Below are 68,030 nucleotides of genomic sequence, written 5' to 3'. Positions count from 1 at the left end.
CACAATCTCATGTAAAATAGGGCAATTAGAAGTAAAGCGTGCTATGTTAGATTTAGGTGTGGCAATTAATGTCATACCGAAATCAATCTATAGTTGTTTGAATCTTGCACCACTAAAGAAAACTGGGATTGTTATTCAACTTGCTAATAGGACGCATGAATATCCCAAAGGAATTATAGATGATGTCCTGTCCAAGTTAATGATTTGATTTTCCCGATCGATTTCTATATCTTAGAAATGCACGATGAACATTCACCAAACCCATCACCACTACACTTAGGGAGACCTTTCATGTGTACGGCGGATACTAAGATTGATGTTAAGCATGGTAATTTGACGATGGAATTTTATGAGGAAAAATTGAATTGAAATTTTTTGATGCGATTGAACATCCCCCATACTCTCACTCGGTTTTCTCGTTAGATGTTATTAACTTTGAAGTGCAGGATGCTTTGGAGATAAGAGACAATGAGGCGATAGAAAGGATTTTGCACAGGTGTTTGCCCATGCTCCTTTATTCTTGCCCGAGACTAATACATATTTATTGTCTTCGATTGTGCAGCCACCGGAGTTGGAATTAAAGCCGCTACCGAATCATTTGAGATATTGTCATTTAGGAGACGGTGAGATACTACCATTGATAATTTCATCCACAATGATGAAATTATGGAATGACCAGTTCAAAGATGGAGAAGAAGTTTGTTTGGATGGCTCTTAAAGGATATTCGTCCTAAATTCTCAATTAATAATGTCTAGCCAAAGACGTTAAAGAAATGCACTTTTGAGAGGCAACCCAAATTTATTTTATTTCTTATTTTCTCTTGTGTGTTTGGTGTGTTTATTTGTTTGTCTTCGCTTTCCTTAGATGATGGTGATCTCAGCATGCCCGAAACAACATTTGAGTATTTAAGAATGACATTTCAGCAGGTGGCGCGACTTTAAGCATGCCTGCCAGACTTTTAGCATGCCCATGATAGATGAATTTATCAAAGTTTTTGAAGATCTTGCGCACCACCCCCACCTGGTTCAGGGAATTCCTACTGTCCTTTGCTCATTTTCTTTTTCGAGATGCATTTACAATGAGGACAATGTGCATAGTGGGTGTGGGGGGAAATATCAATTGTTTGCCCGATTGCATGACTGACTTGTGTACTAAAGACTTGTGTGTATTTCTTTTCAACATGACATGTTTTTATTAGATGACTTGCCGATGAAAGAGACAATAAATATGCCGAGCATGACATATTTTACCCTATGTGAGATTTGAGCCTAATAGAGCATTCATTTTAAATGCTATATATTTTTTCTTGTGTGCGATTGTTGCTCTATATTTGATTTTCTAGAACTTGCGTAGCGATACATGTCGAATTTGATTTCCTAGGACTCTATGCGATTAATATGATAAGGGCATTAGGATGAACCATTTTGCCTCATATATTTTCTACCTAAAAAATTAATCACTTAGAGAGCCCATTTAAGCTTGAATACAATATTTTATTGTTAAATGAGCCACATATTAACCTTTGACCTTTCTTTCTAAAACCAAAATTTATTTGAAACTTTAGTCAAAGGAAAATGTTTCGAGCTTATATTATTTCAAAGTCTCCAAGGGAATGAGAAGTTATATCTGTTTATTGTTGTTCATTACTTATAAGAGAAAAGTAAAAGAACTGAGAAAATATTGAGAAAAAACCAAAAAAAAAAAAAAAGGCACAAGTTTTATTATAGCGGGAATGAACATTTTGGTGTTAACTTGTTGGTTGAGTTGGGTGTACTACGGGCTATAGTGGTGAGCATTCTTACGTAGTTTGCAAGAATAACGTTTTGAGTATGCATGTTAATGAACGAATAAGTGAGGGATGAGAAGTTTTACATGGAATCTATATATTAAAAAATGAGCTTGGAATATTTTCATTTTGACTTATTTTAGCCGAATAATCTTATATCCTATCCCAACCTAAAGTGCCGTTACAACCTTATTTAAAGACCCTTTGATTTTTTGCATTAGATTTCGAAGAATTAAGAGATGTGATCAATATGCAAGCCTATGTGATAATCATTTTCATGATGCGACACGAGTGACTTGTTAATCCATATATATTTGAGTGCCGAGTGTATACACTTTATTCCTAGTGAGGTTATATCGCGCTCGGTATGTTTTGAGTTTCATTGAGGTAATGATGATGTGAATTTGTTTGTGGAGATTATGATTGCATCAAGTTCTTACGTGTGTTTGTTTGGTTTATGCTTGAGGGCAAGCATGTTTTGGGTGTGGGGGAATTGATAATGCATATATTGTCCTATATTTATATAGATAAATTATAAAATATAATTAATTTTATGGATATATTTCTACTCATTTTGGCATGTTATCAAATGGAGAGGAGTATCATTGATGCACGGAGCAAAAAAGCCTTGGTAAATAAAACCCAAAGAGAAACACAATACTTAATAAAAGAAAATGGTTGAAAATACCGATAGTTCGACAGATAGAACGCCTGTGAATGGAATCAAAGACTTAAGAGTTTAATGAGTAAAAATTGTTCAACAAAAGCGGTCCTAGTTGACATCATTTGTCTAGCGAACTCTTGCAAGTTCATTCATTTGGAATTTGTTCAAGTCTAGAGCACCCTATCGATACATGCCATAGACTTTAACAAGGGGGTTCTACGGAAGTAAACACAACAAAATAGTTGGTGCCACGTTGACCCTATGATCCATATTCAAATATGTATAATTCAGGTTGACATGATCATCATAATTTGAGCTATGGAAACAAGAAGCTCTTTTTCGCTAATAAAAAAGGATTCAAAGCACCCGCACCTCAACAATTTCGACCTCCGGTGCCATTACCAAATCAAAGTATGTCTTCGGAAGATATGATTAAAAATATGATATCTAACATTTTGAAATTTTAAAAAAGACCAAAAGCAACATCAAAATTTTGGAGAAACACATATCTCAATGGGCGAGTGAACTTCGTGAATTGAAGATGAAGGAGAAAAAAAAAATGGTCACCACAGCTTGAGACTAATCCAAATAATGTGAATGCTATGAGATACTAAGTGGAAAGATGTTGGAAGATCCAAAATCCATCATTCCAAAGGGGGAAAAAAAAGATAAGATAAAAAATTAAAAAAAAAAAAAACAATGGAGAAGAAGGCAAAAAAAAAAAAAAAAAAGCTAAAGGTAAAGGCTAAATATCTTTTACTTTTCAAGATTTAAAATTTCACACTTTCCTCATAGGTTGACGAAGCCGAAGAAGAATGAAAAAATAAAAAATAAAAAGATCATGGGAGTTTTAAAGAAGGTCGAAGTAAACATTCCATTTGTAGGATGTAATCAAGAATGTGCTCCGATATGCCAAAAAAGTTTAAGGATTTGTGCACCATTAAAGGAGGTTGAGAGGAGATGAATATCGGAGAAAATGTATCAGATATTTTACAAAGAAAAATTCCACCAAAATGACAACAAAGGTATATTTGCTACGTATTGAAAAATATGTAGAATTGAGATTAAAAATGTCATGCTAGACTTAGGTGCCACAATAAATGTTATAGCGAAGTCGATGTATGATATGAATTTAGGGCCATTGAAGGAGACCGGAAGTATAATTCAATTAACGGATAGAACAAATACTTTTCCGGAGGAATTGTTAGATGATGTTCTATTTCAAGTTAATAAATTAATATTTCCTTTTGATTTTTATGTATTAGACATGAATGATGAATAATGCACCAATTCTTCCTCTCTCTTGTTAGACTGACCTTTCATGAGCACCCCTCAAGTAGATGTGAGACAAGACACATTAATAATAGAATTTGATGACAATAAAATTTATTTTAATATATTTGATAATATGAATATTGATTCTAACTCTATTTGTTCAATTAATTTTCTTGAATCTTTGATGCAGGATTTTGTAAACCCGAATGACACAAAATTTCTTGATATAAGATTGAAATCACCTAATGTATTGGATCACAACTAGTCAAGTGATAAAATTTTTCTGGAGACATTTTATGTTAGTAATCATCAACTCAAGTTAAGTCGAAAGAAGCCTAGATGGAGATGGAAATGACGATCTGTGATAACACCAAATGATTAATAAGACCTATACGCGTAGCCAAAGACATTAAAGAAAGGTATTTGTTAAATATATTATTTCCATATATATATAGTATATATATTGTCGGCATTATTTGTTTAATCATATGTCCAATGGTTTTCTGCCTAAGGAATGTGTTCGATCGTAACTTTGGAAATCCTAGACAACAGTCCACACAATGTTCCTGTATCTCTTGAGGTGAGGCAAGTTGCAAGCATATAGCCGTAGCACCTGATTAACCACAATTTGTGATCCTCTTTTATAATCATTTATTGAACCCTTTTTTTCACCAACGCTTCCATGCCCAAGATTAAAGCCTTATATTTTGCAGAGTTGTGTCATAGCCTCCAATTGTAACCAAAGTTTGATCTGTTTAGACCCTGGACCTTCCAGAACCACCCCAGCCCCCGAACATTCCCGGGTATTGGATCCATCGAAGAACATGACTCATGGCCCGATTCTCACAAAAGATTCCTGATCGGAAGCTATTTGACTTGTTGAGGAAAATTCTGCCAGAAAATCGACCACTGTCTGGCCTTTGATAGCCTTAAGAGGTTTATATGATAAAGCGAAATGGGCTAACCTAATTGCCCATTTCATAAGCCTCCCCTGCATGTTAGGCCTTTGCAAAATTAACTTAACAATATCAAATTTAACAATTACCTCATTTTCCCTTGGTAAAAGATAATGCTCTAATTTGGTGCATGTGTAGACCAACAAGTAACACATCTTTTCGGGCATAGTATAGTTGCGTTCGGGCCCAACCAATGTTTTACTAAGGTAAAATACCGTTCCCTCCTTGCCATCATTCTAATCATGTGCCAGTAGGCAACTCACCACGTCGTACATATTTTCCAGGTAAAGATTGAGTGGCCGACCGAACCTGGGTGGTACTAATACTAGTAGTTCGATAAGAGCTTGTTCAATAGCATCCAGAGCCTTCTGCTGTTCTTCCTCCCAAATGATATTAAGAGGTGTCTTGTCTTTCAAGAGCTTGGTAATAGGCTTTTTCTTACCTGCCGCGTTAGCTATGAACCTTTTTAAATAATTTATTTTTGCAATCATGATTTGAACCTATTTAATAGTCTTAGGGGGCCGAATAGTCAGTACAACCTTGGTTTATTAGCATCCACCTCGATTCTCTTTCTTTGGATGAGAAAACCCTAAAACTCCAAAACAACATTTCATCGCGTTCATCTTGAGGTTGTACTTCTTTATTCTGATAAATGTCTTTTCGAGATCAGCTAAGTGTATTTTGAAATCGGTTGACTTAATAATGACATCATCAATATATACCTCCACTACCAAAAAAATAGTTTTTTACTACGGACAAAACGAATATAGTTTTCGTGCAATTTACATTTTTGCTACGCCATAGTGACGACTTTTATCTGTAATATGTACTCAAGAAACGAATGTTTTTAACCACATAAATTTTTGTAACTGCTGTTGTCGGTCAACACCTCCTAGGGTCGAGGCTTTCTCACGCTTTATGTTACGACTTTTTTTTCGTAACGAAAGGTCGATCCTTTCACGCATTTGATAGGGATTTTGTCACGGTATTTGTTACGTTATTTTCCATGTTACAAAAAACTCGCATTTTCCGCTTGTTAGAGTTGGTTTTTGTTACGAGTTTTTTTAAACATTCAACTCGTGATAAAAAAAAAAAAAATCACATTTTCTTTTGGTAACGAAACCAGTCGTAACAACAAACATTATAAATAGTATTGTTGTTAGGCCATATCATCCATTTGTTACAAAAATTCAGCCTGTCATTACATTCAATAATGGTTATGCAGCTGAAATTGTTTGTACCAACTGGACCTACCGTCATATTCCTACAACGAGTGAAAAACTGTATACAGGCATACTATAAACATCGCAATCACCAATACTCGCAAATTCTAGACAAGAGAAATTTGATTCCAAGCATAAAATACTAACATGGCACTAGTTAATAGTCAAACTATGACCTAACAACTCAGAAAGAAAAACATCAAATGCTCTCCGACCAATATATCCACAAAGACATATGATCTACAAAAGTCTACAACGACAAGAACCACCATTCGAAACATAACTCTAAAGTTCTAGACAACTATTCCACAACTAGTTCACATAGTCATAACAACCTATCATACACAATCCCCGAAGACGAATAACCCCTACGGAAAATAGTGGCAATATATTGAGAAATCCATGACACGGTTTGATGGTGGCGCACAAGCTGCAGTTAACAATAGTATTAAAAATTAGTTTACATATGGTTGTTAAGTATTTGATGAAAATATATGAAAGGTATGACAGTTATCGATACATCCTTTTAGGCCTTTCCAGTAGTTGTCGGCAAAATGAAGGGTGTGTTTGGGACCGATGCGGATGTCCCAAAGATTTTGACAATGAAACTTTTGTCACCTACAACATTCACAAGAAAGATATGTGAGTATATAGTTCACCATATATTTAATAGTTAAGCACAATAACCTCAAAGTGCCTTCCCACATCCGAAATATAAAGTGGCCAACTCAATATTCGCAGGTATCTACAATCCCAACAAAAAGTTTGAATTTCAATATATGAAAAAAAATCCGACATAAAATTACATATCAAGGATTTAATTTAAAATTTTGGATACCATTGAGATCTCTACAAACTGCATGCTCAAAGTCGATTATAGAACTAAAAACTTAAAATCTTGGTCAACAAAATAATAATATGCTCCTCTAAACAAGATAAAAAAGTTAGCCAAAACACAATCACAACAGTTTCAAGGCCATAACCTTCAACCAATTCAACAATGACAATCCCATAATATGTTTTCTTAAAGTCCATGCACTTTATCACCCACTTGTAGGATGCCAGAATGTATGAGACCTATGAGGATTCACTCGACATAATTATATCTTCCTATAGACACCTGCATAAGGAGTTATCTGACAACTTTCTCAAGGTTACTTTTTATAAAGTTTAGGCTAGTACAAATGTACATGAATAGCAAGCCCTCAATAAATAATAAATAGCAGCTGAAAACATCAAGAAATTAAGAAGATAGGATTGGGGACTTTCTATAAAAGAGAAACTAGAAATCTAGATGACACCATAAGAAGGGTAAAAGGTTTTGTGTGGGCATCAAAACATTTTTATCCTTGCTAATATAATAACAACTATTAGGCATTATAGATCTGATTATGAAATACATTGTCAATATTTTTCACTTCGGATGTCAATTTGAAAATCACCCAAAAAATTAACGTAAGGCATCAAATAATCTAAAACTTTTTTATTAATATTATTAGATCAATATATTTTCATACTTATTTTCATACTTGTAATATGGATTGTTACCGACCTCGCCAAGTTGAGCCATAAAACGGCCTATGTGTTCGATTGTAGAAAATCCATCTTCTCCCTAAAAGACGTGAAAATTGGGAGGACGGTAATTTCTCGAGAGGGAATGTTTGTTGACAATTCTCTCTTAAAAAGGTTAGAATACGCTGGACGGTTGGGCGTCTGAGGATTCATCCCAAAATGCATCCTGAGGACATGGGCAACATCTTCAAGGTCAACCTTATGTGGTGGATTGATGTATGGGGATGGAATCATGGACTTTTCCTCCCATACGCTCTTCCCTTAAATATCTTGGCAGGGAAGGGTTAGTCCTTGCTCCGATAGGAACATTATTGGGGTAGGTGAGAGACGACTTCCCCCTATCAATTCTGCCTGGAATGGTAACGCTTGGAATTGTACTTTCAATATAAGATGGTCCTGCGAAATTCACCTGAAGACGAGAGGGGGACATTCCTGAAGGCGCAGGAACTGATTGGAATGTGACTTTTGAAAAGGCTTGATCCAACATATTTTGCATCAAGTTTTGTTGATCACGCAACATTGTTTGCATGGTGGCTATTCGCTAGTTGTTCAATTGTTGAACATATGTCACCCATTCGGTAGGTACTTGAGTTGTGCCTCCTGTAGACAGGATCTTGGGCGGTATGGCAACCGTGCTTCCCACAGACGTACTAGAGGTTTGCGGCTGAGAACTGGTCATTTGGCTCCTTTCAATAATCCAACCGGATCGAAGTTGAATGAAGTTACCGCGGGATGTTTGGTTAGCAATCTTTTCGTTACTCCCACTGTAGTCACCAATTTGTTGAGATAGTGTTGCCCAACAAAATAGAGTAAAATCTGAAAATAAGCAATATTTTAAATTTGATGTTATGTGCCTGAGGTTGCGTAATCCCTAACCACTGAAATAAGCATAGACAATAATTTATTACAACACAAAACAAAATATAATAACCCATATTACTGATTGTGGGTTCTTTTATTTTTTTTGTTCTTTTCTATTCTAATAAAAAATCCATGATGTATACATTCCGAATATGCGTAATCTTTTCGGGCGATTTCATTTCGGTTCGGGCAGTTTTGAATTGGTTTGTATAGTAACCGTTCGAAAAATCCCAACCTCCCAACCGCCAAGGTAGAAACAATCCTGAGCGTCCGAATATCAACCGCCTTCGGACCGACAGATTTGCAGAGCTAGTGTCCGATTGGTCCTTGAACCCAAACCCAGTGGGCTACTAGCCCAAACGAACCCGAATGCTGACCCACCAGACCGCCAACCTTCTGAACCTCTTAGGTTTCGACTAGTCGGCCACCGCACAGACCCATGGGCCCAAACCCTAATTTCCATGGCTCAACAAAATTATATTCAACATATCACATTAATATCTATGTGTGAAGATTCAAATAATTATTCAAATTAAATTTTATATTATTTAAAATCCAAATTCTAATTCTAAACCTCTAATTAAACACGCTATTAGAGTTTATTCACTAATATTTTTACTTCAAACACTATCAAATATATCAAACTCATATTTTTTTACTTTTATATTATACTAAAACTAATTTAATATTTAAAATATTGTATCAATACCTATTTATATTAAATCAAACAACTATTCAAATTTTAAAAAAAATATATTATATTCAAAATTCAAATTCAAGTTAAATCCAAACTTCAACCAATCACACCGTTAAATTTTCTCACCATTTTTTTTCTTTTAAAATATATAATGAAACTCTTTTTTTTTATATCATATTAAAAATTAATTTCATATTAAAAAATTATATCAATGCATATTTATATTATATTGAAAACTATTCAACTTTAAAAAAAATATATATCATTATTCAAAAACCTCAAATTCAAATTTTAAACCAAACACACCCAAATTATTAATTATGAATTAGTTAAAATTTAGTTGTTATTAAAATTTGTTAATTTTTTCTTTTGACAGGTGTTGAGTACAAAATTTTAAAATTAGGTTTCAGCCCAGGATGGAGAAGAAAGTGGCCCATGATGGATCCGACATAATGTTTGAACTGCGTACAGGTTGGGTGGACTGATGGGACCCAGAGAGGGCCTAAAAAGGTCATCAAAAAGCAATTGGTCGGGTTATTACTTAAAAAATTTATCCGACTGAAACTTATTGGTCGGTTGGTTATGAAGAAACCGATTGGAGCTGCCAAATAGGTCGCTAATAGTCATAACTGACCGTGTTCCGACACAGGATTCGAAGTTTGTAACCAACTAAGGGAGCCGCCGAATTGGTCTGGACATCTTACTTTACGAGAATTTCATTGAAGATCATCATTTTATATTTTTAATTTCTTTTTTATGTTTCAATTATTAGCTTTATTATGTACTCCGTTTAAGGATCTGTAATCTCAAAAACTCTTTTTAGTTTAAATTCGTAGTATATCTTCGAATTTTACTTTTTATTGTTGAATCTCTATATCAACAACTTGAAGTGACATATTTGGATATGATAACCAAAAAAAAATGTGACATATTTTAATAGGACGGGAAGAATATTATACTCCTGTTAATTAGTACAATTACATAGTGCTAATTAGCTCAAATCCGTTAAATATTATCTTAATTCAATTGTTAATATTAAATGAAAATGTAAATAGATAAATTTATTTATGTCTTCTTTTATCTGCCTCAAAAAGAAAGATTAATATTAATAATAATAAATCTATAACAAAACGAAAAACTCAACTCTCTTGAGTTGATATTCTGTTTTATTTTATTGGATGAGATACTCTCTCACACTTTCTTAAAAATCTTATAATAACATTTACTAGTCATTGCAATTAACAAAGAATTTTCCATGGCCTTCTGGAAAGTTCATCGGCAGCAGACAAGGAGTGGGGAAGACCGACGATGGGGGCGTTGTTGTTGTCTTTCTCTTGGATTTGTACTTTTCAATTCTTAACATGATTAGGGAAATAATACTGTAATTGTATACTCAAAGCATGATACTTTAATATTTACATAGGTTCTTTTGTGTTCTAACGAAACAAAGTTATGGTAAAAGAAAATTAATTATATTAATTTATATATATATATATATAAAAGCACTGTGATTGTATAATTTGAAAATAAAATATATATTTAGAAAATATCATCTTATTATTTGCATAAACTCTTCTTTTGCTTTAACGAATCAAAGTTTGTGTTCTCGTCAAAAAAAAATTATTTATTATACTGTTTTTTTATAAGAGTACTGACGGCATAAAATATATTCAAATTATTTGCTTAGACTTTTCTAGCAGTGAATAGAGTCCATGTTATCAACAAAAGAAAATTAATTATGTTGATTTTTTATAAACGTATTATGATTATATGATTGTATAATTATAGAGTTTGAAATATATATTAAAAAAAAATACCAAATTATTATTTCCATAGACTTTTTATTTTGTTTATTTTATACGCAAGTCTGCTCTCATTCAAAAACAAAAAAAAAAAGAAAAACCAAAATCCAACAAATCAATTAGAGCGCCTGCAACTAACGAACCCAAATACCAAGAAAACATCATCAACAGATCCAAGATATTGAGAACAGTATGAAAAAGATTTACATATATGTCCAACACAAATTTTCACCTGTAGCAACAATACAAGACTTAAAAAGAAAAAAATCTCCGTATTAAATCATTGGAATGAATACATTTTCAGTCAGTTAGGATTGATTATTAACAATACAATTTAACCTGTTCCTAGGGTTTGAAACTAAAACAATTAAATAAATAAATCGCAAAGGTGAAAAACGTAATAAAAAATCAGAAACTAAAAACTCAATCACATAAATTTGGAAGACATTGAAATCGAACCTTGAGGAAGGAGTTGGAGAGGAATCGAGATTCGGTCAATTAATTATGTTGATTTTTATGGCATTTAATATACACGTATCCAGAAAAGCATAATTCTCCCACCGTTTCATATTTATTTACCTTTTTCACGTAATTTTAAAAATATTAATATTATATTAAAATATCAAATTTATTTATTAGTATTGTAATAATATTTGTGTACTATATTGTAAATTGGAATGATATTTATAATGTTTGGTAGATAATAAATGAAATGGATACTTTGTTATGAGACGGATCAAAATAAAAAAAATTGATTGATTGATTGTTAAGGCACGAAGGGATTATTACTGTTTTCATAGGACGATATTGTATATTTTTTGTATAAGGATCTTCGCTTTGATTTGAGACACAATTTAATTAAGTATAGCGAAAGTACAAATTAAACCCTATTGTTAAGTATGAAATTTATAATTATGTTAAAAAGCCCAAGCTAGAAGAGGAGATGGGCCTATAATTGGGTATGTTAGATTGATCAGGGAGTATTTCGAGATGAGCGGGTGAACTAAACGTATTTCTAAGGAAATAGGCGGGTCGGAAGGTCCGCAGGTCGGAATGTTGGAAGTCGGATAGTCCGCAAGTCGGGAGGTTTGCGACTGGACCAATAAGTCGGGAGGTCTGCGGTCGGACCAACAGGTCGGTTGGTTGGTGGTCGGATAGGCAAGTCGGATAGTCCGCAAGTCGGGAGGTTTGCGGCTAGACCAACAAGTCGGGAGGTTTGCGGTCGGACCAACAGGTCGGTTGGTTGGTGGTCGGATAGGCAAGTCGGATAGTCCGCAAGTCGGGAGGTTTGCGGCTAGACCAACAAGTCGGGAGGTCTGCGGTCGGACCAACAGGTCGGTTGGTTGGTGGTCGGATAGGCAAGTCGGATAGTCCGCAAGTCGGGAGGTTTGCGGCTTGACCAACAAGTCGGGAGGTCTGCGGTCGGACCAACAGGTCGGTTGGTTGGTGGTCGGATAGGCAAGTCGGATAGTCCGCAAGTCGGGAGGTTTGCGGCTAGACCAACAAGTCGGGAGGTCTGCGGTTGGACCAACAGGTCGGTTGGTTGGTGGTCGGATAGGCAAGTCGGTTGATCCACAGTTGGATGAGTGAATTGTGAGTTGTTATGGAGATCGGATGCTGCGGAAAGCAAGTGAGAACAATAGCTTGGTCGGCTGAAAATACGTGTCAGCAGATAGAAGTTGGCAGACGGTTGAGGAGAGGCGTTGTAACCGTTCGGGCGACGGTTTTAAGTACCGTTTCTGAGGGATATTTAAAGATTAGGATTTGCAACTGACAGGGTATCTTCAATCATCTTCAAACGACGACAAAGTCAGTGATTCGGGGATCATCATTTAAATTTCCAGTATTTTACATTTCCAATTTATTTTATGTACCGTACAGTGTTTAGAGATTCCTAATCTTAGGCGTTAAATATATCAAATTCGAAGATAATTTCCTATTTTCGGATTTTACTTTTTATTGTTGGAAAAATACATCAACACCTATTTAATATAATCATGTGTTACTTGGTGAACAAAGCCTAAATATGGGACAATTTTTGTGTGAATAGAAGATTTGTTTGATTTTGGTTTGTGTTTGGATTTTTTACTTTTTTTTTTTTTTTTTTTTTTGAGTTTTTTTGGTTTAAATATTATTTTTAAATTATGTTTTATTGAAAGAAATTATGTATTTTTATTATAAGTTATCCCAAAGGACTGATATTGATTTTGATTTAAAGCCAAAACCAAACAAACCCTAAATACATTACAAAACTTTCAATAAAACCAAAAGTAATATTCTTCTTAGTAATGTGGAAACCATACATTTGGCTGAACACAATAAAACAAACCATGTATTGAAACAAAAAGTATTATTATAATTAGTGTGACAGAGCACATGAGACGAGACTAAACTAACTTAAGAACATGGAACATGACATCGATGATAAACGGTTGGTTCACTTAATATTTTTAAATAGTACGATTTCATAATTAGTTTTTATATTATCCAACATAATTATTTTTAATACATAAACATCAAAACAAACCAAAATGTCCTAATAACTGTATACTTGCCACAATCTTTGCCTTTTTAGTCGTAAGCAAACATATTATATACATATATTATTGGATTGGTTTGATCACATGCATCACATATCTTAGATCTCTTCTTCTTAATAAAAATGAAAAATAAAGTGAATCCAAACCTACTTCCCTTTTGCGTAACAACAAACATGAAAGAATAAATCAAAAAGCTGCTGCTATTACAAAGATCATTCACCATTACTAAATTTAAGGTTGTTCAACAGCTTCTTCTTCTTCTTTAACTCTTGACTACTTTCACACAACATGTATTTATAGGTCCCCAATCTTGTCTTGTTATTCACATCAAAATCTCACTCACTCTTGTCTTATTCCCCCTTGGTTCGGATGAAGATGAAGATGAAGACGAAGACGAAGAACATCGTGGTTTGGACCTGGTCCTTGTGTTGTCTCTTCACACTCTCGTGTAATGCCTGCCATACTCGCTTGCTCTTTCTTGTTTAAATTTGTTATCTTTTTTAGGATTAGTTATGCTTAGGAGAAGTGGTTTTGTCTTGTCAGGCGCGTGGGACTCGGACTTGGACTTGATAGGAATCAACTATGGGCGGCAGGGGAACAACCTCCCGTCTCCTTACCAGTCGATCGATCGCATCCTATCCATGAATGCCACGTACGTAAAGCTCTATAATTCCGACTCCGAGGTGCTAAAGCTCTTGGCCGGGACAGGGCTACATGTCGCAGTGATGATATCCAACGACCAAATCTCCGGCATTGCCTCCAACCAGTCGATAGCCGACAAATGGCTACGGGAAAATGTCCTGGCCTACTACCCCGGCACCAAAATCCGATTCATCCTCGTCGGGAACGAAGTGTTTAGTTACGACCAAGTCAACATGTGGTTCGACTTGGTGCCCGCCATGCGGAGGCTCAAGAGGTCGTTAATTAAGTACGATATCCATAGCATTAAGGTCGGGTCGCCCGTGGCCATGGATATACTCGAGTCCACTTTCCCGCCGTCAAAGGGCCGCTTCCGGTCGGATATACCTATCCAGGTCATTTCGTCGTTCCTCCGATTCTTGAACGGGACTAAGTCCTTCTTCTTCCTCGACATCTATCCCTACTTCTCATGGTCTTCCGACCCCAAGAACATGGACCTCGACTTTGCATTGCTCAAGGTCAAGAAGAATTCGACCTACGTTGATCCCCACAGCGGCTTGGTCTACACCAACATGCTCGACCAAATGCTCGATTCGGTCACGTTCGCCATGGGGAAAGCCGGGTTCGATAACATTAGCATTGCCATATCCGAAACCGGCTGGCCTCACTCAGGCGACATCGATCAGCCTGGCGCAAACGCCTATAATGCTGCAGTTTACAACCGCAATCTTATCTCCAAGATGACAACTTACCCACCGTTGGGGACACCAGCAAGGCCCGGGGTCGAAATTCTCACCTTCATATTCTCTCTATACGACGAAAACCAGAAGCCAGGCCCCGGTACCGAGAGGCACTGGGGTCTACTCGATACCAACGGCAATCCATTCTACGAAGTACGTACGCACACACACATTTGAAACGAATCAATCTATATATAAGCTATTCTTGTAAATGTCTTTGTTTGGTGGCAGCTCGACTTGACGGGGACAAGCCAGTACAGGCATTCTCCGAAGCCGGTGAGCAACGAGCCGTACAAGGGCAAGCTCTGGTGCGTGGCTGCCAACAATGCTAGCGAGGTCGACTTAACCCCAGCATTGGACTTTGCTTGCCGGCATGTGAATGGCACGTGCAGCAAGCTGGCCCCAGGGAAGCCGTGCTACGAGCCCATATCAGTTAATGCACATGCCAGCTACGCATTCAGCTCCTACTGGGCTCAGTATAGGAACGCCGGCGCATCTTGTTTCTTCAACGGCGTTGCAACTCAGACCACCGTCGACCCCAGTAAGCAACCCTATCTATGCCTCCTCCTCCTCCTCCTTCTTCTTCTTCTTAACTTATATGCTTCTTTCTTGTTTGGATCGAGCAGGCCATGGACTGTGCCAATTCCCCAGCGTCACAGTCTGACCAGACAAGTAACTATCCATAGGGCTATGCTCATCAGCAACCAATCCATCTGTTTTCATTTCTCTTGCATCTCTCTTTCTCTATAGAAATATCCCAAGAAATAGCTTTATCTGCTGTCCATCAACTGTTGGAGTACCCATCCTTATATTTATATAATACATGTCTTGTAATAAAACTATCAAGATTTCCATGCCCCATGCCGTTTTGATACATATCAGACAACACATTATATATATAAATCTACAACACACATATAAAATAATAAAAAATGACAACACATATTAATACTTTATTAAATTCCACATGCAATGAACATCAAACATAGTTAATAATCTAAGAACTCATATCATAATGAGAAAACAATAGATGAAAAAGAAAATGCAAGAAAACGGTAGGTTATTTATTGTTTATGCCAATTATTAACTACAAGATTCAATTTATTCTGGGATTAGATTCAAGTAACATCAGCACAGAGACTAGCATTGATATAACAATATCCAATCCAACTGATGATATATCATGCTGTAAGAAGCATACATTTGAAATAGTACTTGCCAATTGGATCTATAATTGCCAATCCCGAGCGGCGCGAGCCCTTAAATCCAGATATCGGATGTGCAGTCACCGCCAGGGTACCTCATCTCATGCGCCAGCGAGGGGCCATCTGGTTCAGACCCAAAGTCCACTATGAAATTCGGGTTGATGGCAAGGCCACCTTTGTCGGTATCAACATCAATCTGCAGCATTTGTCCGCCTTTCTCTACCATTTCAGGATAGAACTGATTATCCCATGGGCTGAAGAGGGAGTTCGTGACATACAGCCGCTTTCCATCTAGACTCAGCTGTATCATCTGAGGTCCTCCCCTTAACTGGTGTTCCTATTTATGCTCGAAAGACGAGAAAAAGGTCGTCCAGTTGTATTCAAATAATCTTTCATAAACTGAATCATAAATAGGAATGTGATGGATACCTTAACTTCTGGTACGTCGACCTGGTAGGTTGTGCCATCTTCAGCCTCAGCAACCACATTGCTTCCTTTTCTAACCAAACCGCCAATCCATAATTGGCCCGTAAGCCGGGGGTTTGCAGGATCCTCAATGTTATACTGTCTGATATCGCCGTGAAGCCAGTTGGAGAAGTAGAGGAAACGGTCATCTAGAGATATCAAAAAATCAGTTATAAGTCCTGGCATTTCGGGTAGAATCCAATTCTGCACCTTGAGTGGCTTCACTGAAATGGCAGCCTGCAAGGGGTGGTGGAATAAGATCATAGCAATGTTCTTTCATTATGCATTCGAACAAAATAACTAATCGAAAAGCAAGATTTTTTATTTCAAATTTTTTGGAAACATACCTCGTGGTCCCATGATCCATCCGGCTTCTTGAAAAATCTAACCATAGTGCTCGATAAAGCACATCCCACAAATCCGGTGTCCCTGTCCGGGTTGTGCAAGAACCTTATCTGTAAAGAGGTGGACAGGAATTTGGAGGAATCAAATCAGAAAAAAAGATGGGCATATAAAGAGTGGTTCAATTCATACATAGAAAAATATTATCAAGCTTTAGAAGCATTGCATTTACCTCCAAAGGAATGAGACCAGCGTCTCCAAGATCCAATGTCTGTTTGAGCTCACCATCAGGCCAGCTGTACACGTGCAAATGCCTCCCGTAAAGACCATTTGAAAGATGCTCTAGGTTGAAACCTTTTGTGAAAGCAAGAGGGGCTCCCCAAGAGCTGCTGATCATGGTCTTATGCCGAGGTTGGTACCAGAAATCATATCCAAAAAGGGGACTGTTTCCTGGCTTCTCCCACCTATTTTCAAGTCAATAGGCCATTATGTTCATGCACCACAAGATTGATAATTCAATATCAAACAAAACAAATCCAATTACGGCTAATGTTGGGCAAAACAAAAAAGGGTATGTGATCCACCAATCGTATATTATAACACAAGGAAACTATTAAATCACAGCAAGTACACTGTACACATCATGTATGGATATTATATATGATTAACAACAGTTGAAGTTTGAGCAGTCTTATATGTATAATAATACTAAAAAATGCCAACGCTCCTATTAAGCCTTCGGCGCAGTAATTTAGTATTCTAACCACGTTATATATCCATACCAACCACTATTAGCTACTCTTAGGAAAAGTCTCATCTGATTCAGAATAGAAATTAAATGACAGTACCTTCCTTTCACATTAAAGTTGGAGTCCAGCAATAGAAATCCATTACCCTTTGCATTTCCATCTTTGTCTCCAAGGCACGAAACCATGATATCGCCAGTAGCAAGGCAATGAGCAGTGTGTGGGTATGCCAATCCTGTCTTGTGTATTATATCCTCCGGCTCCACGATTTTATGCAAAGAGGGAGCCCTGGAGTCCTTTTGGGTATCAATTGCATAGATACGACCAGACCTGAGAGGTCAAAGAATTAATATCTAGGCCAAAATGGAGACCTCTGTTTTTATGGGACAAAACATACAACATGGCATTATCTCAGATGCAGGCAGCATATTAGGTTTCTCCTTTCTATGCTCAAGATTGAAACAGACGGGCCATAGAAGCTGCGCTGCAGACAGCAACACCATCCTCTTTCTTAAATGTTTCCAATAGAAGAAAATGGATGCACTAGATTTGTATATTTTAAACAAAATTAAAGTTAGTTTCTTGACCTACTAACATAATGCTTAATTTCATTCTTAAACAGAAATATTCAACATTGCAGACATGAGACATACTATTATGAAAGAATATATAATGTTTTCAACAACTCTTTTCCATTATCGTAATCTACACTAGAAACTCTCTCACATTCAAGATCATCATTACAAAACACCATACATTACACAGTCTAAATATTAAACCTGGTCAAGTCTCGGGTGGATTACTCAAAAGAGAAAATACATTCCAAATCATGAATTAATCTTTGATTGTTTAATATTTAATCTTGGATTTCGGAGCCTACGAGCATGGTTGTCTCCTTTTTATTTATGGTTTGCATTATACTTTAATTTATTTATTTTTTTAAATATTTGTTATTGTAGCTTCATTTATAATTTTTTATTCGTATTTTTTCTATAAAAATATTAAATAAATTTAAAATTTTATATTTCTTAATAAATTAATTCATTATAATCATATTTAATTATATATTTTAATTTATTTTTATTATATATTTTTTCAGTTCAGATTAATTATGCCACACATTATAAAAAAAAATTAAAAATTAATAATAAAATAAACACAAAAAAAAAATGAAATCTTTGTAATGAAATCATAGATAAAATTGTTTATGATTATTAATAAATTAAAAAATATAGCATAATTATGATTATTAAAGTATAAAAAATATATTTTTAATTTGACTATTTATATTTTAAAATTTTAATTTAGAGATAATATATCAATTAAAAATAAAATTACAATATAATATTAAATTATTTGTATTTTATAATTTATTTTAAAATTTTTATAAATTATATTAAATAATTTTAGTATAATCAAAAAATTTATATACTTCTATTAAATTTGGTATCTCAATTTTAAATTTTAATCCAAGTATAATATATAAATTAAAATAATAATTAATTATATTTGTAATTTTTATTAAAATATAATATAAATTTATTTATTTTTATATTATCATATTAAGAATTGTATTTTTTATTATTATTATTATTATTAAGAATAAAATAATAATTTTAATGAAAAAATGTTTCTAGGTATTTTAAAAGTTATCCGCTTCTGAAAAAAAAAAAAAAATACTGTGCTTCTATTTTTTAACAAAAGCCCATGCGTTATTAGAAAATATATTAATACACCTTATTCACTTTTTTAAAAAAATCAACAATTCATTACAAAATATTATTTGTTATATAAAAACAAATTTATCTAAAAATACAATTTATCCAAAAACACAAAGTGATATGAGTGGACAAAAATGACAATATGAACATGATAGATGAAAATGATTTGGGTGTGTTCTTTTGGGAGATTTTCTAGGATTTTTACTATTCCTCTGATTTTTTTTCTCCAAAATATCAAATCGAACACCTATTTTTTATTTTTTTATATTATACTAAAAAATTAATTTACATTCAAAATATCACGTCAATATCAATTTATATAACATTATACAACTATTACAATTCAAAATATTTTACTATTTAAATCTCAACTCAAAATCCAAACCCTCAAACAAATGTACTCTTCTTTCTTTCCGTCAAGAATAATCATGCTATATTTTTTTATTTATTAATAATCTTTAAACAATTTTATCTATGATTTCATTACCAAAATTTCATTATTTTTTTGTCACAGTCTGTACTATTTGAATTATTCAAATTTGAAGTAAAAACTAGAGAAGGCGGATAATAGTTGGCCTAGTTTTTGAAGAGTATCTGATTAGAAAGTTAGCATAACTCTAGATTTTCAGGATCTGTAAGTGAGTTCAGTGAAATTATAACATATCATCATCTCTGAGCAACAGCAGAAAGACTTATCAAAATACAATATGGGTGTGTTTTATGATCTTTAGAATTATTTTATTTTACTTGTATAATCCTTGAGACCCATTTACTTGTATTACATGAAGGGTAAAATGGAGTTTCAGCACAAATAATTGGACCCTAATCTATATGGTATATAACAAAAATAAATAAACATATTTTTATATAACACAAGCATATATTATATTATATGCTAGTATATGTTGTATTATTATATACAAAACAACATCTTTATAACATATAATCTAATATATGTTATTTTGTATATAATTAAAATAAGTAGGGAATGAATAATTATTTAATTTAAGATGAATTAAAGTGAGCTCATGTAGGAGAAGGTGGTGGTATTAATTATCCTTGATTATAGACACTAGTACTAATAGTCTAATAGTATGGCTTGGATTAAGAATGAATCTAAGGTAAACGAATAATTAAATTAGGTTGGTATGATGTGAAGAGTGAGTGACTCACACGAGCGAAGGGAGGACGAGATAGCGCCTGGCTGCGGAAGGATCCGAATGGCAAGAGCTGCAAGAATTCCATCCAGAATGATGAAGCTCATCCCCAAGGTAAGGCATGGGAAGCCTGTGGATCACACTACTATACGTTGCCGAACTTGGATCGATGTCCACCGTCGCCAGGTAATCAGCCTTGTTGCGTCCTGTTCCTGCCAGATCCAGATCCATACATGGATGGAATTAAGAAGAAAGGCTACACTATATATATATATCTACTAGTATCACTCTCAGATCAGATGAGATTCAGAACAACACCTTCTCCAACACAATTAATCAATCAAATTGTTGAATCATTTCACACAATTCGCTTCTCCAGGCATCCATTCCATCATCTCTGGAGAATTCGAATTGAATTTGAACTCGAATTCGCCTTCACATTTTAAACGACTAATAAAACAAAATCAACCACAAACACACCACACCACATCCTGATTCCTGTCAATTCTTCTTATTATTACTATTCTAAAAAGGCGAAGCAGAATCCTCGGCACAAATCAAAGATAGCACCAATTAACACTCGAAAAAACCGAATAAAAATCAATTTACACCGAACGAAGAGCAAGCAGAAACACACCTCCTCGATTCATAGATAGATATATGGATATTTACCTGTATAAACACAAGTGACATAAATAAGAGTCTCCCTAGGACCATTCACCATGGCGTCAAGCGGAGTAGCGTATCCCGGCCCCTTCCCGCAGCAGCTATCGTTTTCCACCGCAGCACTTGCCATCCTCACTCCCTGCTGCTGCTAGATCTCTCTCTCTCTCTCTCTCTACACTCGCAACTTATTCCTCACTGCAGCTCCGATCGGATCTCAAAACTCGCCAGAAGATAAGAAAATACTTGCAAAAGTAATACGACGAGGAGCGGCAGTGGCGCACGCAAGCAGCTGAAGACACGTTTCTTTTCGGACGAGGCGATGATAACAAGGCCTGCCAACAAAATAAGTTTGAAGTTTTGTGAATAAAGACGGAATTTTATACTACGTACAGAGAGAGAGTAGAATGCGTTAGCAATTTAGTCCACGTGAGCGTCATTATTATCGTTTATTTTCGATATAATCTTTTTTTATATATAATAATAATAATGATAATACTGGACTACCCTTCAATTAATTAACATCCATAAATGTTTATGGTGGGCCCGTCTAAGTCATGGATCCAGTAAATAACAATATCTTAAGAATGTTTTTTTTTAATTAATTATCCAATATAAAGAATATATTTTCCTCTATCTCAACATTATTTTTTATATTTATCTAACAATGGGTACATTTTTAAATTTTACTAATTTAAAATATATTTTAATAAATATAAATTAATTTAATTAGCTATATAATATATAAATTATGCATCATATCCATTCAAAAAAATTTTATTTTTATATGTTTTCAAAAAATAAATAGTTTTATCTATATTTAAAATTACATCTCTTTTGTAAATTAGTTTGTGTTAATTATAAATAAATAAATGTATTTTTATTTATTTGTATTATAGAAAAATTTTATTATCTAATATTCATATTAAAAATATTTTTTTATTATAATATAATATTTAAAATATTTAAGTATATTTTAATTTTTTAATCATATATATTAAATTTATTTTAAAATTATTAATATTATTAATTATATAAAAAATAATTAAATAATATTATACGAGCATCCGTTATGGTTATTAATTTTACTCCAATATTTCTTCTATTTTTTTTCATCTACATTATATTTATCTCAATATTCAAATTATTTCATTTATGACCGTTATAATAAATCACCTCTAACACATTACATTTACTATTGTATAAATTCACAATAATTTATTTATTTATGTATTTTTTTATCATGTAATGATATATAAATAATTTATTCATTTATACATATTTCTATATATTTTTATTATCTAATAATATTTTTATATAATAGTATTATTATTTTAACTTTTAAAATATTAATCTATATAAATTTTAATAATTGAAATAATTAAAAATAAATCAATATATATTAATTAAAAATAACATAAAAAAGAATTGTAATGTAATATAAACTAATAAAATAAATATATTACCAATATAATTTAAGACTTATTATTTTTATTGTCAAATCATGTCCAACAATTTAATTTAAATACTAATTGAAAATATCAATATTTTCACTAGCTATTTCGTTTAATTGAATATGAAAATATAGAAAATAATTAATGAAATTTAAATATATTTATAAATAATTTATGTTAAATTTAAACTTTAAATTTTTAAAATTTCAAAAAATTTTGGATAGTTTTTAATTTTAATTTTTTTTTTTTTTTTTTGTTGAAGATCAGGTTCTTAATAAAGGTAATAAATATTGATAACTATTATTTTTATTAGAGGTAATGAGGTTTTGTTATAATAAAAATTACAATGATAAAAATAACTAAATAGGTAACAGTAACTGATGCTCTAAGTATATGATAAAATTTGCTTGATAAAAACTTCCTTAACTTAAGATAATGATATTAGCATATTTCTTTATATGGTTACTTTAGTTAATTTGTTTGTTTTTTATTTGAAATTAAATTTTTTTATTTAAATCTATATAAAATTTGCATTTTAGAAAAATTTTATTATCTAATATTTATATTGAAAATATTTTTTTATTATAATATAATTTTTAAATTATTTAAATATATCTTAATTTTTTAATTATATATATTAAATTTATTTTAAAATTATCAATATTATTAATTATATAAAAAATAATAAAATAATATTATAACTCACTCTTATTAATTCATTATCCTTAATAAAGAATCAATTTAAATATATGATAAGATTTGCTTGATAAAAAAACTTCCGTACTTCTAGATAATTGATATTATCATATCTCTTTATATGGTTAATTTGTTTGGTTTTAATTTGGAATTAAATTTTTTATTAGAATCTATTTTAGATGCTCCCTCCATCTCCGAATATATTACTTAAATTTTCTTTTTACTTAATTTTATCTATATTTTATTGTATATATATAATTTTTTAATTTTTTAAATTTATAAATAACATTACATATATTTAATATAAAATCTTTTATTTTTATATTTCTTTAATAAATAACTGTTTTTTTTTATCTAAATTTAAAATTTTACAATTTTTATAAAATTAGTTTGTGTTAATTATAAATAAATAAATAATTATTTTACAAAATAATATTGATATTGTATATTCATATTTTTACAAAAACGAGTTTATAAATAATTTTGTACAAAATAATATTCATATTTTAAAGAAAAAAAAAAGTATTTTTATGTGACGGACATAATATTATATTTTTTATTAAAAATAATAAATAATAAAAAAAAAAAAAAAAACAAACAAACACATCTACTAATTTTTTTGTTTATGTTTGATATATATAAATATTATACAGTAACGAATCAAGAGTATGATTTAAGAAATTCTCAATATCATTGAATAAAGATACAGTGTATTTGTTTTGTGAGATAATATAAATGTCTATTATTTTATAAGTTATTATGGAGAATTGTGTAGATAATACTCTTTCCGTCCCATATATGGTATCTCATTTACGGTAGACACAAGAATTTAGAAGAAGGATAATTAGTAAATAATTAAAAATGTATTAGTGAAAATAATTATTATTTAATAAATATAATATTAAATTAAAATTAAGATGCCTAATTAGTATTAAAATTAAAAAAAAATTAAATTAAAAATTTTAAAATGAGATTAAAGTGTATAATACTTTTCAAAAAAGAAAAGTGACATAATAAATGGACAGACGAAAATGGAAATGTGGATACGTTAAGTGAGACGGATATAGTATAAAGTTAATGAATGTGTGATATATTAATATTTTTGAAAAAACGAGTGTATGTAAAATATTAAAAGAACACATCCATATTCTTCAAATTATACTCGCTACGTCCGTCTCTAAGGGTCATTATCTTTTGTGTCTGTTGGATCCTAAAATTCGGAGGTTCCAAGACCGTTCGTCGACTTGTCGGTGTGGGTTCCGGAAGTACTCCAAAGAGTCTGTCTGTCGTCGGATTTTGGGCGGCTCCTACGATGGAGCCTGCATAGCTTCGATCTTATACGAGGCTTCGAGCCTAAACAACCGATTTCAATGGATTTAAACTAACATCTACTAAAACTCGGATAAATCTACTGGAAAGCGAATAAAAATATGCTAGAAACATAAAGCCATGTAATTCGAATTAAAATGCCTAAAAACGAAACTAGAACATGAAAAGAAATTAGAGAAAAATACGAGTTTATCTTTTTGTGCGTCTGTGTGTTGTATTTTTTCCTAGTTTTAATCCTAATAAAGAATAACCGTCTCTTCCCACTAAAAGGAGCAGTCTCATTTATTCCTCCACCACTCTCAACCGCCTGATAACCTCCCACTACTACCTCCAACTGTCTGGTAACCTCATTCCATTACCTCAAACTGTCTTCTTCCATCAGTTCCCTGTAACCTCCTTCCATCAGCTCCTAACTACCTGGTAACCTCCTTCCGTCAGCTCTCAACCGCTTCCATTGCCTCTGGACCGGATTCCACTTGTTCTGAACTTCTTCCATTGCCCTTGGATCAGATCTTCCGCTTACTCCGATTTGTTTCCATCGTACTTTTTGCCGGTCCACAGGGATGTATCCCCAATAGCCTTGAGTTAAATGAAATCTTCGGTTTTCCTCTTGTTGGCTTGTTCCATTGAGCTTTTTGAATAAAGTATGAAAGTGCATAGGCCCTCCACTAATGTTAGGTATGAAATTATTAACCCAGGGCCAACAGAGGTAGTTATCCCATGATTTGTGGAAGCTGTTGTTTTCTATCTTGTGGAGGCAACCTTCCTCTGTTTTGTAGAAGTACCATAGTCCAATGAATGTAGTTGTTTTCAACCCAATGAAGACAACACTTTCTGACCTTATGGAAACATTGTTCCAGGATGGAGTCGCCATAGTCCAAGGAGTCGCTGCCCTAAGGTCCATGGAGACTGCTGCTTTTGGCCATGTGGAAGCACCACAATCCAATGAAAACTATTATCTTCGGCTCTGTGGAGGCAGCAGTCTTTGGCTCCGAGGTTTGAAGCTCCATTGCTGTTGAGCGGTTCCGTGGCCAATGAGCTCTGGCACCACTTTTGTCTTTGAGCCTCCTTCTTGTTCAAGTGCTTTTGGACCCATGTCCAACAACGTCATTATATTTAACATTGAAAATATCCTTGTATTTATATAATTTTTAGTACAAATGTCATTCTATTAGTATTATAAAACATTAATGAAAGTTTTTTTGCAATTTTTTTTAAAATTTTTGCATTACATTTTAATATAATAACTAATATTTAAATATAAATATGTAAAAAATAAATGAAACTCTTAGAGACAGACATGTATATAAAGCAGTGTTATTACCCTTCAATTAGTTATATTTTAAATAAATAAAATAAAAAAAAGAGAAAAAAAGAAAGACTATTTAATTGTTGACATAGTGGACATGTGATGTGTGGATGACGTACTTAATTCAATAACAACACAGATTGTATTTTGACCTCTGATTAATATATATATATATATATCATAATTTAGTTAATTATTTTTAATTAATTAATAGCTATGATTAGTTCTACAAATATTGAAATTAATTTTTATGTCTGCACATGCTCCGTGTTATATAAAAAGTCTGTGTTAGATTGTGTATTTGACTTTGTTTGAATTTTCTTTTATTTAGGTAAAAATAAAAATACTATAATTTTATTTAAAGGAAATGAATTAGGTATGTTTCTTTTATCCAAATCATCAGATTCCACTATTTAAACTCTGCATTTTTTAAATAAAAAATATATATTTTTTATAAAATATTTTATTATATATTATTTTAATTTCAAATTAAATTTAAATTGAAATAAAAAAAAAAAAACAAAGACCTAGGAAAATCAGCTGAGTTAACAGCTTTGACTAAGGAAACGTATTTGACAACTGTTTGGTCAAATAATAACGTACCTGTCACATGACTGTTTCATGTGAAGAACTTTGGCAATTCTTTAATGTAGCCGGACGTTTGGAACTTTGGATTTATCTTAAAACATAAGTATGAGCAAAAAGCGAAATTAGAAACAATTTAATTTATATTTGAATGAATTATTATAAAAATAATTTTTTATATACAAAAAAAATTGTTTAATAATAGAGTTAAAAAGTGATTTTAAAATTTAATTTTATATTTGAATGAATTATTATAAAAATAAAATGTTATTTATAAAAAAAAATTGTTTAATAATAAAGTTAAAAGAGTGATTTTAAACTATTAAAATTACTGTTAAATTTTTGTTCAATTGGATCTATCTCAATTTTATACACAATGCAATCAACATTGTAGTCAACACAGTACCTTAGTTCAGATCCATTAACACCAGCCTTTGACCCGTGCCGGCGGACACGTGACCCAAACCGCTGTCCGACCCGCGTCTTTTCTGATGAGAAGCATCATCCGTCTGATTTAGGGTTTTGATTTGAGTCGTTCATCCAATTTTTAATCTACCTATATATATGGCGAGTAAGTGAGCGGCTTTGTCATTATTCATATTCTCACTCTTTCTATATATCACTTTTTAGCCTGTCTCTCCTCTCTCTCGACTATTATGTTCCAACGATTACTGTTCCGGTGGTCTGCGGCGGTGCTTTCCCCTTTTATGTGGAGTTCATTAGCACGATCTCTTCCATTGTTTTGTTGATCAGAGCTGCAAGGGGTTCTTTTTAACGTTGTACGCACTTCTTTATTTAGTTTTGCTTTGTTTTGTCTTGTAGGGGTGATAGTTGGTTTGTGTCGTAGGTTTCGGGTTGAATTTGTGTGTATTTGTCGCATGTTTGGTTGTATATTGTGTAATTTTGTATTTTCGAGTTGGTTTGGAGTTGAGCCTAAACCAAATCTAGTTAAAAAATTTATATCTATTTCGTTAATAAAATCTCGATTTATTTTTATATTTTTAATAACAAGTGGTATCAGAGCATTTGGTGTGGATTTGATTTCGAAATTATGTTCTTATTTTGGTTTTGGAAAAGCTTTGGTTGTAAATCGTTTAGATATAAAAGGATCTGATTGAATCGAACCTATTTTATTGTGTTTGATTCTTTTCCTTTTAGATCCGTGCTTTAACCGGCCAATATCTCACTCGATTTGTGTTTTTTAGCCCCCGTCCAGTGCAATTTGTGTTGTTTTCTGTTAGTTTGTTACAAAACCATTTCTATTTTTTGATAAACGAATTTTATTTTCAAACTTCTTTTAATAAAAATGTGTAAATCAAGCCAGTTTCCTCTATTTTGGTATAGATCTTTTAAAATAAGTTTAGATATGTTTTTTGAGTCAAAATCTATAAAAATATTTTTTAAAATCTTAAAAGTTTTGTAAAAATATTTTAATATTCAAACATTCCTCATTTGAAATATTGTATATTCTTTAAGTTTTTATTTGTTCTTGAGTTCTTTTGTGTCGGATCTGTGAATATATATCGCCATTGTCCTTGTTTTCGTTGATTCTAATTTTCTGTTAGAAGGAAAACATAATTTTTGTTTATGTTTTGATATAAGTGTTGGCTAACCCTTATTTTCTAAAAGAAAATAGACTTGTTTTGTGTTTTCCTTCAACTATTTTGTAGGATTATAAGTTTTTTTGTTGTTGTCTACGAGGGTAAACCCTAAACTTACTGTGGACAAAAAATTATGTTATTTTTTTAATAAACACAAAATTTGTATAAATTACATTTGATTTGAATTTAAAGCGGGTCCTATTCTCTAAATGGGTCCTTTGATTCTCCTTCCGGGTCGATTTGTTTTCCAATTTATTTTTCGATGACTTCTTTGATCCGAAGAGATTTGGTCTTCGGTTTGATTTTGCCGGACTTTGGAGAGTTTTGGTCTCCGTGCCAGCGGTTTGATCCTCAGCTTTGGATTTTGTGTCTTCTTTGGACGATCCGCAGCTTTGATCTTTGATCTGTCTTTGCTGCTTTTGGAGGGCTTTGGTCTCCGTGCGGGTGATTTGATCCTAAGCTTTGGATTTGATGTCCTTTTTAAATGATCCGCAGCTTTGATCTTTGGTTTGCTTTTTCCACATTTTGGAGAGCTTTGGTCTCCGCGTGGGCGATTTGATCGTTGGCTTTGGATTTGATGTCTTCTTTGGACGATCCGCGGCTTTGATCTTTGGTTTGGCTTTTCCGCCTTTAGGAGGACTTTGGTCTCCGTGTTGCCGATTTGATCATCGGCTTTGGATTTGTTGTCTTCTTAAGACGATCCGCGGCTTTGACCTTTGCTTTGGCTTTGCTGCTTTTGGAGGACTTTGGTCTCTGCGTGGGCAATTTGATCATCTGCTTTGGATTTGGTGTCTTCTTTGGACGATCCGCGGCTTTGATCTTTGCTTTCCCTTTTCCGCCGTTCAGAGGGTTTTGGTCTCCATGTAGACGATTTGATCATCGGCTTTGGATTTAGTGTCTTCTTTGGACGATTCGCGGCTTTGATCTTTGAAGAGGTGGATTTGGTGCTCCGTAACGCTTTTGGCGGCGTGTTCCTTTGACTTTTGGATCGAAGAGGGCCAAGTTTGCGCCTTTTATGAAGAACGCGATGAACACCTCGAAGCTTTGAGAGAAACTTTGAAGACCTTCCCTTGGCTTTGACGAATTCCTCGACGGCTTTGACAGCTTTGATCTTTCCTCCGGCTTGAACATACGACGAAGAACGTTAACTTTATCGATTCGTCAACCAATATTGGATCATTTGTCCAAATCAGTGATTTTCGACAAAGAACGCTTCGAAGGACATGAAGAACAAGAAGAACAATACATAGAGAGTATAGAGAATTACCCCTTTGCTTGAATCTTCATGCAACCTCGGTATTTCAAATGATTTGACCATGGCTCCTATTTATAGGGGATGGGTGGCTTCGGCTTCCTTTTTCAATGGTGACACGTGGCGCATTTTGATTGGCCAATAGGAGGATTTTATAATCTTTCCTTTTCCATCGGATGCTATTTTTCATTCTTGACGGATTTGATTGTGCACCTTCCTTTCTCGCCAAGATCTTTATATCATTGTCCTTTTTCGGAAGATATTAATTTATATACTTCATTTATTGACAAGATTAATTTATTTTGTTGCCAAATTTATTATGGCTCTATTTATGCACGTAATATTTGTACGATATCTTCCATTTTAAACAGATTTTTTGCATTAATGGTTGATATTTGTTGTACAAAAATTAACATATATGCATAATTAAATATCATATATTTATTTTATTGGAATTTTATTTTCTTCCAAAATATATGATATCTAATTGATTTTAGACATATATTTTTAGTGTCTACAAAATGTCCCCTTGAGACTCTTTTAAGCGGACGCAAAGCGTTTAAGGCTTGAATGATTCTTGAAACATAAGTCAATTTATTTTTTGACTGATTTTTTTTTTTATGGCTATCATTTTTTTTTAATTTTTTTAGCCAATATTTTTTCAGAGGGCTTTTTCTTTATTTTTTTTTGGACGAGATTTTTTTTTTGTCCAATTGGTTTTTTTTAAGCCCGATTTTTTTTGGATTTTTTTTTGCGCAATTTATTTTTTAAGGCTTTTTTTTGCCATAATTGACTGAACTCGGAGTTATATTCCAAGTTGCCTACGTATCCGGTGAAGGAATCAAGTCATAACGTAGTTCAAAACAAATTGAATTTGTTTGTTTTATTTAACAATTTATTCTCGTGTTAAGGAGTCTTGTTAGAAAGTTTATCCTCATTTCCAAGAGATTATAGAAAGTTTATCCTTGTTTCCAGGAGATTGAAGAAAGTTTATCCTCGTTTCCAAGAGATTAGAGAAAGTTTATCCTCATTTCCAGGAGATTGGAGAAAGTTTATCCTCGTTTACAGGAGATTGTAGAAAGTTTATCCTCGTTTCTAGGAGATTGAAGAAAGTTTATCCTCGTTTCCAGGAGATTGGAGAAAGTTTATCCTCATTTCCAGGAGTGCTGTAGAAAGTTTATCCTCGTTTCCAGGAGATTGAAGAAAATTTATCCTCGTTTCTAGGAGGGCTGTAGAAAGTTTATCCTCGTTTCCAAGAGATTGAAGAAAGTTTATCCTCGTTTCTAGGAGATTATAGAAAGTTTATCCTTGTTTCTAGGAGATTGAAGAAAGTTTATCCTCGTTTCCAAGAGATTGAAGAAAGTTATCCTCGTTTCTAAGAGGTTGAAGAAAGTTTATCCTCGTTTCTAGGAGGTTGTAGAAAGTTTATCCTCATTTCTAGGAGATTGAAGAAAGTTTATCCTCGATTCCAAGAGATTGGAGAAAGTTTATCCTCGTTTCCAGGAGATTGGAGAAAGTTTATCCTCGTTTTCATGAGATTGTAGAAAATTTATCCTCGTTTCTAGGAGATTGAAGAAAGTTTATCCTCGTTTCCAGGAGATTGGAGAAAGTTTATCCTCATTTTCAGGAGTGCTGTAGAAAGTTTATCCTCGTTTCCAGGAGATTGAAGAAAGTTTATCCTCGTTTCTAGAAGGGCTGTAGAAAGTTTATCCTCGTTTCCAGGAGATTGAAGAAAGTCTATCCTCGTTTCTAGGAGATTATAGAAAGTTTATCCTCGTTTCCAGGATATTGAAGAAAGTTTATCCTCGTTTCCAGGAGATTGAAGAAAGTTTATCCTCGTTTCCAGGAGGTTGAAGAAAGTTTATCCTCGTTTCTAGGAGGTTGTAGAAAGTTTATCCTCGTTTCTAGGAGATTGAAGAAAGTTTATCCTCGTTTCCAGGAGATTGGAGAAAGTTTATCCTCGTTTCCAGAAGATTGAAGAAAGTTTATCCTCATTTTCAGTAGTATTGTAAGTATGATTGCCCCCGCTGTTTGAAGTGTTGCATTTCTCGTCATCTGAGAAATCTTCAGTAGACGGTCTATATATTCCACTAGACATCATGCTCAATTCCATATCATGAGCGCGAGTGGCGAGTTCTTCAAAAGAATGGGGTCGAATCCCTTGTAGGATGTATTTCAAGCCCCATTGCATCTCTTGAATGCACATTTTTATGCCGGAAGCCTCAGACAGAAGGTCTTTGCAGTTGAGGCTAGACTTCTCCAGCGATTGATGTTGTCAATTACTGGTTCATCTTTCCATTGGCGGCTGTTGGTGAGTTCGGTCATGCTGACGGTTCTCTTTGTGTTGTAGAACCGATTCAAGAACTCGTACTTTAGTTGTTCCCAATTGTCGATAAAGCCAACCTCTAAGTTGATGTACCAGTCGAAGGCGTTGCCGTTTAGTGACCGCATAAATTGTTTGACTAGGAGGTCTCCATATGTTACAACATCGTTGCATGTCTCGACAAAGTGCGTTATATGCTGTTTTGGATTGCCTTTGCCGTCAAATTGTTGAAATTTTGGTGGTTGATAGCCCGTTGGCATTTTGAGGGCGTCAATCCTTACAGTGTAAGGCTTGGCGTAAGTGTGCGTCGGCCTTGAACTCCCTTCGAATTCTCTTTTGAGTGCCTCCTTAATGTATTTGTCAAGTTGGGATACTTGGACGAAGGAGTTGGATGATCCTTGAAATGGATTTGGTTCCGCCATCTTTTTTTTGTCATGACGCTGCTCTGCGGATGTTTCTGTTTTATTTTGGGCGACTGGGGAAGATGGTTGCTTTTCGGTTGCATGGGCCAGCTTCTTCAGGTTTGTCCAGCTTTATGAGAAGTTTTTCGATGAAGGCGTCTTGTTGTTCCATGTGTTGAGACATCCCTTCAATGATTTTGGCCAATGCTGTAAGTTGATCTTCTATATTTGAAGCGTTGATAATCATCACCAGAGCAGAGCTTGATGCGGTTAAATGACTTGAAATTGGCCGATGAGTAGGTGGCATGAAAGTGCCTATAAAGCTTTGATCTTCCTCGCAGAGCAGACTTTGATCCACAATCTTTGGGTCCTCAATATTTGAAGCGTTGGTAGTCATTACCGGAACAGAGCTTGATGTGGTTGAATGACTTGCAATTTGTTGAGGGGTGAACAATGCGACAATACTCTTAAAGTTGTCGTCTTCTTCATAGAGTGGACTTTGCTTTGTCATTTTTGGAGAAGTATCTTCAGATAACGACAATGCTCTTTTGGTCATGCTTCGTGTTGTCACTCCAGTATTTGTCGAAGCGCTTGAGGTTTTGGACGCGATGGGTGCGCCAACTTCTTTGGCGGCGACGGCGGCTTGAGCAGCAAATTTTGATGTAACGTTGGAAGTCTTGATCTTATAGTAAGCCATTGGTTGTTGAAAGTTCGTCGGAAAGAAAGATGAAAGGTAGAGAAGTCCCACTAGGCGTGCCAAAAATTTGTGGACAAAAAAATTGTGTTATTTTTAATAAAAACAAAATTTTTACAAATTACATTTGATTTGAATTTAAAGCGGGTCCTATTATCTAAATGGGTCCTTTGATTCTCCTTCCGGGTCGATTTGTTTTCTAACTTAGTTTTTGATGACTTCTTTGATCCGAAGAGATTTGGTCTTCGGTTTGATTTTGCCGGACTTTGGAGAGTTTTGGTCTCCGTGCAAGCGGTTTGATCCTCAGCTTTGGATTTGGTGTCTTCTTTGGACGATCCGCAACTTTTATCTTTGATCTGTCTTTGCCGCTTTTGGAGGGCTTTGGTCTCCTGTGCGGGTGATTTGATCCTAAGCTTTGGATTTGATGTCCTCATTAAACGATCCGCGGCTTTGATCTTTGGTTTACTTTTTCCACATTTTGGAGAGTTTTGGTCTCCGCGTAGGCGATTTGATCGTTGGCTTTGGATTTGATGTCTTCTTTGGACGATCCGCGGCTTTGATCTTTGGTTTGGCTTTTCCGCCTTTTGGAGGACTTTGGTCTCCGTGTTAGCGATTTGATCATAGGCTTTGGATTCGTTGTCTTGTTTAGACGATCCGCGACTTTGACCTTTGCTTTGGCTTTGCCGCTTTTGGAGTACTTTGGTTTCTGCGTGGGCAATTTGATCATCTGCTTTGGATTTGGTGTCTTCTTTGGACGATCCGCGGTTTTGATCTTTGCTTTGCCTTTTCCGCAGTTCGGAGGGCTTTGGTCTCCATGTAGACGATTTGATCATCGGCTTTGGATTTAGTGTTTTCTTTGGACGATCCGCGGCTTTGATCTTTGAAGAGGTGGATTTGGTGCTCCGTAACGCTTTTGGCGGCGTGTTCCTTTGACTTTTGGATCAAAGAGGGCCGAGTTTGCGCCTTTTATGAAGAACGCGATGAACACCTCGAAGCTTTGAGAGAAACTTTGAAGACCTTCCCTTGGCTTTGACGAATTCCTCGACGGCTTTGAGAGCTTTGATCCTTCCTCCGGCTTGGACATACGACGAAGAACGTTAACTTCATCGATTCGTCAACCAATATTGGATCATTTGTCCAAATCAGTGACTTTCGACAAAGAACGCTTCGAAGGACACGAAGAACAGGAAGAACAATACATAGAGAGTCTAGAGACTTACCCTTTTGCTTGAATCTTCATGCAACTTCGGTATTTCAAATGATTTGACCATGGCTTCTATTTATAGGGGATGAGTGGCTTCGGCTTCCTTTTTCAATGGTGACACGTGGCGCATTTTGATTGGCCAATATGAAGATTTTATAATTTTTCCTTTTCCATCGGATGCTCTTTTCCATTCTTGACGGATTTGATTGTGCACCTTCATTTCTCGCCAAGATCTTTATATCATTGTCATTTTTCGGAAGATATTAATTTATATACTTCCTTTATTGACAAGATTAATTTATTTTGCTGCCAAATTTATTATGGCTCTATTTATGCACGTAATATTTGTACGATATCTTCCATTCTAAGCAGATTTTTTGCATTAATGGTTGATATTTGTTGTACAAAAATTAACATATATGCATAATTAAATACCATATATTTATTTTATTGGAATTTTATTTTCTTCCAAAATATATGATATCTAATTGATTTTAGACATATATTTTTAGGGTCTACACTTACATTCTTTACTGGTTTTTTTGATTTGTTTAAGTTATGCATTTAATTTTTGTGCTCAAAAAATTGTAAAGGCTATTGTGAAACCAAGGTTACTAAACTCTGATCCTCAATTCTGTGAGTGATTCTCGAGTGTCTTCGGTTAAATAGTCACAAATGTATATTGTAATAGTTAAGTGATATATTGTTGTGATTTATTTTTTCTTGCTGTGATTATCTGTTTTTGTGTGAATCTGTATTTTCTTTTGTTTCGTGTGCATTGCTTGCCAAATTGTCTCTGTTTTCTGAAAAATTAAACTAAATAATTTTTCTAAAATTTAAACAGAATATTTTTTTAAAAAATTAATAATTTATTTTTCAAAAACAATAAAATGGCTAGTCAAACTATATATGGTATTCAGCCTTGTCATGGAAAAATGAATTTTACAATTTGAAAATAAAAAATAAGGAGTATTTTGGTTACTCAAAGATTAATTAGTGCAATTGAGCCAAATCATGCAGCTCAAGTTCCTCTAGAGAGGAAGAATGAGTTGGAAGAAGTGGTTGTCTCTATTATAATATTGAATTTGATAGATCATATAATTAGAAAGTAGGCAAACAAGAAACTGCTTTGATATATTGGAATAAATTAAATGAACTATACACTCAAACATCTCTTCCTAGTATGTTGTATTTGTTTAAAAAAAATTAGTTTTAAACTTAATTTGTCAAAATCTATAGATAAAAATCTAGACAATTTTTCTAAACTAATACAAGATATAATATTTACTGGTGATAAAAATATTGATGATTACGGTGCTATAGTTCTGTTAAATGCCATACATAACTCATACTCGGATGTAAAATATGCTATTAAATATGAACGTGATAATGTGATGTTAGATGTAGTTATTAATGGTTTAAAATTTAAAGAGTTAGATTTGCAAATTCATAAATCTAATAAGGGTGAAGTCATATATGCTAGAGGTAAATCTCATTTTAGATCAAATAAGAGAAATAATTCTTGTAATAATAATAATAATAATAATAATAATAATAATAATAATAATAATAATAATAAAAACCAAAATAATAACAATAAAAATAGATCTAAAAGTAGAGGTAACAATAGACTAAAACCCTTAATAGAGTGGCAAAAATGTTATAATTGTAGCGACCCTAACCATTTTATTCGTGATTATTCTAAGAAAAAATGTAATACTCCGATTTTGGAGTGTACAAAATAATATTATTATAGCAAATAAATATTTTTATAATATTTTGGGATCAAGAAATTAATATTCTAGAATAAATTTATTCATATTTTATATATTGATTATGATTGAAAAGACTGTTAAACGGATAAATATCGATTAAAATAAATATAAAATATAATATATATAATAATATAATATATATATAAACAAATATATATATGTTATGACACATCATATATATTGATAGGTGTCATTTATTTATGTTGATGAATCACCCAATTTTGATGACTAATGATTTTGTAAATTGTCTATAAATAAGCCCAAAATCTTGTGTAATAAAGGGGTGATTTTGATTTCATTATTACTTTGTCTCTCTATCGGCTCTCTCTCTCTATTCTCATCTCTATAAATTATATACATATACTCATATATATATACATATATATTATATATTATTATTATAGTTATATTTTGTTATATATTTTATAACACGTTATCAGCACGAGGCTTTGCCGAGGAAGTGCACATAAAAGATAGCATATATTTTTGTTGTTTTTGTTGTATTACTTGGAAGATTGCGGAATTTCTGGTAAGTATTTATTTTCTTTTAATTATGTCTAATATAGCAAAGTTTGAATTTCCCCCACTGGCAATTACTGGAAATAATTATATGCCGTGGGTAATGGATGTCGAAATGCATCTCGAATCCATGGGGCTTTCGAAAACAATAATTAGTAAAAATGAATGCACAAATCAAGAACGTGCAAAGGCAATGATTTTTCTGCGTCATCATATTGACGAAGCCCTAAAAATGGAGTATTTAATGGTGAAAGATCCATTTGAATTATGGACAAATTTGAAAGATCGATTTGGACACTTGAAATCTGTTATATTACCGAAAGCGAAACATGCATGGCAACACTTGCGTTTGCAAGATTTTAAAACAGTTGCTGATTATAATTTCATGATGTTCAAAATCACGTCTGATAGGGATATGTTGGAAAAAACATTTACCACGTTTCATGCCTCTAATATAGTTTTACAGCAACAATATCGAGAAAGGGGTTTTAATAAATATTGTGATCTTATTACTTGTCTGCTTGTTGCTGAACAGAATAACAAATTATTGTTAAAAAATCACGAATCGAGGCCAACTGGTGCGAGTCCATTCCCTGAAGTGAATGCGACTCAGTGTTTAAATAATATGCCTAGATTCTACCGCGGACGAGGTCGCGGACAAGGCAGTGGACGTGGATTTGGTCGTGGACGTGGAATGAGTCGTGGACGTGGAGCCGACCGTGGACGAGGTCGTGGCAGGTTTGTTTATTACTGTCAGGGATATTTTGATGAGCAGAAATCAAATAGGCCTATGAAGCGGCCTCAGAACGATATTGGTCAGAGTTCAAAGAAAAACGAGGATAAGTGCTATCGTTGCGGAATGACAGGGCATTGGTTCAGAAATTGTCGTTCCAATTCTTATTTTGTTGAGCTGTACCAAAATTCCCTGAAACAGAAAGACAAAGTGCCTGAAGAAGTTCAAGCACCGGAAAATGTCAATCCCCCATAAATTAATTTTTCAGAGAATGTTGCCAGTGGAAGTGGGGGTGATAAATGTAATGATAATACGCAATTAGATGTATCTGATTTTCTAGTACAACCTGAAGGTGGGTACTATGAAAATCCCGGAGATGCGATATAAATGCATATAGATATGTGTATATATATTTTTGTAACACATGTAGTTTTTGCTCCCGACATTTTGTAATGATATGACAGCTATGTATTTTTATTTTTTTCCAAAATTTTGATATATTTATTCTTATATTTCTCCCAGAAGAAGAAATATGAAAGCTGAGCACGTTATAATGAATAATATGGAAGACAGTTCATGTCTCATTGATAGTGCATCAACGCACACCATTTTGAAATATAAGAAATATTTCACCATCCTGAAGTTGAGAAAAATTGAGGTGAATACCATAAGTGGTTGTGCGAAGTTAATTGAGGGCTCTGGAAGAGCGATAATATTTCTTCCCGAAGGAGTAAAACTTGATATCCAAAATGCACTATATTCTAGTAAATCTCAAAGAAATTTGTTGAGTTTTAATGATATTCGCAGAAATGGATATCATATTGAGACATCAAGTATGGCAAATAATGAATTTTTGTTGATTACAAAATTCATTGATGGACATAAATATATATTAGAAAAATTGCCTTCATTGTCTTCCGGATTATATTGCACAAAGATTAATGTGGTTGAAACATATCTGGTAGACCAGAAGTCTACAGATTTTGTGATTTGGCATGACCGGTTTGGGTATCCTGGTAATACTATGATGAGACGAATTATTGAAAATACCAATGGCCATAACTTGAAAGATCAAAGGATATTAAATACAAATGAGTTTTTATGTGTTGTTTGTTCAAAAGGGAAGTTAATAACTAGACCATCACCGCCAAAAGTGGGAACTGAATCCCCTTCATTTCTAGAACGAATTCAGGGTGATATATGTGGACCTGTAGATCCACCATGCGGACCATTTCGATATTTTATGGTACTTATCGATGCATCTACTAGATGGTCGCATGTGTGTTTATTATCTACCCGCAATTTGGCATTTGCGAGGTTGCTTGCTCAAATAATTAGATTACGAGCTCAGTTTCCAGATCACCCAATAAAGAAAATTCGTCTTGATAATGCTGGTGAATTTTCATCTAAGACTTTTGATGATTATTGCATGTCTATTGGAATTGACATTGAACATTCTGTACCTCATGTACATACTCAAAATGGTCTAGCTGAATCACTTATAAAAAGGTTGCAATTAATTGCAAGACCTATGCTAATGAAATCCAAACTTCCTGTCTCTGCTTGGGGATATGCAATTATGCATGCAGCAACACTGATAAAATTAAGACCGACAAGCTATCATAGCTACTCTCCAGTACAATTAGTATACAAAGAAAAGCCCAATATTTCACATTTGAGAACTTTTGGGTGCGCGGTTTATGTGCCAATTACACCGCCCCAACGTACAAAAATGGGCCCCCAACGGAGATTGGGGATATATGTCGGGTACAAATCACCATCTATCATTAAATATCTTGAATCATTAACTGGTGATTCATTTACGGGTCGTTTTGCTGATTTTCATTTTGACGAGTCACATTTCCCGATATTAGGGGGAGAAACTGATCAACTGAAAAAGGAAATTACTTGAAAAATACCATTCAGTTTTCTTGATCCTCGTACAAGTCAAAGTGAATTAGAGGTACAAAGAATTTTACATTTGCAGCGAATAGCAAATCAGTTGCCTGATGCTTTTTGTGACACCAGCAGGGTCACTAGATCTTATATAGCTGCTGAAAATGTACCTGCTAAAATTGTTATTCCTGAAGACAAAATACAAAGTGCTAATGAATCAAATGTACGCTTAAAGCGTGGCAGACCTGTAGGTTCCAAAGATAAAAATCCTCGAAAGAAAAGAGGAACAAATGAAAGGATTGAAGATTTGAATGTTAATCAAAACCCTCAAGAAACAGGTAGTAACATGGATCAGATTTCTAGAGAAATTGATCCTAATAAACTTGATGAGGATGTTAATCCTAATAGAATTTCTTCTGAAGAGAATGAAATTATTGAAAATTCAATAAATTATGTTACTACTGGAAAGCATTGGAACCGAAGTGATACAATTATGGATAATGCTTTTGCATATAATGTAGCACTTGATCTAATGGAAAATGAGGAGGATCCAGAACCTAGATCAGTTGATGAATGTCGGAAAAGAATAGATTGGCCAAAATGGAAAGATGCGATCCAGTCTGAATTAAATTCACTGGCAAAACGGAAAGTTTTTGGACCCATTGTTCAAACACCTGAAGGTGTTAAGCCTGTTGGCTATAAATGGGTATTTGTTCGAAAGCGAAAAGAGAATAATGAAATTGCCAGATATAAAGCAAGACTTGTTGCCCAAGGTTTTTCACAAAGACCTGGAGTTGATTTTAATGAAACATATTCTCCAGTAATGGATGAAATAACATTTCGATATCTTGTCAGTTTGGCAGTACATGAAAATTTGGATATGCGTCTGATGGACGTTGTAACTGCGTATTTATATGGCTCGTTGGATGGTGATATTTACATGAAAATTCCTGAAGGATTTAGTATGTCTGATGCATATAAATCAAAGCCAAAAGAATGTTATTCTATTAAATTACAAAAGTCTTTGTATGGGCTTAAACAATCTGGTCGCATGTGGTATAATCGTCTCAGTGAATCATTATTGAAAGAGGGATATGCCAATGATTCTATTTGTCCGTGTATTTTTATAAAGAAAAATAGGAGAAATTTTATAATAATAGCTGTCTATGTGGATGATTTGAATTTAATTGGAACCCCTGAAGAAATTCAAGAAGCTATTGAATATTTGAAAAGGGAGTTTGAAATTAAAGATTTTGGGAAAACGAAATTTTGTCTTGGCCTACAAATTGAACATTTGCAAAATGGGATTTTGATACATCAATCTGCATATACCCAGAAGGTATTGAAACGATTTGCAATGGATAAAGCACATTCATTAAGTACTCCAATGGTCGTTAGAACTCTCGATCCTATTAAAGATCCTTTTAGACCAAAAGAGGAGAATGAGGAAGCACTTGGTCCTGAAGTACTATATTTAAGTGCTATTGGTGCACTAATGTATCTGGCTAACAGTACTAGACCAGATATAGCGTTTGCTGTAAATTTATTAGCCAGATTTAGTGCAATGCCAACACAACGACATTGGAAAGGAATCAAATATATTTTTCGTTATCTCCAAGGATCTATTGATCTTGGTCTATTATATCCAAAAGGATCTCGACATGAATTGATGGGATATGCAGATGCTGGGTATCTTTCTGATCCGCATAAAGCCAAGTCTCAGACTAGCTATATGTTTACTTGTGGTGGTACAATGGTATCTTGGAAATCCACTAAACAAACATTAACCGCCACATCTTCAAATCATGCAGAAATAATAACAATTCATGAAGCCAGTAGAGAGTGTGTTTGGCTAAGATCAATGATTCACCACATTTTACAGAATTGTGGTTTGAAATCTGAAAATGATAATCCTCCTACTATCTTGTACGAAGATAATGCAGCTTGTATAGCGCAACTGAAAGAAGGATATATCAAGGGAGATAGAACGAAACATATTTCACCAAAATTTTTCTTTACTCATGATCTCCAGAAAAATGGTGAAATAAATGTGCAACAGATTCGATCAGACCAAAATTTAGCAGACTTGTTGACCAAGGCTTTACCGACCGCAACATTCGAGAAATTAGTGAAGATCATCGGGATGCGTCGGTTGCAAGATATCAAATGATGTCCACATCAGGGGGAGCAATATTTCAAGTGATGTCCACAACAAGGGAAGTATTTTTAATGCATGAATAACGTACTCTTTTTCCTTAACTAGAATTTTTGTCCTGTTGGGTTTTTTCCTAGTAAGGTTTTAACGAGGCGTAGTCATTGCAGTTAATGACACCTAAGGGGGAGTGTTATGACACATCATATATATTGATAGGTGTCATTTATTTATGTTGATGAATCACCCAATTTTGATGACTAATGATTTTGTAAATTGTCTATAAATAAGCCCAAAATCTTGTGTAATAAAGGGGTGATTTTGATTTCATTATTACTTTGTCTCTCTATCGGCTCTCTCTCTCTATTCTCATCTCTATAAATTATATACATATACTCATATATATATACATATATATTATATATTATTATTATAGTTATATTTTGTTATATATTTTATAACAATATATATATTATATATATAAACAAATAAGCAAACCCATTTGTGAAGAAAAGAAAGGCAGAAGCAAACGTCCGCAGGAGAAAGAAAAGAGGAGGAAGAAAGAAGGAAAAAAAGAAAAAGAAAAAAGAAAAAGATTTAGCCGTTCAATTTCGATTCCAACTTCGGTATTCTATTCCTTGTTATACTTAGAATTTAATTATAAATTTTAATATAAATTTAGATATTGAAGATATTAAATTAGAAATTCTTCAAAAATTCATAATTGGCTATTTGGCTATTTAATCGACGAATTTCTTTAGCTAATAGCCTATTCGTAGTCCTAGCATTATATTCTGAGAATTTTGTATCGATCCGAGCCGAATTGAAAACGGCAGTGTACTGCACCTGCCTGTTTATTCATATCTTTAAGTATTTTTATTTAATAATCGGGCGATATAAATATTATGAAGTATAAGAGTTTTATAGCTAGAATATCGTAGTCTACTAAATATAAAAGTTTGAAATTCAATGAGTTAATTATAGAAATTAGCTTTTGAATAAGCAGGTAGCTCCTACGAATAAACATATAGGTCAGCTGATTTGAGTAAATAATGGGACATGTGTACGTTGGAGAAGATTCGGGTGAGATTGCAAAAGCCTAGGAGTTTTAGTAAGAGGTAAGCAGTAAGGAATTAAATCTAATTTTAAGAAATTAGGTATGCATGTTGCATGCGATTCTGATTAATATGTTAATGTGATATTATGTGAATCATTTTGTCAGTGCATGTATATATTTATATATATGTGTGCGTATGCATGTGGGAGACTTCACGGTTCATGATATTTGATATACGTATTTGATTGCGTTGGTGAATTTATGAAAAGGAGGATAGGTGAGCTGTCTCACCAGTCCTTTTCAATAAATTCACTTATTTGACATGCTGCACACATATTGCACGATTTATCGGATATGTTTTATGGATCTATCGTTTAGTCGCCGTGTGCGGTAGTGCTAGGTGAGGGCATCATCTGGGGTTAGGATATTCGACCCCGATGTACCGTAACACTTTGGCGATAGTGGACGATAGTAGTCGGACAACTGGGTGACTTAGTCGCACAGTCATTCAGGGATTAGACCCATTGTAGTTGAGACGTATTCGGTCTAATCATTCGTGTTCGGTGTTGTTCCACTCATTGGAGTATCTACTAGTGAGGTCTACCGGTAGTTTAGGATCATATGCCAAACCCCAAATGTGATTCCGTTAGGGCGCGCGAGGAGGAGTAGAGTTTCCGGGTTTCCCTTGGGTGATTCCAGGTTGCACGGATTCTACTACATTGCACGGGATAGGGCTAGTCTGGGGGTCCTATCTTCGCTATCACAGACTATGGGGCGTCTTGTGGTTAATGGCGACAACGTTCGGCTATCCATGTATTGATTGTGGGAGTCGTATGGTGGTATATGGGAGTGACCGGATGACCGTTATATTATTATGGGTTTATCAGGTCCTTCCTTGAGTCGAGGATTTTCCGGCTATTTATTGATGATGGTCTAGTGAGCTTGTTATTGCGGAGCCGAGGGTATTCCGGCTGCTCACTTAGACAGATATAGTGAGCCTATTATTATGGAGCCGAGGTTATTCCGGCTGCTCATTTCGGCGGACATATATATATATATATTTGCATGTGCATTGTTGTCAAGTTTGATATCTGTATTGCATCATTTCACTATTGGCATGACATGACACGTATTTTATGATTAACGGGAATTAAACTTTATTTTAAAAGGGTATAAAATGACATATTTCACGTAGTTCTTAAAATGGATTTAATTCTAGACTGCTTTTAAGAATATATTTGTTTCAAGTATGCATGGCACATCCGAGACAGGGGACGTCTCGGGATATAGAATGACGGGCTGAGTGAGTGAACTTACGTCTATTGTATTATATGTAAATTTTTAACCGGAAAAACCTCTTGTTAAGGGGTGTGTTTTGTAAATATTTATAAATCAGATTTTGTTATATAATAATGTGCTTTTATGGTTAATTTTAGCCTTAACACTGTATTGCGGGGCCCGAAGTAGGAGATGACGACCTCATGATGCAGTGTGACGGTAGCATTTCCAGTATAAGCCAATTGGGGGTGTTACAAAAAAAGTAATAATAAGAACAGTAATGATAGTAATACTAGTCAACATCATGTAAATAAGTTATCCAATATGACATTACTTGATCAAAATTGTGCTGATGTGTTCAATGTTACTTTCGACTGTTTGAATGTGAACAATGTATGTGTGAATGAATGGCTTATTGATTCTGATTGTACATATCATATGACTCTTCTAAAATCGATTTTTTGTGAATACAAAACCTTATAAAATTGCACAGTTTCCACGGTTGATAATAGTGTTTCTAATGTGCTTGAAATTGGTAGTGTAAATTTAAAATTTAACACTGATTTTGTATTGAAATTAAATAATGTGAGACATGTTCGTGGTTTATCAAATAATTTATTGTCATGTGTTGCCTTAGCTGATTTAGGCTTAGAGGGAAAATGTGGAACTGATTGCATGAAAATTACTAAGGGTTCGTTAGTGGTGTTTAAAGCTGTAATTTGTAACAACTTATATGTTACTTGCGTTGAACCAATGTAATACCCCCGGAGGTTGGGCCGGTGCTAGGCCAACTCCCGTGGATGAGCCGGTACCAGGTCATCCGATGTTGAATATAGGTTAAATTGATTGAATAGACTACTCATATTAACAATGTACACATTCCTTTTCGGGAGCCCTACTGAAAGAACTCTAGAGTTAAGCGTGCTTGCCTAAAGTAATTTGAGGATGGGTGAGATCCCTTGGGAAGTCTTTCAGGGTGCACGTGAGTGAAGACAGAAATGCACTGGAAGGACTCGTATTGACCTGTGGGGCCATTCTGCAATCCCGATATGCTCGGCTTTGCATGGCTTGCAGGCCGGGGTGTCATAGTTGGCATCAAAGCCGATCTGCGACAGCCCGCAGTCGTTGATTGGACTGGTGATGGGTCTAGCAGTTAATGATCCTTGTGGTGCAACGGGGACGTTGCATTCTTAAGTGGGGGAGGATGTAATACCCCCGGAGTTGGGCCGGTGCTTGGCCAACTCCCGTGATGAGCCGGTACCAGGTCATTCGAGGTTGAATATAGGTTAAATTGATTGAATAGACTACTCACGTCAACAATGTACACATTCCTTTTCGTGGGCCCTACTAAAAGAACTCTAGAGTTAAGCGTGTTTGCCAAGAGTAATTTAAGGATGGGTGATACCCTGGGAAGTCTCTCAGGTTACGCGTGAGTGAGGACGAAAGCACGGTAAAATAATAGTGATTTGTGGCATAAGATATTAGGACACTTAAGGAATAAAAACTTAGAAATATTAAATAAAAATTGATATTTTGGAAATGTAAAATTTAATCATGTATCATTTTGTGATAATTGTGTTTATGGAAAACACCACAGAGTTCAATTTTCCCATCCCCTAGTGAGAAATGAAATTTGTCTAAATCTGTTTTGAATTATTTGCATGCTGATGTGTCCGGCTAGTGAGGCCCACACATGGTATGTCTAGATATTTTTTAATTCATAATTGATAATTTTTCAAGAAAAATATGGGTATTTCTTATGAAAAATAAATATGTTTGAGATTTTCATAAACTGGAAAATTAAAACTAAAAATCAAACTGAAAATAAAATTAAATATCTTAGAATTGGTAATATTTGGAATTTTGTAACTCCTGATTTGATTAATTTTGTCAAGAAAATGATATAAATAGGCATAAGACTATCCCCCATACACCCCAGCACAATATGGTGGCTGAGAGGATGAATCAGACCATTGTGGAGAGGGTTATAAGCCTTTTGGCTTCCTCCGGTTTGTCTAAAATGTTTTGGGGCGAAGTTGTTATCACGACAGCTTATATAGTCAATAGATCACCCTCAGTTTCTTTGAAAGACGCTTGTCCTGAATTTAGGTGGAGTGGTAGGAAAATTGAGTTTTCAAATATTCGGGTGTTTGGGTGTTCGGCTTTTATACGTGTTGATAATGATAAATTAGTCCCTAGAGCTGAAAAGTGTGTTTTCTTGGGCTATCCGGAGGGAGTTAAGGGTTATAGATTGTGATTAAGATCTAGGTCTGGTTTTAAAACTGTTATTAGTAAAGATGTTGTTTTCAGTTAAAATGAAATGCCCTGTTTAAATACTGAAAAATCTATTTTGGATAAATATGAAATTAAATTGAAAATTTAAACTCAAGTAATATTCCAAATGAGGTGGAGTATAATGTTGTTAATATAAGAGAGATTGAAAATACTAAAAATAATGCTAAAATTTGTGTGCATTTTGATGTAAGAGAGAATAATGTTTCTGAAATTGATAATAGCATCTCTAAAAGTGAAAATGTATCTAATTTTGATAATAATAATCAAAATGAGTTGGAAAATTACCAATAATTAGAGATAGAGATAGAAGAGTCCCTAGGTTACTTTGGTGATTTTGATTTGTCCTCTTTGACTTTTAGTGTGTTTGAAAATTTAGATGGTACCTAAGACTTTTAGGGAGACCATGAATTTTGAAAATAAAATTCAATGGTTAAAAATAATGGAAGAGAAAATGGATTCTTTGTGTGATAATAAAACTTGATGTCTAGTTCATAAACCTCCTAATTGTTCTTTTGTTGATTGTAGATGTATTTATAAAGTTAATCAAAAAGATAATGAAATTAGGTTTATGGCAAGATTAGTTGCTGAAGGTTTTACTCAAAAAGAAGGAATAGACTATAATGAAAATTTTGCTCATATTGTCAAATGTACTACTGTTAGAGTCATGTTAGCTCTAGTTTCTTTTTACGATTGAGAACTAAACTAATTAGATGTTGAAACAACTTTTTTTTTATGGTGAATTAAATGAGAAAATGCATATGTACAATCTGAAGGTTTTGTTAATAAAAACCAAATGGATAATCTTTGTTTATTAAATACTACATCCGTCCGGCTCTAAGGATCCCATTTACTTTTTGCGTGTTGATATTTAAATATTAATTATTATATCAAAATTAAGTACAAATTAAGAAAAAAATTGCAAAAAATACTTCAATTAGTGTCTTATAATACTAATAGAATGACATTTGTACACAAAAATCATCAAATATAAGGATATTTTTAATGTTAAGTAAAATGACGTAAAAGGTAAATGTGACCTTTAGAGGCGGACGGAGGAAGTAAATCATTGTGTGGTTTAAAATAGTCACATAGACAATGGGATATCAAATTTGATAATTGTACGAAAAATCTTGAATTTACTAAAAACAAATTTGATTATTGTCTGTATTTTAAAACTGTTAAAAACCACAAACCCATTTTTCTTCTCATTTATGTTGATGATATGTTTATTATTAGTCCATATTTTTAAAGTTGATTGATCAAGTGACAAAATATTTGTGTTATAATTTTGACATAATTGTTGGGTGATGCCAAAATGATTTTAGGCATGCGCATCACTAGGGATAAAAAAATTTAAAGTTGTTTTTAAACCAGTCAGCCTATATTTCGAAAATTGTTAAAAAAAAAAATTTCTATGAGTGATGCTAAATCTATTTATGTTCCTATGGCTTCTAATTTTGTGTTAAGTAGAGATCAATGTCCAAAGTCGGAATCTGATTGTGAATATATGAAACATGTGTCATATTCTAATGCAATATGTTCCATAATGTTAAAAATGGTTAGTACTAGGCCATATTTAGCCTATGCAATTAGTTAAATAGGTATATGTCGAACCCTAGTTTAGAATATTGACATGCATTAAAATGGGTCTTTAGATATTTAGTTGATACAATAAATGTTGGTTTTGTTTTTGGTAAAACTACTGAAAATGTTAAGTCAGAGAGTTTTGTGGATTCGAATTATGTAAATGATAGAGATAGTAGAAAAAGTATAATTTCTTATATTTTACTTAGTGTGGAACTTTTATAAGTTAGAAATCTCAATTACAACACATTGTAACACTATCTACTAGATAATTTGTATATGTAATAATAACTTAGACTTTCAAGGAAACATTGTTGTTAAAAGATATTAATTATAAAAATATTAATTTTTCTAATTTTCAATAGGTTTTTGTAAAAAATATAATATTTTTATTAAATAATATGAGTATTTTTTATTAAAAAATATATTAACTGTACTAATAGTAATAATAATAAATCCTACATATATTTATTTTTTAATTAACATATCATTCTATTAAACTTGTAATTTTAAATAAATTTATTCTATTTTAATATAAAATTTATGTGATAAAATCAAATAAAAAGAAATTAATAATATTAATGTTACCTTATTTTATTTTAATTTTAACAAATTTTAAATATTGTACAATAAAATAATTTACATGCAGAAAATTATTAATTTAAATTATTTTAAATTTATAAAAATAAATTTGATAATTAAATATATATATATATATAGAATATTTTATGCAAAATTTTCAAACAAAATATTCCGTCTGCCTCTAAGGATCACATTTATATTTTGCATCGTTGTACTTAACATTAAAATATGTGTATATATATATTTTTTTGGTACAAATTTCTTTTATTAGTATTATAAGACACTAATGAAAGTATTTTTGCATTTTTTCCCTTAATTTGTACTATGTTTTGATATAATAATTAATATTCAAATATCAACGCAAAAAAAAAGAAATTGGATCCTTAGAGTCGGACGGAGGTAGTATAATATACTACTTTCGTCCTGCAAGAAAATATACAATTATTTTTTCGTGTTGATCTTTAAATATTAATTATTATATCATTACATAAGACAAATCAAGATAAAATGACAAAAATACCTCTTATAATACAAATACAATGATATTAATGAATAAATTATACAAATATAAAAATATTTTAATATTAATTATAATCACATAAAAACAACAATATACTTTCTGATTGGACGAAAAAAGTATAATTTTATCTAATATTTAATCTCATAAAATAAATATTATATTAATTAATTTATTGATTATATAATTTATTAAAATAATTTAAAAATAAGAGATTATATAGTCAAAGTAAAACACACTCATAGTATACTGCAATATTAACTCAAAATAAATGTTAATATGATTATTTAAATGTAAAATTACTTTTAATATAATATAATAATTAAAAAATAAATATCTAATTTAATCTCTTATGGGAAAGAAATTTACAGAAATATAAAAAATCCTCTAAACAAACACAGACTCAAATATGCTCCATTTCAGCTGGAACAAGGATGAATGACAGGAAAGGAAAGGACTGGACCGGAGGGCAACGGAAGTAGATCAACAATCATTGAAGAAACTAACAATGACAAGGACCAGCTTTTTAGGATGCTGTTGTTTGGCCATTTCAATTTGAATAATAAAAATTTTAAATTTAAATAATTATATAATGTATATAAATAAATATTGATATAATATTTTAAATATAAATTGTTGGATTAAAAATCCAATTGTGGGTTAAATGTAACTATTTGGGCTATCAGTCAGATTAAGTCTATATTAAATGATTTATAAATTTATTGGGCTTAAATGTATTTAGTAAGTGTCGACCTCCAATGTGCAGAAACCCGGTAAATTATTAATTGGGTGATAAGGTCAAGGGATATAAATAGGGTTGTGATCACAGGTCTAAACGCAACAACTATTACGTTCCATATCTCATCATGAGGAGTAATAGGCTTGAAGAACACAAAACCCTTCATTATTTGCAAATCTGAATCCGACTATGCTGAGGAATAAGGTTGGATTTATTTCGCTTTATTTTCTTATCTCAATTATTACAATACGTTAGATCATGAGCTTAGGGTTAAATTCCTGACAAGTTCCAACAATTGGTATCAGAGCCTTTCCGTGTTGAATTATTTTGAGAATTAATTTTTGCAAAACATCTTTGTTTGGAAAATTTCCTCAATCTTGTGAGCAAATTCTCATTACGTTGAAATTTTAATTTTGATTAAAGTCATTCCCTGCGCACCTGTTATTGGAATCGGTAGATACATGGCCTGAATGAGCCATTGGAATCCGCATGTGTTTGTTTATTTGTTTGTTACTGGAATACATAATTCATTAGTATTCATTATTCTTTAATTGAATTTATGGAATCATGTGTATATATATATATTGGAACAAGACGTGACATTGTAAACTTAGGGTTCTCATAGTATTTGTTTATATATCTATTTCAATAAACATGATTTCAACGAAACAATCATGCATGTTTATTGAAATAATTAATGGAATAATGCCAAAATTAATATGGAATCATGGTATTTGTCGTTATGGAACGAGATTAAGAAGCTAATGGAATCAGCCTTTATTGGTGAATAATTTCATTATTGTTTATTCCTAATTTTATTGGAATAATTCATACAACTATGGATTGATTGCATGTGTTTGTATTTAATTTATAGTTTTATTTATTTATCCACTTAATTTTGGATTTATAAATAATTTTTGGGCTAATTATTTAATTAAAATCGGATAATTAATTACTTCAATTAGTTAACTGCAATTCAATTATAATTTCATTGAATATTTGTATCCAATCATGAGTAATATATGCAATGGGAAGATAATTGCATTTGAGCAACTCTGTTTGTTTATATATATTTATTTATTTGAATCAAAATACTCTATGGAATGAGATGTGGTCAATCTTAATTGATATTGCATCTTGATGGAACATTCGGTATTATTAATTGATTATGCATGGAATCAGTACATGTCCATCTGCAAGCACATCCATCGCATGGGCGTTGGTTTATTAATCTATTTATCTATTTTATTAGACTTCTTTTATAGAATCATATTGGGGTATACTTAATCAATTGTAACGATATGGATTATTAAATCCAACGCAAACCATATTTATTTATTTATTCATTAGTGCTGATTTTATAAAATCGAATATTCATTATGATTCGTTCGATAGTCCAATTAAATTTGGATTACAACAACATGTATTTTGATAGCATGCGCTTATTCAAATTCGACTATAATTATTTGGTGTATTAATTTATAGTCTTTTTGGGTGGCATATTTTTGCCTGTGTAATTCCGCTGCATTTGACACTTTCTTGGACTGCTTGATTATTTAATGAGTCCAGAAATTAATTGCTGTTGTTATAGTTTTAATATGTATTGAACATACATATTTGATTTATTTAAAGTGAATTTAATTATCAATAAATAATATAATATATTTTATGAATTTGTTGAAACAATTATGTTGCCAAAGCAGCCTCTGTGTAAATCAGTTTATTTTGTGTATTTGAAAGTTGTGTTTGTGACTTACAAGGCTCCTGATTGACCCAAAGGCAATTAAGCCATTAAGTAGTTACATGCATATTTAGTGACATTGAATGTGGTGATAATAATTTAGTTATTTGTGTGTGAATAATAAATCTGTCCAAAGATAGGGTGTTGTTTGACACACTACTGCATTGTTAACATTCAATTGTCAAAAGTTTATCATTAGTGAGCCAGTAATTTGTCTAACGAAATTTGCTGATGTTGCTCGATAACTTGTGATAAGATTGCTAATTTCTTTCATAAATTCACATACGAAACATTCAGTAGCTTATAGACATGTGCATTCAGTTGCTAATTAGCATTTTTTATTTTCTATGGAATCAGACCCGTATATATTGAATATGATTCTGATTATAATTTAATTTAAGAAAATTATAAATTCATTAATAATGCATGCTGCGTTTTGACGGTGAAGATCAAGTATTTGACATTGCCAAAGTAACCTCTCTTATATAAGATTTTTTTTTGATAACATAAGTGTTTATGTGTATTTTAATTCATGTGATTATTCTTCGACCCAAAGGCAGTTGGTGATTGACAGAATGAAATATACATCTGCAATAATATGTATGGGATGATTATATAGATTTAACTTATGTGAATAGTAAATCAGTCCAAAGATTAGTTGCTGTTTGACATTACCTTATTATCCATATATGATTATTGATGACTGCTAGCAATCAATGTTATTGATCCAAAGATTGATCATTGATGTTGCACTTAGTGTCTTGGGATGAGAATGCATTATTATTAAGCTTCATTATGCTTCATGAATATTTATGTGTATATTTATTCAGTCCCAACACTGTCTCGGGACAACTTTAAGCACTAAAAAGAATCAATTTTGATTCATTTGGTTGCATGAATCTTGATTTGGCATTAAGAGTAGACCAACCCACTCATACGGCGAGAAACACTGCATATGAAAAACAGTTATTTGAGAAGCGGGATAGTTCCAACGCCTAAGTCTGATTATCATTAAGAAAAGCACTCCATAAATGTTTAGGAGTTCTATGTATGATGATATGGATTCCTTGTCGCAATTAAGAAACGTTCTACCAAAAGCGATAAGGCGGAAAATGAGTATTCTTTTCAAGAGTCTCATTAACATGAAGTACAACGACAAGGGAAACATAAGGGAGTACATCCTGAACATGTCTAATATTGCTACTAAATTGAGGGCATTAAGTTAGACATTTCAGAGGACATGTTTGTCCTATTGGTCTTGCTCTTGAAATTAATTTAATTTCAATACATAGACACACCTGGGGGTGAATTTTGGTGTAACAACTCACATCAGTTTGTCTATGCAATATTATTTTATTCGAAATCAATTGATGTTGAAAGATACATCTATATGAGTGACAACAAGAAAGTTCAAGTTGAAGTCATTGACAATTTTAGATTATTGCTGAATACTGGTTACTAATTGAATTTGGATGAGACATTTTTTTATGGTACCATCTTTAGTCGAAATTTAATTTCGATCTCTATTTTGAACAAACTCAGTTATCATTGTTCATTCGGATATAGAGTTTTGTCTCTTCCAAAATTCAAAATTCGTTAGAACTAGTACCTTATTTGACAATAATAATCATCAGTTGCTTAATTGTATGACTTTATATTATGAATTAGTTACTGAACATATTCATATAACTTCCACGATTACGGATCCGCTTAATTAGTAAAAAGCTTCCACATAAATTCTATAGTGAGCATATTGCTCATTTGAAAAGTGGAACCATATTTCGATACTTCGGTTTAGTGGGAGCTAATTAGTAATGTTCAAATACACTAAGGTTACTTTATTTTGTACTGCAGTATTCAGTATGCACTGTTCAGTATTCATTTTTAATTAAGTGTTCAGTTGTTCTGAATTAAAGTTAAGGTGGATCAGTTTGAAATAGGCATGTTAAGATCACATTACATGAAGTTTCCATATTGTGCATCTGCACTTGATCAAATCATAGGTTATATTAGTGTTGTGACCACTGATCGGTCTCATTGCGATAAATGCAGTGACGGCCGCTTTGATCCGCATTGATGTGATTTATAGATGAGATTGGTAATATACATTAAAGGATCTGATAGCAAATTTTTTCATGAGTTCATAAGGTTATTCAGTGTACATTTATCCAAGTGGGACATAGTTGGATTAAAAATCCAATTGTGGGTTAAATGTAACTATTTGGGCTATCAGTCAGATTAAGCCTATATTAAGTGAGTTATAAATTTATTGGGCTTAAATGTATTTAGTAAGTGCGGGCCTCCAATGTCAAGAAACCCGGAAAATTATTAATTGGGTGATGAGGTCAATTAATAATAAGGGATATAAATAGGGTTGTGATCCCAGGTCTAGATGCAACAGCCATTACGTTCCATATCTCATCATTGGAATAACGACAAAAACCCTAGCGGTTTTCTCACGAGGGGATGCGCCATAGGCTTGAATAACACGAAACCCTTCATTATTTGCAGATCTGAATCCCTATGCTGAGGAATAAGATTAGATTTATTTCGCTTTATTTTCTTATCTCAATTATTACAACACTGTAGATTCTGGGCTTAGGGTTAAATTCCCGACAAGTTCCAACATAAATAATATAAAAAATAAAAAATAAATACTTAAGAGAATATTTTGATAGAATTTTGGAAAAAGATAAAAAAAAAAGAGCATAAATGAGTTAGGGAAACAAATGTAGAAACTCCATCATGAATTCTTCAATCATAAAAATCCTTAATCTTCACATCAGCGTCTTCTCCAAAGTGAATGCAGCTGTCAATCTGCGACAAAATGTACTGAATGCTGCTGCACCTACAGAGCAGGAGAAACACATAGCGTTAGTTCAAGGCCAGCAATAGTCATAACCGACACTAAAATCGATTTACGGATAAATACACTGCCTCGATTTGAGCATGTGCAATGGGCTTTTATTAAAAAAACCTTATTCATGATCCGAATCCAAAGTGTCCAAGCCTGAGCAGAGATTTTTATTTTTTGCACTGCACAATAACAAATCAAAATTTCTCATTTTGATATATTATTTTTTTCTTTTAAAATTGATCTGAAAAATAAGTGTTATCTTCCTTTTTTCTCTCATATTGCAGGTTTCTTTTAAATCTTTCATTTTTATAATCTGTAATTGCTGCCGAGAATTGAGCGTTGAGGAAAATCTTCGTGGTTATTTTGTTTTGTCTCTCTTTCACTGATTTCGTTGTTGTGCTGTGAAGGGAGCACTCTCAGACTGCATTCTTTCCCTAATTGGGTTTTCTTTTTCTTATCGCAAGTCAGCCTCAACAATGATCCGAGGGTGGACCAAAATGGAATACTCGAACATCCCTGCAAAGTTGAATATGGTAAGGTAAAGTACATATTGATATAAACTATAAAATTCTAGTTTTATTAGGAATATTTATTTGTTTTGTTTTATGTGTGTTAAGATACACAGGATCGTCGTCTTCAATTTAGTGGCCCAAATAGGCCACAACAGGAAGTTCAAGGTGAATAAGAATCTATTGATTCTGATCAAATATAATTGTTTAACAACGACTAGAGATTGTTTTCTAAGCTCAAGAAATGCCGAAGCCCAAATGAAAAAAAATAAAAATAAAAATATTGTCATAGTTATAATTGCCTTGTCTGAGAACTAGTGTGGCCCATTTTATCTCAAAGTGCGCAAACTTCATCCATAAAAAAGATGCGTACATAGCCATGAAAATGATTGAAGCTGTTGGAAATGGTGGTGACATGTTTGCATTTTGATAAAATGCATTCAAAGCTACACAATATTTCTATTTTCTATCTTAATTGTGAATGATTGATAAAATGATTCTATTAATAGGTTCTTGATAGCGAAAGAGGCAACGGCTATTGTAGGCAGTTATTTCCATCGTATAAAATGAAGATAAGGGAAACCAAGCAAAGCATGTATTCATAGGAGAGGGCTGCATAAACATGTCTTCGATTTTCTCCACAAATGCAATGTGCTTGTGAGTTTCAATGAACTTCAAATCTATTGATCCTTTATTCAAAATTGTAGTTTTACAAAACGAATGAGGTTTAGAATTTCAGTTAGGTCATTGAAAATGCTTGTAGAAAGGTGATACCAATGAAAAGATTTAGTATCTATCGATTGAAAATGATGCATCCCATATCTTTTATACAATAGATTGCTCATAAGTTTTGTTGCTTTTTGTATGCAACCTAATGGTGTTACTAAACATTGTTTGCAATGTGGAAATGGCCATAACTCAAGTCCACACTTATGAATATTCTTTATCTTCTGCAAACAACATGCATCTCATACTACATTTACTATTTCATTTTTTGTGTGTTTGATCTAAGTTCTTCTATGCAAGTTTCATTATTCATTATTTTTTAATAGAAAAAGTAACCATCATAAAGTGTAAAATTTGCAACTAGCTTATCAACTACTTTGAATTATGTATAAGGTAATTGATTGATTTTAATCATAAGATGTTAAATAGTAGTAAGTGAGTGACATCAATGTACTATAAGTGCAGAAATTAGATTGGTTAAGAGTAATTTTAATGATCAATGAATTTTGAGCCAATCACAAGATTTACAAGTTATTAAATGTACTGCAGATAGAGGTTGGCAATACAGTGAATAGAGTTTATGAAATTTGCTCATTGGGAAAACAAATAGCCATTGTAATACCATGTAAAAAAGATAAATTTTAATTAAAGTTTCTCATTTTTGTAAAGAGGTTAGATATTTATTATATTCATGAGATGGACCAACTACGAGACAATTCTAATTTGTTTCTTCCAAACATATTCAAGGTAGCATGTAAATATAAGAAATCTCATGTCAGGAAGCCTTTACATATGTGTCTTCCTATATTGTAGCGACTAGGAAATTATGCATGATAAGCAGTTTATTGTTGATTCAAGACTGCAATTGATGTATCCTTGCTATTTAGCAACAATTAATATATATATATATATATATTTATTCAATGCTTTGATGTCCTCCTTTAGGAGCAAATAACCTTGTGCTGTTTTATGCGTGTTTGGATTTTGTTCTTGGGGCATTTATGCATATTTTTCTTCTTCTTGGCAAGTTCTTGTTGTGGCTGTTCTTACTATTTTTCCAATTGTACCAAAATATCTCTCAAATCGAGCATACCAACTTACCTTTGTAGGGACTGTATGTTCTTCGATATACATTTTGTATTCATTATATGGAGTAACATTATGATACAAAATTTCTTTGTCCATAATTTATCTTATGTTTGCTGATATAACTGTTGTGTGCAAATACCATGAGCTTGGAATTTGCAGGCTTTGCAAGTATGATTACAGTCAATGATGATTACCAAAGATTTTATCTACTCAATTTACATCTCTCTTGTATCACTTAACAGATGTGTTTAAATGTCTGTATAAAATATTAAACTCTATTGTTTTTTTTTTTATTTTTTATTTTTTATTTTTATGGTGCTTGCTTTATATTTCTTTTCCATACATAAGGATATAATGTTTCTCATTTGATTTTGTTTTCTTCGATTGCTCTAATTCTTGTGCTCTGTCGGACTCTTAAGCTTGCTGCAAAATTTATGACGCGTAACTTTACCAGATTCAGCTTGTACAGGTGAGCAATGCTTCACACTTTAGTTAATGTTGTGGTTTAGCATCGTGTTTTCGACATTGAAATTTTAATAGATAACACCTATTTTATTGATCTCAATTTTTGGTAGCTTTTGGATGTAGCTTTATGCATATACTTAATATTTTACTTAACCCAAATGTCAATGAAACTTTGTGAATTTTCTAGATTATTATTTACATAGGACATTCATTGTTTTGACAAACGTTGGATTTAGTTGTGTTTTTTTTAGCAACAGGGCAAAATTAAATAATCTCCTAACAGACATCATTGTTGTAACTTCAAAGATCTGATGGGATTGGATGTAATTGAAGTTTAATTGAGTTTGGACGTTGTTTGAGTTGGTTGTTTTAAGATGCCTTTTGTGATGTGTATCATCATTTTTAAAATCTATTTCTTCGGATGTGTATCATGACAAATAGTTCTACCCGTGAACTGATGTCATAATTTGCAATACCCGTGAACAAATGTGTCATATAAGTCATTATCATTGTTTTTTTTTTTTTTTTTAATCTCAAATAAAAGTCTTATATGTTATGATTTTCAACCAGGAATATCACTTTCTGATATGGCAGTGCAACATTTCTCCAAAAAGCATGCATAGCAGAGCAGAGCATCTACTCTATTAGAAGTGGAACTACAGACAAGCTTTTAGGAAATGTATCATGTGATTGTTGTACAATTTTTGTATATACTCTTACCATGATAATGGATACGAATTCGTCTATATATTTGAATTTTTCCTACTTTCATGGTTGGTGTGGAAATGCAAACTCGCACATTCGTATTCCATTTGCATTGAGTCTAACTTATTTTCTTTGTCAAAATCGTTCTCCAAGAAATTCCTCCAAAAATTTTATATGCTATTTGCCTAGTGGGAGCTTTTCTCTTAGCCAAATCAATGAGCAGTGACGACGAGGAAGCGTATACTTGGGATGAATCCGGTTATCTCTCGGCGGATGAACGTCGCACGCGAAGAGAAGGACGCCTGATCCGATTACATTTACTACAAGAAGAAGAACAAACTATGCAATGGTTACGAGCGTCATTACCGGTTTTATCTCAATTTGAAGAAGCAAATGTGGCTACATGGAGGAATTACATTTACCGGGATAGAGAAGGACGACACGAGGAGTTGTGGATGCTATATATAGACAATACAAAACAGACTCGATAGACTTAAATCTAAATAATCTAATCTATGGATAAAACAAAATCTAAATATAAATCTACTAAATCTAAAACTTGTTGAATAATCGGTTATTTTGCAATCAATTATTTTGTAAGTGAAAATGCGACGGGTCAGTGTACCAAATTAATTAGATTAATTTGGAAAATAAAGAAATATTATTTATTTATTGTGTATGGGGTTTGGTTAATATTTTGACTATTTTGCCTGTCTCGGGCCAAATTGTACAACCCCAAATTAAACCTGGGTATATGGCCTAAGTCGCAGTATTATTTGGATAAAATATTATCCGTTGGATAAATTTATTATAATCTCAAACGGAATGTTTGAAATAGAATAAATTACAATCGTTTCAAACGGAAGGTTTGAAATTAGAATAAATTACGATTGTCACAAACGGAAAGTTTATAATTAGAATAAATTACGACTACTTCAAATGGAAGATTTGAATTTAGAATAAATTATATCGATAATTAAGGTTGTAATTATGATTGTAATTGATCCCCTGCCATTTTGGCCGAGTGGAGACGCCTATATAAAGGGTCTCCCCTTTCATTCTAAACACTAACACCAACAATTCTCTCATATTTCTCTCATCTCTTCTAGCTTTCCGGCAACCTCTCCAACTCAGTTTCTCTCTCGTTTTTGTTCGTCGGAGCTCCAACGATTAGAGGTGTCACTCTCATTGGAGACGGAAACCGTTTTATGTTTGGGTTAGAATGCCAGCCATCGGAGGCACTACCGGTGCGTATCTAATTTTCGGGAAGAAAATCCATCCTCGACTTGGTTTCACAGTAGAGTTTATTCTCGTAATACCCCTGCCGAAGCCGCCACCGGAGAAGTTGCCGGAGCCGTCGCCGGAATCTCCGCCGGAGGAGTCGCCGGAGCCGCAGACAAGGTAGTCACTCCTCCACTTAGGCCAGATCCCTTTATGGGTAGCCCTTTATTTTCTGGATTTGTCCTTGGGGGATATGGAAGATTTATTGGGTTTGTGGCCGCACCATTTGCTTCATTCGCGGCCCAACCTGTTGGTTCTGGGCTTGGTCCACGGATGATGCTCCATGTACAAGTTCCACAACCATTCATATGAGTGGACTTTAAGAGGTGGCAGGAGAAGATGCTCTTCTACCTGACTGTAATTGGGTTTGCTATGTTCGTGTTGCACGATGGCCCAATCACCCCAGAGCCCAGTGCGAATCAGCAGACACATGCTAATTATGCATCGTGGACACACGGAGACTACATGACAAGAAATACTATATTAAGTAGTCTCTCTAACTCTTTTTATAATGTATATTGCAAAATAAAGAGTGCGAAAGGATTGTGGGATGCCCTTGAGAAAAAAAATATAAGTCCGAGAATGCCGGGTCTAAAATGTTTGTTGTGGCCCGGTTTATGGACTATAAGATGGTAGCTGGCAAGTCTGTTGTCGAACAAGTGGAAGAATTTTAACATATTGTTCACTCTGTTATCGACGATGAGATGCCACTACCATAAAAGTTCATCACGAGTGTGATGATCGAGAAATTGCCCCCGAGTTGGACCAACTTCAAGCACGGGCTGAAGTATGAGCTAAAACAAGTGGGGAATATTGTTAAAGCCAACTTGGTCGGAGATCCCGCCAAAAAACGTGCACGCCCAACTCAAACGGACAAGGGCAAAGCCAAACAGTCCAAGTTTATAGGTAACTGTTTTAACTGTGGTAAAATAGGACACCAGGTTAAGGACTCCAAGGCACCAAAAAAGAAGAAGCCGAGTTCCCAACTGGTCGAGACGAGCCACCGGACTGATCGTGATCTCAATAGTGAGGATCTTGTTGTTGTTGTGTACGAAATAAATAATGTGGAAAGTCCGAGAGCTTGGTATATTGACACCGGAGCAACCTGCCATGTTTGCCCCGACAAAACAAACTTCTCGACCTACAAGGAGACCGAAGAGAGGAAGCTGGACATGGGAAATCATGCAACTTCTGAGGTCCAAGGCGTAGGGAACGTGGTGCTGAAGATGACCTTTGAAAAAGAACTAACCTTGAAAGATGTCCTGCATGTGCCAGATATTCGAAAAAATCTCGTCGCAGGATCGCTACTAGTTAGGCATGATTTTAAACTTGTCTTTGTAGCAGATAAATTTATATTATCGTAAAATGAAATGTTCCTAGCTAGGGGTTATCTTACGAATGGGCTGTTCAAATTAAATGTAATGGCCGTGCGCCGAGCACCACCTACTGATAATAAAAATGTTGCTTTTTCTTCTTACTTGATTGAGTGTTCTGATTTATAGCATTGTAGATTAGGTAATGTAAACCTAAATACTATAAAAAGATTAGTAAATATGAATTTACTAAATATGAAAGAGGTGAACACTCAAAACAAATGTGAAGTTTGCGTGGAGGTCAAAATGACAAAATTACCCTTCTCGTCTGTCGAAAGGAAGACTAAGCCATTAGAGTTAATTCACACCAATGTATGTGATTTAAAATTTGTGTAAACTAGAGGTGGAAAAAAATATTTCATCACCTTTATCGATGACTGCACAAAGTATTGCTATCTTTACCTATGAAGGGAATAGAGCGAAGCAATCGAGGCCTTCAAGAACTTCAAAACCGAGGCAGAAAATCAACTTGACTATAATATCAAGACAGTTCGAAGTGATAGAGGTGGCAAATATGTGGCCCCGTTCGAAGAATTATGTAACAAAAGTGGCATAAGTCATCAGACAACGGCTCCATATTCATCTCAATCGAACGGTGTTGCAGAACGCAAAAATCGAACACTTAAGGAAATGATGAATGCCTTGTTGAAAAGTTCAGGACTTCCCCAAAACCTATAGGGGGAGGCGGTACTGACTGCAAATTATATCATGAACAAGATTCCACTTAAGGGTAAGGATGCCACCCCTTACGAACTATGGAAAGACAAGAAATCCACATACAAATACTTCAAATGTGTGGGGGTGCCTAGCAAAAGTGGAAGTTCCGCCTCCAAAGCAAGTCGCTACCGGCCCAAAAACGATAGATTGCATATTTATCGGATACGCACTAAATAGTAGTGCTTATCGTTTCATAGTTCACAAATCGGAAATCCCTGGGATGACCGAGGGAACTACGATAGAATCAAAGAATGCCACATTTTTTGAAAATATTTACCCTCGTAAGGATATGATGCAGTCAAACCCAAAATCCGTAGATGAAGAACTACGGGGCGTAAAAAGACAAATGGCCAATAGCCCTGATGAAGAGGTTTCAGAGCCTAGGCGTAGCAAAAGGACATGGGTCGAGAAAACCTTTGGTCCGAATTTTGTTACGTATATGTTAGACAATGATCCAACAACATCAAGGAAGCACTATCTAGTTCTGATGCTCCTTTTTGGAAGGAAGCAATAGATAGTGAAATAGACTCAATAATGGATAATAACACTTGAGCGTTATCTGACCTACCCAAAGGTTGCAAACCACTAGGGTGTACATGGGTTTTGAACAAGAAAATCAAGGCCGATAGGTCTATTGACAAATACAAAGCCCGTCTCGTTGTAAAAGGCTACAGACGAAATCGAAGGGTATTGCGATGCCAATTGGATATCCGATGCAAAAGACTCACTGTCTACAAGTGGATATGTATTTACGATTGGAAGAGGAGCTGTCTCGTGGAAATCCACAAAACAGACGTGCATTGTACGGTTGACAATGGAATCGGAGTTCGTCGCCTTGGACAAAGCTGGTGAAGAAGCCGAATGGCTGAGGAACTTCATAGATGATATTCCATATTGGACTAAACCAGTACCTCCCGTAATGATTCACTGCGATAGCCAAGCTGCAATAACAAGGGCTAAGAATGAAATTTACAACGGTAAATCCTGACATATCCGACGTAGACATAACACTTTAAGACATTTGATCACCAGTGGGGTTTTGACTATTGAATATGTAAAATCAATAGAAAACCTAGTGGATCCGCTAACCAAAGGGTTGCAGAGAGATCAAATGTACAAACTGTTAAAGGTAATGAGTTTGAAATCCACAAGATAGAGACAATTACAGTGGTAACCCAACCAAATCACTTGGAAATCTCAAGCCTTCGTTGAATGGGAAAACTAAGCTGTGAGAGTCCGGCACGAACACTTAATTACAATTCTTTGAAAAAAGCAATGAATGTTATAATGTGCAAAAGTGGTAAGGTTGAGTCAATAACTCTTAATGATCCTAAAGGTGTGGGTTAGATACCCTTATATACCTATATAAGTGTGAAGTGTGGACCGCTTCAAATGAAACACCTATGAATCCAAAGACGAGATCCATAGCCGAAATGGATCAAAACGTGAGAACAAAGTTGAGACTGAGATAGCGACACGACAATATTATTGACTAAGTGCACGTAGAGGTGGAACAGTTCAATGCATCACGTTAACTGGGCCACCAGTACACTCTGTAATGTTGACTATGGAAGGTTCAAAGCCAAAAACTACCTGTCCTGATGTGTCAATGTCTCACAGGGATTGAGCTAGGTTTCTTTCCTTTATGGGCATTTCCACTCATGTGGGGGATTGTTGAATAATCGGTTATTTTGCAATCGATTATTTTGTGAGTGAAAATGCAACGGGTCAGTGTACCAAATTAATTAGATTAATTTGGAATAAATAAATAAATATTATTTATTTATTGTATATGGGGTTTGGTTAATATTTTGGCTATTTTGCCTGTCTCGAGACAAACCAAATTGTTCAACCCCAAATTACACCCGGGTATATGGCCTAAGTCACATTATTATTTGGATAAAATATTATCCGTTGGATAGATTTATTATAATCTCAAACGGAAGGTTTTTAATTAGAATAAATAACAATCGTTTCAAACGGAAGGTTTGAAATTAGAAAAATTACAATCGTTTCAAACGGAAAGTTTTTAATTAGAATCAATTACGACTACTTCAAACGGAAGGTCTGAATTTAGAATAAATTACATCGATAATTAAGGTCGTAATTATGATCGTAATTGATCATCTGCCCTTTTGGCCGAGTGGAGACGCCTATAAAAAGGGCCTCCCTCTTTATTCTAAACACTAACACCAACAATTCTATGATATTTCTCTAATCTCTTCTAGCTTTTTGGCAACCTCCCCAGCTCAGTTTCTCTCTCGTTTTTTTTCATCGGAGCTCCAACGATTAGAGGTGCCACTCTCATTGGAGACGGAAACCGTTTAATCTTTGGGTTAGAACGCCAACCACCGGAGGCACTACCGGGGCGTATCTAATTTTCGGAAAGAGGATCCATCCTCGACTCGGTTTCACGGTAGAGTTTATTCTCACATTACCCATATATTCCAACAAAACTTAATATCTAAAATATCTCAACAACCCCCCTCAAACTCAAGTGGTATAACAGAAACTAACTTGAGTTTGATAAGAAAGTTGAATATAAACGCAAAAAGAAAAAAAAAGAACACAAATAAAAAAAAAATGACATGACTCCACCAGAGCCGAAAACGATATGACTCCACCGGAGCAAAAAACAACATGACTCCACTGGAGCCGAAAACGAGATGACTCCACTGGAGCAAAAAATGAAATGACTCTCCACAAAGTTGGAAATAACGGGACTTTCATTGCAATAAGAAATATGGATAGGGGGAAACGCAGCAGACATATCACAGAATTGCAGACATGCTTCAATTGTAAACAAAATTAGGACTCAAGACAAAATTAAAATCAAAAAAAGAAAGGGCTAGAAACTATAAAAAAGAATTTCAAAATTGGGAACCTCCGGGTACAATACAGGTTGAATGTACTCGGAGAAACGCGGGTTGGTAGGCTATAACTACGGCAGAAGAAAAATAGGCTCTGATACCATGTTAGAAATTTTGGGGGAAAATAATGAAATTGTCTTATTGATGATTAGAATAAGGGGCCTATATATAGGCAATACAAAATGGATTCGATAGATTCAAATCTAAATAATCTAATCTATGGATAAAATATAAATCTAAATATAAATCTACTAAATCTAAAATCGAATATCTAAAATATCTCAACAAAATTTAATATAAAAAATCCACTAAATACTAAGTGATAAATTAAGCAATATAAAATCCTATTTTTACGCTTAAAAAAAATCTTTACTACAAAAGCATAATGCAATACATTAAATCTTCACCTTGAATGTAGGATACAATAAAAAAAAAAGAAAAAAAAAACAGTATAATTACACAATAATTTACCTTCCGCAAAATACAAAAACATAAAACTTTCAATAGTTAAATAGACTGTTTTAATATTAAATCATTACTAGCAAAGCATAATGCATTAATATAGGCTAGCGTAGCAGAGTATCACTGCTAAATTTCTTGTACAAAAAAGTATGGTTTTTAAACAAAATAGCTAACTGATAGCTCAATACAAACAAAGCCGCTACGAAGCTTCACTAGTTTTATACACCAAAACATCCACAAAAGCAAAAGCATTACACTAAAATTCTATTTGTCATTCACCCTGTTTTATGGGTTTTCCATTGCTACGGATTGCCTACTTCAACATCGCCCTCGTTGAACAAAGGCTTCCTACTTTAAATGCACCTGACAGTTGCATCAACATTTACCGGATTGGTCGTAGTTCCCTCTGCATTTGCCAAAAGAGCTGCTTCCATCCCTATGTAAACACAACATTAGTTATATTATGAAATAAAATAACAAGTACATTTACGTACGATTATAAATACCTGTGTAGTGCTCCATTTGGTGCTTTCTAATTGTGTATTGTTTTTCCTCGAACTCTCTCATCAAATTACTATGATCCAACTCTTTCAATTTTTATAAGGCGGCTATCAACTTCTCTCCAATATTTTCAAGATCTTGAGTCATAAACCCAATTTCTCGAAGCATTTTTAGTGCATGCGGGAATAATATGGACAACACAAAAAAAAATTAAGACATAATGTAGACAACACAAAGAAAAAGGTATTAGGCCGTAACAATAATACCTTTTTTTCTGCTCTTTTAGCTATGCATTCATACCGTTCATCACGCTTTAACTATTTTCTCTGGTTGTCAACTTGGTATTCTGTCCATCTTTCACGGCTTGCAGAATCCAAAGTCATCAAACTGGTAATAAGAGTTCTTGTTACAGAAGCTTGTGAGTCTTCTTGTTTTTTTTTATCTTTCGCTGCTTTTGATTATTCATGTTGTTACTGGCCTTTGCTCGCTTAACACCAACAGGGCGTTCAACATCAATTGCAGCAGGCCCACCAAAATCTAAAGAAGCTCGTCCTTTATCATCGGGATCTTTTTCGATTTAAAATAAACTCGTACTCGGAACTATTGGTGTCACGGGAGAGGGTACTTCAAGATTGACGGGCACAGGAAATTCTCCGACAACTTTCTTTTCAATGTTAGATACCCACTCTGGTGTTTTTTTTCTCCGTATGCCAAATTGCAACCACTTAGGCTGGTCCTTTAAGATATGCCAACAAGACTCACACTTAAATGTCGATTGGTGTTTTCCACATATGTAACATTACAATAGTGTTCCTGTAAGGCAGTTCTCATTAGCATAACATCAACATTAAAATTATACAGAAAATGAATTGAAAAATACATTTTATTTCACTTACAAAGTCCACCGAGCTCCATCCACTACGATACTGCGGCTGTGCTTGCACTCTTATGGCAGACCACTTATTACACTGCGATCTAATTTCTATCCACCGATTCTCACATCCATAAGACGTTCTTTTATTTTCAGTTCTACTAACCCCATGATTTTCTTCCATAAGGACAATAAATTTATCATATATGCGCTCCCACACCTTTTTTCTTTTCTGACCAACACCAACACGGGCATCAGTGCCAACACTACACCAAGTAGTAACTAACTCTAAATCCTCGTCCGTGGTCCAATTTTTGCTTGCACTTTGACTTTTCTTTACTGACTTACCAATACAATTTATCTGGGAACAAGCTGCATTATGAATCAGGAGACGGGGAGCATGAAATGGTGCTGTATTTGCCTGGGATGACTGAGTCTCATGATATGGAAACTGAGAACGTATAGTAGGTGAAAAAAAGTCCACATATTTTGGTTGTATAAAGGATCATTGGATTGTGGATAACAATGTGTAGGCGCAAAAGAGGGGAAACTCATACTAAACTGATTCGGGACATGTGTATGTGAAGTCAAGTTCGGGCTACTACGCATGAATGAAGTTGAGTTAGACTGCAGTTGGGACTTGTTATTTGACTCAGAAAGATCAATTGTTCATCTAGCCTGTCTAGCCCACGATTGTCAATTTCATAAGTCATTTCTGTAAACAAATAGAAAGAATCAAAATTCAGCACTTTAATTTTACGCTACCAAAGAAAGACAATAAAAAAACACCACCGAACAATATATAACAACTACTACAACAATAATCAATGTTCTTTAACAATTTTAAAAATAAAAGATAAAATAAAATAACTGTTTTTGAAACCATTTCAATAAGAATAAAATTAAAAATTTCAACAATCCACAAAAATTCTAGCAAATCAATATGATTGGAGCTCCAACAAAGAACTCATATCACCTATTTACTTTCACTTCTGATATATTCCAATGCATTTTCCCGATTGACTAATCATTATGTTGCTCAATCTCCAACTCCATAAAATGAGACGTCTAGAAATTAAAACACATGCCACCCGAAGTAGTTGAATCATATGTGATATTATCTACCCTTGTCTAAAGATATTATATGTTACAAAATCATCCATGAAAGCCAAAAAATTACGAATATTTAAACATTAAGTATTTAAATAAGCAAAGAGTTCATACCATAAAAATATAAAGTACAAATCTTTCTCAATAAAAACTTCTACAAAATATGTGCACAAACCTCACACATATCAATTCTATGACTAGCACGGGCATGAGAGTGACAAAAGTTAATTCAAAATGAATATTGTTTGATGGCAACGTTATGTAATTAGAAAAAAAAAATTAATGCAGTGTATGAATGCATGCATAACTTGAGGATATTAGTAAAAGAACCGAGCAAATTTAGAAGCCAATAAAAATGTACCCACATAAGTACATTGATTCAATTCAGTTTGCAATTAGATCAAATAAGATCACTACTGATTGAGGTAAAACTTGGACAAAGTATTTCCAGAAACTAGGTTGTGATTTTGTAAGATTACGTTGCTGAATCTGCATCCAAACAGCATTTGGTTGCTCTAAAAACACGTAATACTTACTGAAAGACATAAACTTATTCGAAAAAACCGAAAATCAACATAGAAAAAGAAAAAATAATACGTAAGTTCCAATCTAAACACCCATCAAAACATGAAAACTCACCGAATATGAAAATTAAAAAGAATTTTAATATAATCCTCAAAAAAATTGAAAAAGCCATAAAAACTAGCAGACTTATTAACGATTGTAAATCTCACTACGAATAATTCATTTACTAAAAAGATGAAGGAAAAAAAAAGAAACATTACCGCGACCACATACTATGTTTTTCCTCAAAGAAAGTTGCGGTTGAAGTCAGATTAAAGTTGCCCAAAATAGAATTGCTCCTATCGGTTATGATTGAGATAGTGGGCGAAGTTCGTAACAGCGGGGAGAAACAAAGAGAAAGAGAAAGAGAAAGAAATAGATTTTTGATTCGGGGAGAAATAGAAGAATTTTGTGAAAATTTTTTTTGAGAGAATCCTATGGAATATGGAAAGATTGGGAGGGAAAGAGAAGAAAAAACATGCATCGCCCTGACCTTGGCCTCTGCTTCACCGAGGTTCTCCTAAGCTTTGTCGCATCAGTCGCCTCTAGATATGATCCATTGTGGAGTGATTTTTTAATCTGATCTCTATTTTCAAATGAGAAGGCCTCCAAATAAGGCCCATTGCACGTGCTCTTATGTCTAAGGGTAAATGCATCGTAGTGATGGCATGGATCATCATCATTTTGACAAATAGACCATCATTTAGGCAAAGTGCTGAAAGACTTTGGCTTTGTTCACTTATGTTTTCAACATCCTTTTCACATTATGCAATCGACACTATATATTACCTCCATCTAAAAAATATGATTTACCTAAAAAATCACATCCAATCACTATATTCCACTCCAAACAATTCAAATCAAACAACCGAAAAGCCCAAACCATTGGGATACACAAGTAACCACACCCCAATAATTCTAGATCAATTTATATATATATATATATAAACAAGTAATATGCCATTCTTAATATAAAACATGTTACTTAAAATATATATATATGTATATACATTTATTGCTCAAATACTCTTTGGACCGAAAATTGTACTGGCCTGGGGATAACTTATATTTAATCAAAGATTAATAGTTTTATTATCCAAGATAACCATTTCATGTTATGACATTGACTAGCATTAGTAAATGGTCCTAGCTTGATAGC

General features: G+C 33.5%; 2 protein-coding genes and 2 long non-coding RNA genes across 7 annotated transcripts; 2 read left to right on the top strand and 2 right to left on the bottom strand.

The window, feature by feature from the left end:
• Positions 1–13,486: 13,486 nt before the first annotated feature.
• Positions 13,487–15,708, top strand: LOC127249108 (probable glucan endo-1,3-beta-glucosidase A6). Of its 2 annotated transcripts, XM_051271742.1 has the most exons (5): positions 13,487–13,613; positions 13,753–13,825; positions 13,921–14,909; positions 14,988–15,297; positions 15,383–15,708. In XM_051271742.1, the coding sequence occupies exons 2-5, from the start codon at positions 13,753–13,755 to the stop codon at positions 15,418–15,420; spliced, it is 1,410 nt and encodes a 469-aa protein (XP_051127699.1). In that variant the 5' UTR covers positions 13,487–13,613; the 3' UTR covers positions 15,421–15,708. The 2 variants fall into 2 exon arrangements, with proteins under 2 accessions (XP_051127699.1, XP_051127698.1); XM_051271741.1 differs by having other exon boundaries at positions 13,488–13,825.
• A 91-nt stretch (positions 15,709–15,799) lies between these two features.
• Positions 15,800–21,410, bottom strand: LOC127249107 (selenium-binding protein 3-like). The gene is made up of 7 exons (XM_051271739.1): positions 21,065–21,410; positions 20,409–20,604; positions 17,617–17,844; positions 17,001–17,232; positions 16,774–16,881; positions 16,391–16,663; positions 15,800–16,298 (listed from the first exon to the last, which is right to left on the bottom strand). Exons 1-7 carry the CDS (start codon positions 21,186–21,188, stop codon positions 16,017–16,019), a joined length of 1,443 nt encoding a protein of 480 aa, XP_051127696.1. The 5' UTR covers positions 21,189–21,410; the 3' UTR covers positions 15,800–16,016.
• Positions 21,411–53,967: 32,557 nt separating this feature from the next.
• Positions 53,968–54,853, top strand: LOC127249345 (uncharacterized). Its single transcript, XR_007838298.1, has 3 exons — positions 53,968–54,161; positions 54,246–54,305; positions 54,647–54,853. It is a non-coding gene; the product is annotated as an uncharacterized LOC127249345 (long non-coding RNA).
• Positions 54,854–63,905: 9,052 nt separating this feature from the next.
• On the bottom strand, positions 63,906–67,483 carry LOC127249027 (uncharacterized). 3 transcript variants are annotated; one of them, XR_007838238.1, is made up of 4 exons: positions 67,365–67,483; positions 65,223–65,912; positions 64,332–65,139; positions 63,906–64,261 (listed from the first exon to the last, which is right to left on the bottom strand). It is a non-coding gene; the product is annotated as an uncharacterized LOC127249027 (long non-coding RNA). The 3 variants fall into 3 exon arrangements; XR_007838237.1 differs by having other exon boundaries at positions 67,093–67,453; XR_007838239.1 differs by having other exon boundaries at positions 67,106–67,453.
• Between the last annotated feature and the right edge of the window lie 547 nt (positions 67,484–68,030).

Source organism: Andrographis paniculata, unplaced genomic scaffold, assembly GCF_009805555.1.
Source record: "Andrographis paniculata isolate CXL003 unplaced genomic scaffold, ASM980555v1 Contig35END, whole genome shotgun sequence".
NCBI classification, from domain to species: Eukaryota; Viridiplantae; Streptophyta; class Magnoliopsida; order Lamiales; family Acanthaceae; genus Andrographis; species Andrographis paniculata.
Note: the sequence above shows the minus strand (reverse complement) of the source record. Positions and strands in the feature narration are given on the sequence as shown.

What these genes read in the sequence shown, in the direction of transcription:
- LOC127249108 (XM_051271741.1), top strand. Translation starts at nt 13,747, where the DNA reads ATGAAGATGAAGATGAAGACGAAGACGAAGAACATCGTGGTTTGGACC. An exon ending in TTGTCTCTTCACACTCTCGT is followed by an intron (nt 13,826 to 13,920) that starts GTAATGCCTGCC and finishes TTGTCTTGTCAG; the next exon opens with GCGCGTGGGACTCGGACTTG. An exon ending in TCAGACCACCGTCGACCCCA is followed by an intron (nt 15,298 to 15,382) that starts GTAAGCAACCCT and finishes TGGATCGAGCAG; the next exon opens with GCCATGGACTGTGCCAATTC.
- LOC127249107 (XM_051271739.1), bottom strand. Translation starts at nt 21,188, where the DNA reads ATGGCAAGTGCTGCGGTGGAAAACGATAGCTGCTGCGGGAAGGGGCCG. An exon ending in AACTTTAATGTGAAAGGAAG is followed by an intron (nt 17,233 to 17,616) that starts GTACTGTCATTT and finishes ACTTGAAAATAG; the next exon opens with GTGGGAGAAGCCAGGAAACA. An exon ending in ATGGATCATGGGACCACGAG is followed by an intron (nt 16,664 to 16,773) that starts GTATGTTTCCAA and finishes CACCCCTTGCAG; the next exon opens with GCTGCCATTTCAGTGAAGCC.